At 41.7% G+C, this 70,499-nt stretch overlaps 5 protein-coding genes across 14 annotated transcripts; all 5 read left to right on the forward strand.

Moving 5' to 3' along the window:
- The first annotated feature begins 20,546 nt into the window (after positions 1-20,546).
- Positions 20,547-24,992, forward strand: LOC124293477 (L-threonine ammonia-lyase-like). Of its 3 annotated transcripts, none has more exons than XM_046734388.1 (6): positions 20,547-20,616; positions 22,190-22,309; positions 22,415-22,773; positions 22,853-23,015; positions 23,340-23,632; positions 24,180-24,992. In XM_046734388.1, exons 1-6 carry the CDS (start codon positions 20,581-20,583, stop codon positions 24,544-24,546), a joined length of 1,338 nt encoding a protein of 445 aa, XP_046590344.1. In that variant the 5' UTR covers positions 20,547-20,580; the 3' UTR covers positions 24,547-24,992. The 3 variants fall into 3 exon arrangements, with proteins under 3 accessions (XP_046590344.1, XP_046590343.1, XP_046590345.1); XM_046734387.1 differs by lacking the exon at positions 20,547-20,616 and adding an exon at positions 21,119-21,401; XM_046734389.1 differs by lacking the exons at positions 20,547-20,616; positions 24,180-24,992 and adding exons at positions 21,119-21,401; positions 23,929-24,171.
- A 2,522-nt stretch (positions 24,993-27,514) lies between these two features.
- On the forward strand, positions 27,515-31,962 carry LOC124293476 (L-threonine ammonia-lyase-like). 2 transcript variants are annotated; one of them, XM_046734386.1, is made up of 6 exons: positions 27,515-27,586; positions 29,160-29,279; positions 29,385-29,743; positions 29,823-29,985; positions 30,310-30,602; positions 31,150-31,962. In XM_046734386.1, the coding sequence occupies exons 1-6, from the start codon at positions 27,551-27,553 to the stop codon at positions 31,514-31,516; spliced, it is 1,338 nt and encodes a 445-aa protein (XP_046590342.1). In that variant the 5' UTR covers positions 27,515-27,550; the 3' UTR covers positions 31,517-31,962. The 2 variants fall into 2 exon arrangements, with proteins under 2 accessions (XP_046590342.1, XP_046590341.1); XM_046734385.1 differs by lacking the exon at positions 27,515-27,586 and adding an exon at positions 28,216-28,371.
- A 2,521-nt stretch (positions 31,963-34,483) lies between these two features.
- On the forward strand, positions 34,484-38,931 carry LOC124293495 (L-threonine ammonia-lyase-like). Of its 3 annotated transcripts, none has more exons than XM_046734495.1 (6): positions 34,484-34,555; positions 36,129-36,248; positions 36,354-36,712; positions 36,792-36,954; positions 37,279-37,571; positions 38,119-38,931. In XM_046734495.1, the coding sequence occupies exons 1-6, from the start codon at positions 34,520-34,522 to the stop codon at positions 38,483-38,485; spliced, it is 1,338 nt and encodes a 445-aa protein (XP_046590451.1). In that variant the 5' UTR covers positions 34,484-34,519; the 3' UTR covers positions 38,486-38,931. The 3 variants fall into 3 exon arrangements, with proteins under 3 accessions (XP_046590451.1, XP_046590452.1, XP_046590450.1); XM_046734496.1 differs by lacking the exons at positions 34,484-34,555; positions 38,119-38,931 and adding exons at positions 35,040-35,340; positions 37,868-38,110; XM_046734494.1 differs by lacking the exon at positions 34,484-34,555 and adding an exon at positions 35,044-35,340.
- Positions 38,932-41,453: 2,522 nt separating this feature from the next.
- Positions 41,454-45,901, forward strand: LOC124293493 (L-threonine ammonia-lyase-like). 3 transcript variants are annotated; one of them, XM_046734492.1, is made up of 6 exons: positions 41,454-41,525; positions 43,099-43,218; positions 43,324-43,682; positions 43,762-43,924; positions 44,249-44,541; positions 45,089-45,901. In XM_046734492.1, exons 1-6 carry the CDS (start codon positions 41,490-41,492, stop codon positions 45,453-45,455), a joined length of 1,338 nt encoding a protein of 445 aa, XP_046590448.1. In that variant the 5' UTR covers positions 41,454-41,489; the 3' UTR covers positions 45,456-45,901. The 3 variants fall into 3 exon arrangements, with proteins under 3 accessions (XP_046590448.1, XP_046590449.1, XP_046590447.1); XM_046734493.1 differs by lacking the exons at positions 41,454-41,525; positions 45,089-45,901 and adding exons at positions 42,010-42,310; positions 44,838-45,080; XM_046734491.1 differs by lacking the exon at positions 41,454-41,525 and adding an exon at positions 42,014-42,310.
- A 2,522-nt stretch (positions 45,902-48,423) lies between these two features.
- On the forward strand, positions 48,424-52,871 carry LOC124293490 (L-threonine ammonia-lyase-like). 3 transcript variants are annotated; one of them, XM_046734450.1, is made up of 6 exons: positions 48,424-48,495; positions 50,069-50,188; positions 50,294-50,652; positions 50,732-50,894; positions 51,219-51,511; positions 52,059-52,871. In XM_046734450.1, exons 1-6 carry the CDS (start codon positions 48,460-48,462, stop codon positions 52,423-52,425), a joined length of 1,338 nt encoding a protein of 445 aa, XP_046590406.1. In that variant the 5' UTR covers positions 48,424-48,459; the 3' UTR covers positions 52,426-52,871. The 3 variants fall into 3 exon arrangements, with proteins under 3 accessions (XP_046590406.1, XP_046590407.1, XP_046590405.1); XM_046734451.1 differs by lacking the exons at positions 48,424-48,495; positions 52,059-52,871 and adding exons at positions 48,981-49,280; positions 51,808-52,050; XM_046734449.1 differs by lacking the exon at positions 48,424-48,495 and adding an exon at positions 48,984-49,280.
- Positions 52,872-70,499: the final 17,628 nt, after the last annotated feature.

Raw genomic sequence — 70,499 nt, forward strand, 5'->3', positions numbered from 1 at the left:
TCAAGCAACAAGTCGAACATGTGACTGCCAAAGCATCAGTAGTTAGAGCGAGTCTAGCACGACTCATGCCTAACGTTGGTGGACCAAAGCAGAGCAGAAGACTACTGCTGTCATCAGTAGTAACATCCGTGCTCACATATGGTATATCCATTTGGGCTGATACATTAGAGACGCAAGAATCATGGAGAAAAGCGGGTCCAATTTATAGACAGAGCGCTCTCAGAGTTGCCAGCGCCTTCCGCACAATATCAGAAGAAGCGGTGTGCGTCATTGTTGGAACCCTACCGCTTAGAGTACTAGCAGAGGAAAGACGGGCCCTTTACCAACGAAAAAGGTCAACTGCACTGAGCCCTGAAGAACTTGGAACAGAAGAACGGCAGCACAGCATCTCGCGATGGCAACTTGAGTGGGACGCCGCAGCAAAAGGAAGATGGACACACCGCCTCATACCAAAGATCGATGTTTGGCTGAGCCGAAACCATGGCGACGTCAACTATTACCTAACTCAGATGTTGTCAGGACATGGGTGCTTTCGAGAGTACCTGCACCGCTTTAAGCACGACGATTCTCCGGAGTGCCCGTCTTGTCCGGGGGTTATTGAGGACGCAGAACACGTTTTCTTTGTGTGTCCACGATTTGATCCTCAGCAAAATGAGTTAGAAAGGATCCTGAACAGGAGAATCCAACCAGAGACAATAGTAGAGGCAATGTTGTCGAGTCAAACTGCTTGGAACGCTACAAGCACTTTTGCCACAGAAGTCCTTACAGAGCTGCGTTCCATTGAAAGAAAAAGAGCGAATGATAGAAACTAGAAGGAAGGAAAAATGACACCTTAGCCACCAGAAGGAAGAACAGTAGCTAGATCCTCCCTTCACGAAGTAATGCCTGACGGCGGTTTCCATGAGGGATTAGAGGAAAGAAGGAAGAAGGGGTTTAGGGTTTAGTGGGTAGGGGCGTTAGCGTCGAGATTTAGTGTGACGCTGCGTCGAGTCGCCACATATCCAGGCCAAACAGCTATGCCTGGAATCCGTAAAGAGGATTCCCCCCGCCCAAGGAAAAAAAAAAAAACACACACACCGCTGAAGGAAGGTTTAAAATGGCGTTTTGAATGCTTTTAACAATTTTTTTATTTAACATCAATTACATTCAGTTTTCTCATTCTATTCTAAATTATCTTATTCTAAATTTTAACGAGTAAAATTTTACATATTATTTTCAATATCCGTATTAATTAAACATATTATTATTCCAAAATTGACTTATACCAATTTTTTAACAGTACTACTGATCAGATTATATTCAACAATGCGATCATGCAAGATCATGCAGTAAGCAGAAGTGTGTGGTGGGAACGTAATGCTACAGTCACATTCCAATCGAATGTCCACTGGTCCAGTTTTCAATGTTTCGTTCAGCTTGGAGCAATCGATGACGATGAGGGGAGCTTGGTTTATAAATTCACGCCTCGATAGCAAAGGCTCAGCTTCTTTGTTATAGTAGGTCATTTGAAACCGAACATACATATCACAGAGAATGGCGTATTGATTATTGTATACATCAAAATTCGTATTTCCGTAGGGATAGCACTGTGAGTTGAGGAAGAGTTTTACATCTCTGATCCGACAATGATTAAATACGCCAGCATTTTTCAGCGGCTCGTTTCTCCTTGCAGTTTGAAATCCTAGAACGACATATCTCGGCTTCTCAAGCTGCGTCGATGTCTTAACTGACCATATATGCCGCGTTGTTGATGGGAGCATCGGATACACGTACGTTTCCCAAGAACAAAAACTCATGGATATGGCCGGACCCTTGGCGATGTAGTTGAGTAACTGGATTTTCGGTTTATCTGCCAGTTTGATGTAGGGCAACAACCACTCGATTTTATTCAGGGTGATTTTAAAGTTTTCCGTTGCCGAGGTCTGAATCACGGCATTCAAATCAGTGTTGAAACGTGTGAGAATTAACTCATGTTTAGCATTGACGATGACTCGACGATAATCTTCGGCGAAGCATAGCACATAATTTAACGGTAAAACAACATCGAAATTTCCAGCGGCATCGGTTAGTTCCTTATCCCCACTCAACCACCCGGTATTCTCCAGACTATATTGCTGGCCTGGAGTCAAGGATACGTAACCCTTCACAGTGCAGGTGATGCCAACATTTTTATTCCGATCAATCTCTACACCGTTCAACTTGTAGCGAACTTCCTCAAACAAATGACAAACGGCCATATTGATCAATTTCGTAACCGTCACCGCAGCCACACCATCATCCTTTGCGATTTTTCCATGAATGTGTAGAGAGCTTTTACTGGGCAGTAGACGCAAGTCTTGATGTTGAACAACAATATGGATTTCATCGTTGTTGTGGAAGGTGGATGATGCAAACGGCTGATGAGCATGAATCTCAGAGTGCGCGATCGATTCGTCGAATACCACAGATTTCTGTATTCTTATTATTTCTTCTATGGTAATACACACACAGGATGCAGCGAACACGAATTCTTATTTTCCAATATTTCCACATAATCGAAGACCCAGGCTCTGGAGAAACCGAACGTTCAGACGTGTCAGGCTCGTAGGCGGTGTAAACGTTGTCAGAGGTGTCGGGCGACTGATGATTTTTGGCCATGACGTTTGACTTTTATAACTTTTGCCCAACTTTCTCGTCTCAAACACGATTCCCATTATTCGAGTGATTTCACGTGTAAACGTACAGTTATCGTTTCGCCGCGAAAATTAACCAGCTCGTCGTCTTGATCGACTGTTCTCAGCTGTAAATGATGTATCGACTGTACGGCGATTGGCAGGTAAATGACGTTGGTAGGCACTTCGACAATCTCATATCCCGATGGAACGGTTGGGAAAAATTCGTGAATCGTGTGATCTCGATGCTCGTTTATGTACGCCCCTGTGGTTATGCTACACTCAACGCGTAAAGTATTAACCTTCAGTGTGGCTACGGGTAATTCAGATTTATGAGTAACGTTTCGTGATAGCTCAACCGCCTTAAATCCCAATAATCGGCCGATGAAATCTTTGGGCTTAAAGTCCACCACATGATTGCATGTGACTTCACTGTTAAGCTCGTTGTTGTTAGCTGTCAGACTGAGGGTGATGTCGGAGGGTAGCTCCTTATGCAGAAAATTTTCAATATCCTCAATTTCATAGCTTCCCGTGGGTATCGCGATGCTCTCTCTGCTGTTGTCCGTTCGTTTCAGGTAAAATTTATTACACCTCTCATGAATATTGGGTATTGAATTGAATGTCAGGAACTCGACGAGTCCGAGAACATAGTTCTTCTCTAGTGATAACTCGATTGGGGGGAAATATTGAGCCTCCAGCACGGAGGATGTGCCTGACAGTGTTAATGTCAACGATTCCGGCATGATTAATGCTTGCTCATGTAACACCTGTCTTTTTATAGTTGTTCGCTGAGAAATTTGAGACACAAGTGGCCGCAAATCACAGTATCATATTCTTGATACCTCTTATGATTGTATTCAACGCTACCAACACCGAGATACCTCATCACGTCCTTAGGCGGTTTCAAATCACCGAAACTATCGAAATACACAACATGGTCACCATTCTTGTTGCACGCAACCCAATGTGTCCCCGGACCGTTTTTATCATCAAGATTAATAATTGCGGATTCTCGCATTGTTGGTCCTGATTTCGGCAGATCATTCCGCATGAAAACACCTCGAAAATGCGAAATTTTCATATTTTTAGCATAGTTGCGTAAATCAATGTTGGTGAGAGCTCGGTGTGGTAGCTTTACTAGTTTTTTGCCGGACGTAAGTACAGGCCCATTCCGCTGCGGTAGGGTCACAGGTATAATCCTTTGCTCAAAGCAATCGCCTCCATTGTTGCATTGTGCCGTTTGGCCTCGTTCAACTCATGTTTGTTGACACTAGCTTCATTGACAGCTTTAGCTATACCCGCAGCATCACCCGCAAGAGCCCCAGTAGCGCTTAGACCGGCCAGAATTGGAATGAGGAACGGCAGAATGCCGCCAATTTTATCAGGCACAGGTATAACGCGAGGCATACGAATATTCTTCCCAGTCCCACGCGCAGCCGCACGAGCACCCGCCAACGCCGACTCGACAGCTTTATAACCCGGTCGCATGGCGACCTTTGCTGCTGTGATGATAGATTTGAGATTCACAGTTCTCTTACGCTGTTTACTCTTCCCGCCAGTTCCAGATTTCATCTTCGCAGCCACTCCAAGTTTCGACCGTTTTGCAGCTAAGCCCATTCCGAGTTTAGATTTAGCTTTCATGGTGTTGGTGACTCCCCAGGCTACAGCCTTTTCACCCACACTGGCGTCCTTGGCCAAAACGCGATTCCACGCCTTCTCAGCGAGCGCTTTGTCGGCAAGATTTCTCGCTGCGATATCGCGATTCTTTGCGTATGCAATGTCGTGGTCTTTACACGCGGCATCCAGCGGATTGATCCCCAAATCTCCACGAGCCACCCTCTTGGCCAATTTCGTTCCAGGTCCGCAGTACTGATACCCTGGCACATGCAATTCAACTGGGAGATGATTGATGATTTTATTTAACAAACCACCACCACGTTTCTTCTGTGTGCACATCCTCATAGTCGGGCAACATCTAACGTGACTTCTATAAAAGGCGGAATTTATATACCGTCATCTCAGTTTTCGTTGTCATGCTAACGAAGCATCATGAGATTTCAAGATCAGCCCCATAAACTACCTATCGCAAATTTCGATAAAATGGTTCGACGTGGTAAGAGGAAGATAGGAAAACGACATGCAAAATTGCTGCCAAATACCGTGAGAGCAATTTTCTGCGGGCCATCCAATTGCGGTAAAACTAACGCTCTTCTCGCACTCATCACCCGTGGCAATGGATTGCGATACGAAAATGTCTACGTCTATTCGAAATCTCTCATGCAACCAAAGTATCCATTTTTGAAAAAGTTACTTGAACCCGTGCAGGGAGTGAGTTATTTTCCGTTTCGCGAAAACGATGAGGTTGTAAAACCGGAAGATGCTCGCCCCAACTCTGTTATGATTTTCAAAGATGTGGCTTGTGAAAAGCAGGATAATATCAGAGCATACTTCAGCATAGGCAGGCATTGCTATATCGATAGCTTTTATCTAAGTCAAACGTACGCGCGCATTCCATAACTTCTAGTGCGTGACAATGCAAACTTATTGGTGCTATTTCGGCAGGATGATATGAATCTGAAACATATCTACAACGATCATGTGAATACGGACATGACGTATCAGGAATTTAAAGACTTGTGCTCGGCATGCTGGAGTGATGGCAATTACAGTTTTACCGTAATTGACAGGGATAACGAAATCAATGGGGGGCGATAGAGGAAGGGGAATGACTGCTTTATAAGCATAAACTATCATAAACTTGCACAGTTTGGTTGCAACAATCGAGCCGGCAACATGGAGAGTGCCAAGATTCGCAAGCATAGCGATACACCGAGTGAAATATCAAAATCATCCGATGTCATACGGCGGAAGCATAAGATGCTTAAGTTGGACATGGACACGACCGAACAGGTTGTGGGATAGGTATTCAAGCCTTTAGTAACACCGTTGCAAAAATTGGTTGATACCTCAAGACAGCAGCAGCAGCATATTAAACGTGAAATTAAAACGGAACTACCGGATGTGACAATGAAAAAAGAAGAAGAAAAAGATGGCGAGAGTACCGGGGATGATGATGATGATGATGATGAGAAGGAGGATGAGGATATGGATGAGGGGAATTTCATGGATGCAAATGATAAAACACTGAAGTTTGGTGAAATTTCTACTACAAGTACACCTGTGAAGAAAACAACGGATTCCACGGCACAATATTTGAAAATGTTCAGCTAAAGTAAAAAGAGGGATTTGGATACCACATACGGTGTTCGAAAGTTGACAAACGGTATGATGATTGGTGATACACCGATCAATTTCACTGATAATCTGGTCAATGTGGGAAATAAAAGTTATGAGAGAACACCTGGATCACTCGAATTACTGTTTAAAAAATCACGCAGTGCATCGGTTGTAAATGACGCGGACAAGAATAATTATATAAAAATTGTAACGACGAAAAATGCGCATGGAAAACGTTACCAAGCCGATGGAAGCCTTCGAGATGATTTAAAAAGCGCAAAGTATAGAAATTTCATTGCACAACACGTTGGCTCGCCGAAAAAATCAGGTAAAGGCTTACCCGACTATAAGATTGCGCGAAAGGAGGGGCAAGATGTCCATTACGTCTACTGGGATGATCCAAATGAAATTGTGGATCGTCTCCGGCTGCTTATGGCGTCACAGGTTGCAGGCAATACCAGCCATTCCAACGAAATAGTCTCCATTATTGAGGAGTTGCATGAGGCTGGAATCGTTTATTAGCGGCGTGTAAACATAAAATCATCATTTGTTCAGTGACCGTCCAGTGATGAGCACAGACATATTCGGGCAACACTCGGAGCGTGGTGGGGGTAAAAAATTTATTCGAGGGCCTCCGGGTGTTGGATTCAAAACCATCAACGACATTCAGTATGATTTGGACGATAAACGATTGTGTAACATAGCTGATCCGCAGCACTCCACCGACGCCGTTTCCTTAAAAGTTCTCAATACTGCTCTACAGTCTATGGCTGTGGATATTGTGGATACTTTTCAATCAAATTTTGAGAGTTTCGCGCATAATCACAACGAGGAGTTAAAACAGCTACGCATAAATAACAAAATCATTGAAAATACGTTCAATCGCATCAAACATATTGGGGAGCAGGCAACACCATCGTTGGGACAGACCAGCAGGGAATTAGTATCGATTGAGGAACCAGAGTGGTTGGACAGCAATTCGAAAAATTGATAGGTGAAGAGTTGGGAACAATGAAGACTGCAATAGCTGCCGAACTTCACAGATAGGCTCGACGCAACTGTCCGCGCCGATTCGTAGATGTACGCGGACTGAATGAGACCTGGCAAGCTGATCTCGTCGACATGACCGCACACAGCTCGTGCAACAAGGGATACAAATACCTACTAACAATCATCGATATATTTTCCAAGTACGCGTGGGCGGTGCCGATAAAGTCCAAGAGTGGGAAAGATGTTGCTGCTGCCATGAAATCTGTACTGATCCAGAGTCGTATACCTACACATCTGCACATTGAACGAGGCAAAGAATTTTACAACAGCGAATTCAAAGCCCTCGTGAAGCATTACAATACGAGGAAGAGCTCGCCAAAGCGAAATATCCCGACGGCTACCTTGTGGAGAAAGTATAACGCAAACGGGGGAATCTGTTCTATGTGAAGTGGTTGGGTTTTTTCATAGTTTGCCCAATGGTTGGATAAATAAAACAGACATGTAACATAATTTGTATGTATTTTCCGAATGACAATAAAAGATTTTGAATATACAAATATTTTCTCATTTTATCTCCTTTGTACGCACATGTGCCATACTCTGTACTACGAAAATAATAATAATAAAAATAATAATGATGATAATAATAATGATAATATGCAATTTCGCCATACGATTATTACACATTTTATTTTTTGGAAAACTTTTTTTAATTTTCTGAAAGCTTTTTTTCGTTTTCTGAAAATTTTTTTTCATTTACTGAAAGCTTTTTTTCATTTTCTGAAAACTTTTTTGCGTTTTCTGAGAATTTTCTTCATTTTCTAAAAACTTTTCTCGTGGTAAACGAATAAATATGAATAATTACTTGATATATCAATAATAAATAAATAAATAATTGTTGAGTGTATGAATTCGCATTTTGTAACTTCAAATCCATTAAATATCGTATTGATCGTGAAACGTTTCTGCCCGATAATGGATCGTTCGAGCCGTCAAACATCAAATATTTACATCAATTTTATGTCCACACTTTCTCCTATAGCTATTGGGGGGCTGGGACAAACCCCCAAGGTACGGTGTCGGTCTGTCCAGGTATCAATTGCCGCTTGTCATCCTGCCAACTCAGAGCCAATTTTTTTTCTACGATCGTGCTTACTTCGTGTTTTTTGCTGCGTATTAAACACTGTGGAAGAGTCAACTCTTGGTAAGCCGTCAGACAGCGCTTATAATCATCAAACGTGATGCTATTTATCGACGAATTTCTTACACCCTTGGCGCGCTCACTCACTTTTACGCCACCGTCATATTTTTCCCCATCCTCACCCATCGTAGTAAATGTGTACAGCTTTGCTCGCAGTCCCACAAACTCTGTCATAATTTTACCATTATTTTCATCGTTCATTAGCCCTAGTTGTTTTTTGTTTTTGAGGGGAATACCATACACATTGTCGGGCGAATAGTCAGAGGTATCAAACATTGTATCTACATCACGTTTGATGATATCGTAGATTATTAGGCACATTGAATTGATAAATAAGGCTGTCTGTGTCGGTATACATCAATTTAGCTTGTTTATTCGGAAAGTTGGTTTTAATATAATGATAGTGGAAATCGTAGGGAAAGATTTTTGACAGATCTAGAATTGATGCGCCGACGTAAATAGGTTTGGCGAAGTGAACTTTGACACGATTTATTTCAATGATAACCATATCAGTGCCAAATATGGTGCAGCTGTGAAAGTTTGCTCGGGCAATAAGCGTTCTCGCACCACCTCTTCCCTCCCATTTTGTAACCAATTTAACATCTTTATGGTTTCGCACATTCTCCATAGTCTTGCCGAACACAGCGTTATACATGAGTTTGTAAAAGTTTTTCTCAAATTCATTCCTAGACCGCTTACGCATGTCTGTGTTGAGAGTGATGTAAGGCTCGAGCCATGGAAATTGTGCAAACTTCAAAATTCTGTGCACTTTCGTTACTTTTAATCCTCAACTCAAACACTGTTTCAAATTTCTATAGTGCAATATATATTTTGTTTTGGGGTGAAGGGTGGTCGCGAGTTTGGAATTTTTACTACCTGGAGGAGTAAAATGTTCGGGACAAAGTGGTAAGTCTTTGTGATCCTCGTGGAGTTCCACAGGGTAGTCCAAATCTACCTCCAGAAAGTAGCCGATCGGCGAATCGTCCGGATAGTTCGTTATATCGATGTGCTGATACTCCCACTCGAACGAACCGATTGGTAAATACACGCTCATAACTGCACCGTACAGATTATTCACGTCAAAATACATGAGATACGATTCCGCTTTGTTTGGATCAAAATCTTTTCCCATGAATCTATTATTGGCCCGAGCGTGTCGATTGGAACATTGCGCTACGCCGCCTCGAATGGCTCTTCCAATGAATAACACCATTTCAGCGTTGTCTAAGAGTTGCAAATTTACATTAGTACGCTTGAGCATCGCGTCGAAAGCAAGTTCCGGTGCAGTGTAGTAGTGCAACGGATCTAAATTGTATGTTTTGAAGCAGCTAGCGCGGAAATTTTCGAAAATATCGGCAAGCAAAGGAACATCGGTCTTCAAATATAAATCTGAGTAGCCCGCGAATGACTCTGAATGGAATTTCCTCCAAACAGTTTTCGCGTGCTCGTAATCGGTGTCTGAAATATTTGCATCGCAGAGGCGCGAGTAGAAATGCGTCTTTGCGGATAATCGCGGTTCATCGAGTTTCCCCCAACAATCGACGTATTCATAGGGAAAAACGCCTTTGCGGGTCATCAAACTGAACTGAGTCGGGTTATTATAAAATTTGCGTGTTATGCGTTTATCGATATCGGTCAAATATGTGGAAAGTTTATCGATGTTGCTAGCCATAAATCGGAACGAATCGATGAATCTCAAGTGCATCATTGTTCCATCGACGCGTTTCGTGAAGGATATATATTTTTCCTTATTTATGGGTAGCAGTGTAATTTTAACGGGAAAAGTTGACGCGAGGGATTTTATTGAAAAGTGAGAATCGTAACCGGACAAATTGTGGAAAACTATTAGAATTGTGTGCGACTCTCTGAAATTCAAATTACATCGATTATGAGCAGGAACACGATATTTACCCGTGAAGTGACAGTGATCGTAACACTTTTTCTCCTCAGGGGTAAACGGTTCTTCACAAATATAACAATTCTTTGCGCGCATGTGACGATCGCGTTGCACTTGGGTAAGAGACCTCATCGGAATTATGTTTTTGATGCGTGACTCTACTTGAATTGATAAATCGTTAAGCTGTTTTATAAAACAATCTATGCAATCGACACCGCGTTTACCGTGAAACTCCGATAAAGTCTCATCGTATGCGCAATGTACATAGTACGCTACACTGTGCGGGATATGCATTTGAATTTCACAAGTCTTACGAGTTTCAAATTCATCCACAGGTTCAGGGATTAATATACATTCGAGATCGGCGTATACGACAAATGGAACGGTGCCTTTGTTTTGAAAATTGGAAAATACTGAATTTTTACACTTGAGAAATTCCAGGCGTACTATATTTAGCGTAATACAATCTTGTCGGTGATTGTCGTAGACATGTTTCGCGCTAAAGTGGCACAAACATCTGTCACATAAAAACGTTTTGTGTTTATGAATGGACAATTGTTTGCTCACCAATCGGGAAAGATCTTTAATCCAAGCAAAGTGGAATCTCGGTGCAAACTCACCAGTCATATCGTCTTCCGGATTACTCTCAACCATTTGAAGATGGATCATGTCAATGTTTACGCTATGCAAATTTTTACTCAAATAAATCGGCACGATGACGCTTGTATTTGATTTTGCATGATGCGAAAAAGTTTGAGATTCTATACCATATACATTGATGCGCAAATTATTTAATCTCTCAAGCTTTTTCACATCATGTAGAGTAGCAGGGAATTTGATACCTGTACAGTCCAACTCGGAAAAATATCGATGATAATGGCTAGTCCTATCGGTGTGGGTGTTGACCGGGTGGAGGGCTGCTGTGACGGACCAGAGAAGGCATCTTTCGTCCTCGTTCCTCACGTTGATCACAGCCTTTTTATGTCGAATGTCTTGGGGCAGCTCGACGAATGTTGACGCCCCCGCGGCGAGAGGCTGGTAGCGATTGATATTTACAGCGAGGTTAAGGATCTCAATCATACTCCAGCCGGAATCGCGTTGCTCGAAATCTTCCACCTTTGACTGCAGATCACCCCGTGCACGTATAAACCAATCATTTATATCGCTTGATGGGAGGAGAATCGCCACGTTGGAGGTGTTGAAACTCTTGACTTCGGTGGAGATCTCTTCATGCTTGGCATTTTCGTATTTGCATGATAATATGATGTTAACCTTCACATTTCCCTCCTCGCGTAGTATCAGCTCCAACTTCTCGGTGACGACGTGCTGCACATCGTCCAGAAAGGCGTCCAAATTTTTATGACGGAGATTTGTGACAACCCCCGTTCTGATTTGGCTGGCGAAAGCGCTATCCACGTCGTCCCATTGTACACCCGCAGGAGTACCGAAATTTCCACCCGTCACCACTGTGCGCTGCTGCAACTGCTTGATCTTCGTCACCCAAGATTGCAGAAGTGCGATCGTATGTTGAATCCGTATTTTCGCACCAACGGTTGTTCCTCGTTGCATGGAAATATCGCGCAGAACTTGGATATTCGCAATTCCAATATCAACCCAATGATTGATGACGGCGTCATTCTCTTCTCCGGGTGGTTGCTCTCTCAGCAAATTGTATGTCCCCTCCATCTGCTCTGCAAGTCCCATATACGCTTCGACTGCCATGACTTTAACGGTTATAGGTAACAATTGTATGTCAGAGAAAATGAAAATTCTAGGCTTTCGACTTGCAAGTATCGTGTAAGACTGATGAGTCTGCATCGGATGCGTTGAGCTTATATACAGGCCGATAGATCGCAAGAATTTGGGAACGGTGCGCACTGCGTTCTGTGCATATCGGAGGGAAAAATGACGTCAAAGATGCGATGCGCACTGCGTTCTGCGCATATCGGAAGGAAAAATGACGTCAGAGATGCGATGCGCACTGCGTTCTGCGCATCTCGGCTTGATCGGCTGGTATGTATTGTGACGTGGATTTTTCCGTTCCTCGGTCACTCGGAGAAGATGACTGAGAACTTACCACGTGCACAATAATTCGGCGTCCTCGATGTCCCTTGAACCTGAAATAATACCGCGAAATTTGTTGGGCGCCTGGCGTGATCAACACGCCTCGAAATCGGTAATACGATATACCGCGACCATATGCTCGGTAGCTCAGTACCGCGGAGAGGGGAGAGGTAATTTTTGGGTAGAGACTGATACGCCACACGTACGCTGACAAGATATTTCACAAAGCAGCAACAAAATTAAACAATATATTTCAAAATAGCGATAATACAAAAAAAATAAAAATAATAACAATACTGCGAAAGTTTTTCCTCGCGATCCCAAACGCAAACGCTTAGCTTACAAAAAAAAAGAACGAGCGAACAAAATAATCAATCAAGGAAAAAAGAAAAAAAATATGAAGTGATCCCGAAGACCTCTACGGGGTACGTGCGCTAGTCACTTCACTACTCGTGACCGCTAATTTACGCACAAAAAGAAACCACAAGCAAAATCGGACGCGACGCGCTGCTCGCGATCGTCCTCCACAGAACGGCGCTAATCGCCAACTTAATACTAACGGATTATGCAAATAAAGAAAAAAACTAAACTGAAACGAGGCTCGTCGCGGCACCCGCGACCCTCCTCTAGGAACGAATAGTTTCATTAGCGCGCACCCGAGCTCCACTTTCTCTGCGACGGCGGGACGCGGTCGCGAATTCGAATGCTCCCCGTGAGACTGCTCGCGACCTACAGGAGAACGGAGGCTGTATCGGATGAAGTAAAATGACCCCGTGTAACGGATTTCAGTTACACTCAAACTCGAGGCAATAATGTCTCGGCTCAACCCGTGACTCGACTCGATCTCCTCGATCCCCCGAAATTAACGCTACTTCCTTACGCGCAACTCAGGCTACGGTCACCAAGCAGATGTATCGGCTAAAGAATCTCGAGTACAGTCGCTAACGCCAATCCTCACTGGCTATCCGTCCTCGGCAAGCCTTTTCTAATTATCTCTCGAGATTCCTTCGCAAGAAGGTTAACAGCGCTTACCGCTCCACATCCACGCGATGAACTCGCCCACTCCCTCGTGCTTTTTCCCAGTCATCTCGACTCGCAACCACTCTAATCTTCGGAAACCCTCGAAAAAAACGCAACAATCACTGTTTACTAGAGCTTCCGCTAACCGCCAGAACTAGAGTGATCTCGGATGGTCGCAACGCCGATCTCGTCACGCTAATCCTTCGTGACGTCATCACCCTAAGAATGCGCAACAATCGATCGGTCGTCCATTTTGGGGATTGCGCAACTTTCCGCGCACCTGTCGTCGCTACGCGGCGCAGAACTTAAGGCTGGATCGCGATGTCGTCTCCCGCGCAACTCTACGGAGTCCTGGGGTTGGGCGGGGTGGTGCTCCCTCGTCGCTAGCTGGTCTCTCGAGGGTGCCTCGGTCGGGCGTAGGCGGGGTGAGCGGGGAGGCTGCGGCGCGCCGGCCGCCAGCGGGAAACGCGTCCGCCTTGGATTCCCGCGCTGCAGGGATCTGCGTTGCCTCCCCCTTCGCAGCCTCGGTGTCCTTCCCGCGAGATCTCCGCGGTTATGCCATGCCTCGAAAGATCTTCGGCGTCGGGGTTGGTCACTGGAGGGTAGCCGGTGCACTCAAAAATAATAATAAAAAAAAAAAAGCCTGTAATATCTTGGTCGCAATGCGCTATTTCGTCCCTGTCGAAGCTCGGGTGCGTGACTCCAGTTCTGGCGCTCTCTAGGATTATTTCGCGACTCGATTTTCTAAACCCTGATTCCGGGATCTCACCCAGGGTTCAGGGAGTCTCTTGTAACGGGCAGGCCTAACCGAACTGCCACGTTACAGTGTACACACAGTTTTGGGTTTTACGACTCTTTATAGCGAACAAGTCCGAACCTGCACATCACCAACCATATTAGCGTGGGGTATGCAACGAGAAAAAAATCTGCGAACGAAAAGCAGGTAGCGAACAGTGTTTGGCGTGAGAAAAATCTTGTCTTGCCGACCCTTCACCGGATGGTATGTGTACACACAGTTTTGAATTTTACGACTCTTTAAAGCGAACAAGTCCGAGCCTGCACATCCCCCGCCATTCTCTATGATATGTATGTTCGGTTTCAAATGAGCTACGATAACAAAGAAGCTGAGCTTTTGCTATCGAGGCGTGTATTTATAAACCAAGCTCCCCTTATCGTCATGGATTGCTCCAAGCCGAACGAAACATTGAAAACTGGAACTGTGGACATTCGATTGGAATTTGACTGTAGCATTACGTTCCCACCACACACTTCTGCCTACTGCGTGATCTTGCACGATCGCATTGTTGAATATAATCCGATCAGTGGTACTGTTAAAAAATTGGTATAAGTCAATTTTGGAATGATGATATGTTTAATTAATATGGATATTGAAAATAATATGTATAATTTTACTCGTTAAAATTTAGAATAAGATAATTTAGAATAGAAGAAGAAAACTAAATGTAATTGATGTTGAATAAAAAAATTGTTCAAAGCATTCAAAACGCCGTTTTAAACCTTCCTTCAGGGGTCATTTCCTGGAATTTTTTCAATAGATCTAGCGGGTTTCTACCCTATCCGATGTATGTGCGGCTTTCCTGCGCCAAACAAGTCTCGACAGGAATTATTTTGTGTGTGTGTGTGTGTGTGTCAAATCCTATGAAAACAGCCATCTTGCGGCAAGCCAAGAAAATGATCAGCGGGGGAGGGGCAGCGCCGCGGATGGGGGGGGGGGGGGTAGCACCGCGGGTTAGCGGCGGGCGGAGGGGGGTGGCACCGCGGCTGGGCGGGGATCGCGCCGCGGATTGGGGATGCGAGGGGGAAGGAGGGCGGGGCGGGGAGGGGGGTGGTCCAGAACCGGCATATATACACTACTGATTAGTATGTTAACAAAAGTTTTTTTCGATTTGTTTTAACTTTTCTGTATTCCCTATCATCGTATCCATAAAAAAATCCTGGAAAAATTTTAGAATCATATCGAAAAAATATGAACGGACAGAAAAGGGGGCCATCAGACTCCCCGCCCCATTCACCATCCCGATCGCCGACATATAAGCGGGTGTGCAGAGGGGCGGCTTATGATGAGGAGGATGATGAGGATGAATTGACTGATAGTGATGCTGATACGCTAATTATCGACCCCGAGCGATGTATTGACGATATTGTTGGTGATGATGCTCGCGAGTTTGAACATAATTTGGCTGGCGAGCATCATCTAGAATCATCATCATCATCGAGTGATGTGGAGGATGAGGAGGAGGAGGAGGCGGAGGGGGAGGAAGCGGAGGTGGAGGAGGATGAGGAAGAGGGGGAGGCGGAGGTGGAGGGTGTTTGGAATGGCGGTGATGGTGATGAAACACGCATCGGATTCGGTTTACTTCTGTATGAGATTGATCAAATCCGTCAAATGCTGGGAGACATCGACAGGGCTGACGATGATGGTTATTATTCGGACGAGGATTGGTGTGTAGCACTACATTACAATAAAATTCCAGTATTTTCCACACCTTCTCCGTATCACTCATTTTGAATAGGTGGAAACTTTTTTGAACTGGAGATTCATCATGCATATAAATGATGAGTGCAGCGGCATCAACTTTTCTATTTCGGCTTGCTCGTTTTACAGATTTTTCATCGCGAATCAATTTTAGGAAGAAAAAAATGTCATCTCATTCAAGTGATGATGACGATGAGTGGTCGATCGTTGATTGGGGCGAGGACGAGGAGGCTGAGGAAGAGATAATCATAGGCTTTTCCGAAGCAACACGTGAGTTCTCGTTGGAGGAGCTTCGGGATCTCGTTGAGGATGCGCGAGCTGCTCGAGTGAGACCAAACAGCCGACATTGTATAAATTACGGTGATATATGTATGGAAATAATTGTAGAAAAATGGGCGAATGAAACTATCGTAATAATTATAGATTTCGAAAATAGCGATGATGATGATGATGTTAGCGAACAGGATAACGATAATGATTTTATGGATTATTTCGAGGAATAAACCACGCTAAATTCATAATTATTGATTATATATTTTTCACAAGTAAAAATTCATAACATTTACATTTTGTATGACGAGAATGGGTGAAAGTTATAAAGATATATATTTGTAATGTATCCTATTTCTAGATTATAATTTTATTGAATAGTAAATTTTTTTAATTCCATGTATAAGCTATGATATAATTGAGATTAATTCTATTGAATATTCTACATATAAACCCGAATATAATTGTATATATTGTGATAAATTCTATTGTTATTTTGGTGAATATTGTCCATATTATCTATACACACGATTGCAACCTAGACAGTCTTTAATTAGAGGATTCGGTCCATCCACGATATCGCCATCGGGTCCTGGTGTGTAATGTATGCTACATCTGCGGAAACTTGCGATGACGTAGTCCATTTTCATATTCTCTGGTAGTTTATCCCACGCATTATTGATAGAGTTTGATGCGAACGTGCGAATAAATTCTTTTGGTAAAAAAGCTATATACTCGGACATCATTGCACTTAAACCGTCCAATTATTTGTAAAGACGGAAGGATTTCTCGAGGGAGCTGGTACACTCCTTCGAATACCAACTCCTTAGTCGCTGCACATTTTGAAAGGCACAATTGTATGCCGGGATGTATTCAGAGTTGTCATCATACCAAATTGAGCCTAGCGCTGTTGCTTGCTGGAGGTTATTCGCTGGAGAGTATCCATGGTTCACGTCATGCCACGGTGCCGCTTCCATATACCTCAATTTTTCCATTGCGGGGGGTATGATATGCAAATCTTCCATATTAATAACCCTCGTTGTACCATCGACGATCTCCGTCAGCCATGCTTTCTTCTCCGCCCCTTTTACGTATACGTAACACGCATTTTCAACCATTTTTCTCACAATCTTCGTCACATCCTCGTGAGATTTGTTGCCCGCGTTCCATGATATTCCGTGGTGATTGCGTGTCAACCATACATCGGTAGCTCTAAATTCAAGTGGTAAGCTTGCCAAATCATAGGGCGATTTGAAAATGATGTAATCCAGACCCGACCCGTTTACATTCATGACTGCGACTTCCTTGGGTACAAACTTCATGTTATGACCGATAAAACATTGCACGTCTAGGATCATCGCCATGTTGAGGAGTGGGAATGTTGCGCTCGATTATATACTGACGGATGGTACGTGAAAGGCTGACGAGTCTGCATCAGATGCGTTGAGCTTACATGGCCGATAGATCGAAAGAATTAGGGAACGGTGCGCACTGCGTTCTGCGCATATCGGAGGGAAAAATGACGTCAGAGAGGCGGTGCGCACTGCGTTCTGCGCATCTCGGAAGGAAAAATGGCGTCAGAGACGACTGGGCCCAGCCTTTACCCATCCCCCTATCTCCAAATTTTTGGGTTTTATTGCTCGTTTGAAGTGACCCGCTTCCGCAGCTGCATCTTGCCTAAAAGCGTGTTGGAACAGGTTTTCACCCCCTCCCCCGCCCCGCGAACCCACCGCCGCCTACGATGAATGCCCACCCAAGTATAAAAATCCGCGCAAATGCTGCGAGTAAAGTAGCAATGTATAGTTTCCCAAGTATGTAATGGAAATCGGTCAACAAAAAGCAGGTAATGGGCGGTGCAGGTATAAAAAATCGGGGCCCAGAGCCCTTGCCCCGAATACCTACGTTTATGACGTTCGGCGGAAAACAAGTCTCGACAGGAATTATTTTGTGTGTGTGTGTGTGTGTGTGTGCGCGCGCGTCAAATCCTATGAAAACAGCCATCTTGTGGCAAAACCCGAAAATGATCAACGGGGTGAGTAGCGCTGCGGATTTGGGGGGGGTACCGCCGCGGATTCGGAGGGGGCGGTACCTCCGCGGATGGGGGGGGTAGGCGGCGGGGGGGGTCACACCGCGGATTCGGGGGGGGAGTGGGGGGGGTGGTCCAGAACTTTCATATATACGCTACTAACGTAAAATCAGTTTGTTCCCTTTACTGTACTTTTTCCGTTGAATAAGGCTTTAACGTCAATTTGTTATTGCACAGGCATTGAATTTGTGCAACAGTTACAAGAAAATATAGTCACAGTGATCATAACGAGAAAGAATAGTAACGGATACTAGACTTTCTGGCAACAGCTAGAAAACTACTTTTCATTCTTTACCTAGAACTATATTTTTCGATTGTGGTAAAGAATGAAAATAGTTAAGGACTGAGCGGTAACCGAAACTAAAACTTTCTTTAAGTGTCATTATGATTGCTAATGAAGATGACAAATTAAAAATAACAACAATAAACATCAAAGATCATTGGTTATGAACTGAAATTGATTTAAAATTGGGGAATCCCATCAAGTTTTCACTGTTTTACTCTTTCAATTAAAACTATCATCACGTCCATAACAAATTGAACATTTTTTCACGCCGTAATTTGTCTTAAATGATATTCTAAACACATTGATGAAATGGAATCAAATAGTTTTCGAATTAGGAAACATTGAAGTGAACGGATCTCATCCATTAGTACAGCACAACTAACACTTTTGAGTCACCGATTTTTAGATTTCACTTCATTAATGTGTTTCTAAGATTGATTCATACAAATGTCATCATAGATAAAATCACGATATTTTAGTAACGTGATAATTGTTTCAATAGATAAAATAAAATATTAAAAAATGCATTACAAAAGAAACAGTTAGGAGCCCCATTTTGTCCACAGGCTTGAATTGTTCATACGTATTATACAGTGAGAATTTGTAGAAATTTTGTCACAAAAATCATACAGGTCCAACTGTGCGAAAACTCGCTGCTTCTGTTTAAAGCCTAACTTCAACGTTAAGAGAGAATTTAATATTTTCTCACAATTTTTCGTAAAACAGTCAATTTCAGGACGAAGAATTTAATATAATTTAATTTTCTGTAATAATTGATAATTTATACTAAAAAACCATCGATGTAGACTTCAAACTGGCCACCCATCATTACCGTGCAGTACCCTAGGCGATCATAGAATGTACCAGTAATATTTAACACGTGTTGTGGTGACATGTTCGCAAGGATTTCGGTGATTTTTCCATCGAGTTCGACACGGTTCGCGATGCGGCCTTCCGTGTGCAAACGGTTCTTTAAAGGGGGAACCCAGTTTAGACCGATCGAAAAATCGTCTGTTTTTTTATTGCATGAATCGTTAGTATAACTATTCAAGAATATGTGGTCAAAATTTCAAAGCAAAATTCCCATTAGTTCGAATGCAATGAGCACTTAAGTGACCGCCCGTCGGTTCTGTGAAGAAGCGCACGGTAATTATAACGGAGCGGTCGCCCAGACCCTTCTTTTCCAGCTACCTGCCTCAATACCGCTGTACTATCGAATAATAGAATGACGCATATGAGCAAGAAGAGGGATTGCTATATGATGCTGGAATAGCTGATTAACCGGTGAGCATTTTTTATAATTAATTATTGCCTTGAATTTCTCGTTTTCGCTACATTTTATTTCAAACGCGTTTTTCTCGAAACGACGTTTTTTCGACTTGCGTACATTCTAGCTCAAAAAGTTATTGATCAATCGTTCTGAAATTTGGTGTAGATATTCTTTATTCTATTCCACGTGATATGAACCTAATTCGGGGATTATATTGTTATTAAAAAGATATGTTCTTATGCAAGAAAGATGAAAAAATATAGTATAAAAACATGACATTGTGTTCAAGCACCTCAAAAACATGCAATTTTCAATTTGTTTGATCAAAATTAGGTTCATATTCTTAGAAAGTATGTTTTTAATGAAAAAAAAAAAATCCCGACGATTACAGATAAAAATTGCGACGTCAGGGATGTACGCAAGCCAAATGCTCGGACGGCAATCGCCCATGGACTGCACGCGGCAACTCCACTATTTCCGGCGGAAATCATTTGAAAAAATTTCAAAGTGTACTTGAAAACATAAATAAAATATCCTCCAAGTTTAAACATTTTGTGGTTATTCCTTTCTGGTTAAAAAAAATCATGAAAAACAGCAAAATTTCGACCTCATAAACCAGTTTCCCCCTTTAAGGAAATTTACCGATTATTATGATTCACACAATGATGCAGCAATGATTATAGTCAAATTCGATCCAGAATGTGCATTCTGGCAATGAAATTTATTCACCCTCTTGAAAACCAGCAAATCTTTACGGTATTACAGATTTGTCGCTGTAAAATGTCAGCACGAAACAATTAGTAGGTGAATATTCGATGATCAAGTAAGAGCCACTTGAGCTTATATTTAAGATAGATTTAAGATCTACACATTTGGATGGGGTCAAAGCTGGATCACCTATACATGTGCGATGACCGAATTTCAACTAATCATTACAGCGAGACTTACAGAATAGTGCAATGTGGTTTCTTTCCAGTTTTTTCTGGCTAGATATCAGAGAGCGAGGTCATTGATTCGTAGTCGTTGGTTGGATTGCGTTTTTTTATTGAGTCACCTGACTGAGGTCCGGCGAGAGTGACTGTTTCAATTTTACTCTGACCACTGTATAAGAATGGAGCACAGAAAAATTTGGCGCCAGGCTAATGTGGTAAGTGGACTTGACCCTTATAATCAGACGATTTCTAACGGTTTGCAAACAGCGTTTAGTGTAATGGAAATTTTCCGTGCTCGCTTATTATTCCACAAATAATTCTTCTCAGCGAATTTATCTCCATCCACGTGTTTGCAGTTGCTTACATATTCACGATCAATCGTTATCATAATTACTGGCAATCTCGTCTCCGTTCGATCAAGTCGCGACTTTTCACTGTAGTTGAAAAAAAACACGCGTTGAGCCCGAGAATTTTGTGGCGGATTTTCGAAAAAAGTGCTGACAGTAAACCGTGTTGCGAAATAATGGTTGATAAGGTCGAAGTCGATGCTGCGGTGGTGAGGCGTGTCGAGGCTATGTATACGTATGTATATAATGAAAATGTTCCGTCCGAGAAACAGCCGACGACGATAAGTGACCGTCACGTGACACAGCGCGTGCTGTTGCCGAGTGGGGCAAGTAACCCGCCCCCATCCGTAAGTGCAGCAGTAGTAAAGTTTCTCGGCAAGAGGAGACTCGAGCTTAAGGTCACAAGGTTCGCGATTATATTCGTCGGAGGCAATTTTCCATAAAACACGTATCCCGCGCAGTATCTCGTCTGAAGTTCAGGTTATTGGTTGTTCAATAACGTAATTAAAGTTTACCTACGAAGATTGAAAACAAGGTGCGAGATGAGGGATTTGAATAAGCTTCCAAGTCAGCCTCTTAACTTGTTTGCTTCAAATGGAGTTAACAAGAGTTACTCGAGCACTAGCAACATTTCCGTCTCCTCGATTTCTACGGTAAGTTATCTAATTCCCTTATAATCTTCATCAAACTCTACTGTAGGGCGAGGGTGTTACACGGGATAATTTAGGATTGAATTTTATGTTCAAGTTCCGTACCTTGTGAAAAATCGAAGTAAATAATTCCATCCATCACGCACTCGTTTTGAACAATGCACTTTGATCGGTTGTCACATCTTCGAACGCGAATTAACATTACCAATAATGGGTTTTCGATTTATCGGTTTCACGAAAGTTTAACACAGTTAAAAAGTATAACACTGAGATTCATATTTCACAAAGCATTGTAAACAAAAAAAAAAAATGAAATTACATTGAATAATAACGACAGTCCTGTGACAGTTTCAATGACTAACGTTCAGGCATTCGATACTTTTTGTGATTCACATCCATATTCCAAGGTTGACAACATTAACCGATTCTGCGAATTTATCATAGCAACATTTATCACAGAGTTGATCTTGAAGACCAACAACGTGAATCGTAGACTTTAAGCAAAGAGAGACGGGTGTAAGTACCGATTAACGGTTTTTTGACTCAGCATGAACCTTTGACCCAATATACGCGCGTTATCAGTAATGAGCGTTGAGTCATTGAGTCAATATGTGCGGTGACAAAAGACTATCGACGTTCCATATTCTATCATAATAGGGAGATATGGCACAGCAGGAGTATTTATGTAAAATCAAGGAACCGAAGAATTACTACCTGAATATTGCTTGGCCTTATCGCAGTAGCTCAATGGTTTTACGCCCGCATATACGTACAACGATTTGATTTTACAGGGAGATGAGTCAGTCTTTGACCCTTACTGCGTCGAGGGAAATCCGCAAAAAATCACCTGCGAAGACGTGACCTCAGCCGCGTTCAAAATCAAGTCGGGGATAATCAACACACCATGTGCGGTATGTAAATATCACTGTATATCGAGCAATCGGAAGTCTTCGATTCACTTCCAATTGCACAAACATCATTTTTCATGACACTCACCCGAAACCTCCGTCGAACAGAGATCCCGGCTGTCGGACTCCATGGGCATGGAGCTGTACCTGAAGAAGGACTTCCTGCAAACCACGGGAAGCTTCAAGGAGCGAGGCGCTCGCTACGCTTTGCTGATGCTCTCCGACGAGCAGAAACGTAACGGAGTGATATCGGCCTCCCTGGGCAACCATGCCTTGGCACTTTGCTACCATGGGGCAAAACTTGGAATACCGGTGACAGTCGTGATGCCGGCTGTGGCGCCGATCATGAAAATCGCAGCGTGCAAACAGCACGGCGCAACGGTCGTCGTCCAGGGTTCGGACATGGGTGAGGCCAAGCAGAACGCCATGCAGATCGGCAAGGAAAAGGGCCTCGTCTACATCAACGGGTAGGAACAATATTCCCGACTCAGTTTGGCGTCTATGTCCACTGTCACAAGTGTGATATGCGGTCTTTCCCTCCTCCAGCTACGATCATCCGCACATCATGGCCGGTCAAGGAACATTGGGATTGGAGGTCGTGGAGCAGGTTCCAGATATCGATGCCGTTGTCGTTCCCGTCGGAGGAGGAGGTCTCATCGCCGGTGTTGCACTGGCGATAAAAACCCTGCATCCGCATGTGAAAGTTATAGTAAGAATCGGAAGAATCAGAAGCATTAATTCCAACGTATCCTAAAATACTGTATAACAGAGTAGTTCCTTATTTGACATTTTTTTTTTTTTTTTTATAATGAGCCACTCGAAATATATGTGATAAATACTAAAAGAAACTGGTGGAAGTAGGAAAATATTTTGACTTCTAAATATTTTCCAACTTTCTCTGGGTTTTACGGCAAATTTTTCGAGTGACACGTTAGAAAGAGAAAAAAAGTTAAAAAGTAATGAAACTGTACAATTCTTTCTCTCCAAAAGGCCTCTCAGAACCGTTTTTTCACTTTTCACCGATTTTTCCCAGGGCGTCGAGTCCCACAGGTGCGCAAGTTTCACGGCAGCCCGGGCAGCCGGTCGTCCAACTTACACACCAATCGAATCGACTCTAGCCGATGGTCTGGCCGTCCCTATGGTCGGCTACAACGCCTTCGTTACTGCCGATCCGCTGATTGACAAGCTAGTCGTCGTCAAGGAGGAGTGGATCGCCATAGCGATCTTGAAGTTGGTCGAAAATGAGAAGTGCATAGTCGAGGGTGCCGGAGCTACGGGATTGGCCGCCATTCTCGCAGGACAGCTCGACGAACTGAAAGGAAAAAGGTGAGGTGACACCATTTGAGTTCGCAACCAAAGATTCCAACATCTCTCAAGCAGCTCATTAGGAAAGTAACGGCTCAGTTCCTCCAACGAAGAGCTGAACGATGTTCCGATCGCCATCGTTTCAAATGCCACACCAACTTAGTAGTTTCGTAACTCATAAAACAATTTTGTACAATTTTACGAGCTTTTGGAATGTGATTTCTTGTAGTTCGAATGCATAATGTTCCTGACAGTACCTGTAAGACCTTTTTTCCTGGGACTCCGGTTTTCCCGTTTTCTGATACGCGATCCCGCAGGAAGATGGTAGGTATACGGCAAGGAGTAGCGATCCTTGAGAAACAACGAAGCATGGGGGTGGTGGTTCTTCGTCAGTCGTTCCATCCAGAATTCGCGCGTCATTCCGTCGTCGTTTCCGGGCGTCGTTACGTAACGACCCGAAACGAAGTATAATCGTAAAAGTTAATTAACCGTTAAACGGGCCATCCCTTAGCCCGCACCTCTTCGAGGGCGTTGCCGCCTCACCTACATCGGTTAAAATCTGTTTTAGAGTGGTCCTTCCCCTCTGCGGTGGCAACATAGATACGACGATCCTGGGTAGGTGCCTGGAGCGCGGACTTGCCGCCGAAGGTCGCCTCCTCAAGTTCACAGTGACGGTGTCCGACCGTCCAGGAGGGATCTCCGAGCTCTGCAAGATGGTCGCCGACATCGGGGTGTCCATAAAAGACATCATGCACGAGCGGGCCTGGATCATGTCGGACATATTCAGCGTCGAGGTCAAGGTCGTATGCGAGACCAGGGACGCCCATCACGCCCGACAGCTACAGGAAATGCTCTACAAGAACTACAGGAGGGTTGTTTTTGGCAACAGTTCCGAATTTTCAAACGGTGACGATCGATCCTTCACAGGGTGCTAGATTGTAAACCAGTTATGACGCTACCGCATTAGATTAAATGCGTTCAATCCGCGTTCAAACCGAAATCAAGATTAACCATCGATAGTTTTTGAATCGCCTTAGACTGAAACGACATTGAGGACGTGTATTATCGAAAAATGACTTAGCGTTGCTACTGAATTATTTCTCTCGACGTTGACTCTAGATGATATTTTCAACGCTTACTTTAACTGATCGTGGATAAAAGAAGGCAACTCGTTCAGTTGTGTGAACATTGTAATGTGTAACTTTTATTTATTCCTATTTCTGATCTTGTGGTTATGGGCCAAACGTTTCTGTACATATTATACACCTACCTATAGTTCGCATAGCTGTAACGAAAGATAAAATTGTTAATCAATAATTCTGGGTATTATACATGGGGTATCTGGGTAAAAGTTTTGTTAATAAAGAATGTTTGATTAGTATTGCGGTTTTATACTTAAAAATTGATAGCCTATACTCCCTGAGAATGTGAAAAGGGGGTTTCTTTCTGTGGTAAAAAACCTCGGCAGGGGGTCTGAGTTTAATCCTAGATCCAAGAAAATGGTGGCTAGAGAAAATCTCTCCGATAAAAATCCCCGCAGGATAAAATCATCTATGACAGAAAAAACAAAGAAAAAAAAAATAAAAAAATAAAAAAACAGATTAAATTAAATTGACGAGGAAAATATAAATTTCTGCAGTGAGAATTTTTTCAATGGGGGATTTTTTCAGGGGAGATTTTCAAAGAGGATATTGTGGATGGTAAGCAAGAAAATTAATGCTGGCTACCATCCAACCTTGGATCGTTTAATAAGTCGAAGACGATGATCGGGGTCCCCGAGTAAGGCGGGGGAGAATTGGCTGAGTCGTAATAAATGTCATGGCGACTTTTGGTCGGGACATTGAATTAAACGAGTTTCAGCTACCGGTTACATTTCCTGAGGGGCAACCTGCGGAGCGGGGAAACCAGAACCTTGGTGATTTCGGTCACGTCAAGCCTTCTGGGTGCTGCGCAGCCAGCGCTCGTCGCTCCGACTTGGAACAACCCGCACATCCTCTGACACGCTACATTTAACGTCGAACGAACTTCGTATCATAATTGGATGTATTAAATCCTGATGCCCGTGACAAGCTGGGATTAGTGCTTGCTCGATTGTGCCCCGACACCGCTGCCGACAAACTCGTCGCGTATCTCGCCAGCTTAATTCGTCGTTATACCGAAACACAGCTTGGCGAAACAACTGGCAGTCAAGCCTGAATTTTTTACTTTCTACATTAACAAGGATCCCAGGTCAATCCCTCTGAATCGTTTTTTTTTTTCTTTTCTTTTGTAACATGTTATGGTAGACTAAAAACTGAGCGACCAAGAATAAATCAGGACATCAAAAGTGTGAAGAAAAAAGCTGAGGGTGTGCAAATAATTTGAAATCACAAATCGAATAGTGATACTTTTTTTAGCAATATCTTATGAATATGTAATTTAATTCGGTTGTTCGCAATAATGAACATCGATCGAATCACCGCGTTCATCATACTCTCACTGTCGGCCCAAGGAGCAAAAGCAGCGACTATTTTCTAGGTTGAGCTAGGACTTAAGGGGGGAACCCAGTTTAGACCGATCGAAAAATCGTCTGTTTTTTTATTGCATGAATCGTTAGTATAACTATTCAAGAATATGTGGTCAAAATTTCAAAGCAAAATTCCCATTAGTTCGAATGCAATGAGCACTTAAGTGACCGCCCGTCGGTTCTGTGAAGAAGCGCACGGTAATTATAACGGAGCGGTCGCCCAGACCCTTCTTTTCCAGCTACCTGCCTCAATACCGCTGTACTATCGAATAATAGAATGACGCATATGAGCAAGAAGAGGGATTGCTATATGATGCTGGAATAGCTGATTAACCGGTGAGCATTTTTTATAATTAATTATTGCCTTGAATTTCTCGTTTTCGCTACATTTTATTTCAAACGCGTTTTTCTCGAAACGACGTTTTTTCGACTTGCGTACATTCTAGCTCAAAAAGTTATTGATCAATCGTTCTGAAATTTGGTGTAGATATTCTTTATTCAATTCCACGTGATATGAACCTAATTCGGGGATTATATTGTTATTAAAAAGATATGTTCTTATGCAAGAAAGATGAAAAAATATAGTATAAAAACATGACATTGTGTTCAAGCACCTCAAAAACATGCAATTTTCAATTTGTTTGATCAAAATTAGGTTCATATTCTTAGAAAGTATGTTTTTAATGAAAAAAAAAAAATCCCGACGATTACAGATAAAAATTGCGACGTCAGGGATGTACGCAAGCCAAATGCTCGGACGGCAATCGCCCATGGACTGCACGCGGCAACTCCACTATTTCCGGCGGAAATCATTTGAAAAAATTTCAAAGTGTACTTGAAAACATAAATAAAATATCCTCCAAGTTTAAACATTTTGTGGTTATTCCTTTCTGGTTAAAAAAAATCATGAAAAACAGCAAAATTTCGACCTCATAAACCAGTTTCCCCCTTTAAGGAAATTTACCGATTATTATGATTCACACAATGATGCAGCAATGATTATAGTCAAATTCGATCCAGAATGTGCATTCTGGCAATGAAATTTATTCACCCTCTTGAAAACCAGCAAATCTTTACGGTATTACAGATTTGTCGCTGTAAAATGTCAGCACGAAACAATTAGTAGGTGAATATTCGATGATCAAGTAAGAGCCACTTGAGCTTATATTTAAGATAGATTTAAGATCTACACATTTGGATGGGGTCAAAGCTGGATCACCTATACATGTGCGATGACCGAATTTCAACTAATCATTACAGCGAGACTTACAGAATAGTGCAATGTGGTTTCTTTCCAGTTTTTTCTGGCTAGATATCAGAGAGCGAGGTCATTGATTCGTAGTCGTTGGTTGGATTGCGTTTTTTTATTGAGTCACCTGACTGAGGTCCGGCGAGAGTGACTGTTTCAATTTTACTCTGACCACTGTATAAGAATGGAGCACAGAAAAATTTGGCGCCAGGCTAATGTGGTAAGTGGACTTGACCCTTATAATCAGACGATTTCTAACGGTTTGCAAACAGCGTTTAGTGTAATGGAAATTTTCCGTGCTCGCTTATTATTCCACAAATAATTCTTCTCAGCGAATTTATCTCCATCCACGTGTTTGCAGTTGCTTACATATTCACGATCAATCGTTATCATAATTACTGGCAATCTCGTCTCCGTTCGATCAAGTCGCGACTTTTCACTGTAGTTGAAAAAAAACACGCGTTGAGCCCGAGAATTTTGTGGCGGATTTTCGAAAAAAGTGCTGACAGTAAACCGTGTTGCGAAATAATGGTTGATAAGGTCGAAGTCGATGCTGCGGTGGTGAGGCGTGTCGAGGCTATGTATACGTATGTATATAATGAAAATGTTCCGTCCGAGAAACAGCCGACGACGATAAGTGACCGTCACGTGACACAGCGCGTGCTGTTGCCGAGTGGGGCAAGTAACCCGCCCCCATCCGTAAGTGCAGCAGTAGTAAAGTTTCTCGGCAAGAGGAGACTCGAGCTTAAGGTCACAAGGTTCGCGATTATATTCGTCGGAGGCAATTTTCCATAAAACACGTATCCCGCGCAGTATCTCGTCTGAAGTTCAGGTTATTGGTTGTTCAATAACGTAATTAAAGTTTATCTACGAAGATTGAAAACAAGGTGCGAGATGAGGGATTTGAATAAGCTTCCAAGTCAGCCTCTTAACTTGTTTGCTTCAAATGGAGTTAACAAGAGTTACTCGAGCACTAGCAACATTTCCGTCTCCTCGATTTCTACGGTAAGTTATCTAATTCCCTTATAATCTTCATCAAACTCTACTGTAGGGCGAGGGTGTTACACGGGATAATTTAGGATTGAATTTTATGTTCAAGTTCCGTACCTTGTGAAAAATCGAAGTAAATAATTCCATCCATCACGCACTCGTTTTGAACAATGCACTTTGATCGGTTGTCACATCTTCGAACGCGAATTAACATTACCAATAATGGGTTTTCGATTTATCGGTTTCACGAAAGTTTAACACAGTTAAAAAGTATAACACTGAGATTCATATTTCACAAAGCATTGTAAACAAAAAAAAAAAATGAAATTACATTGAATAATAACGACAGTCCTGTGACAGTTTCAATGACTAACGTTCAGGCATTCGATACTTTTTGTGATTCACATCCATATTCCAAGGTTGACAACATTAACCGATTCTGCGAATTTATCATAGCAACATTTATCACAGAGTTGATCTTGAAGACCAACAACGTGAATCGTAGACTTTAAGCAAAGAGAGACGGGTGTAAGTACCGATTAACGGTTTTTTGACTCAGCATGAACCTTTGACCCAATATACGCGCGTTATCAGTAATGAGCGTTGAGTCATTGAGTCAATATGTGCGGTGACAAAAGACTATCGACGTTCCATATTCTATCATAATAGGGAGATATGGCACAGCAGGAGTATTTATGTAAAATCAAGGAACCGAAGAATTACTACCTGAATATTGCTTGGCCTTATCGCAGTAGCTCAATGGTTTTACGCCCGCATATACGTACAACGATTTGATTTTACAGGGAGATGAGTCAGTCTTTGACCCTTACTGCGTCGAGGGAAATCCGCAAAAAATCACCTGCGAAGACGTGACCTCAGCCGCGTTCAAAATCAAGTCGGGGATAATCAACACACCATGTGCGGTATGTAAATATCACTGTATATCGAGCAATCGGAAGTCTTCGATTCACTTCCAATTGCACAAACATCATTTTTCATGACACTCACCCGAAACCTCCGTCGAACAGAGATCCCGGCTGTCGGACTCCATGGGCATGGAGCTGTACCTGAAGAAGGACTTCCTGCAAACCACGGGAAGCTTCAAGGAGCGAGGCGCTCGCTACGCTTTGCTGATGCTCTCCGACGAGCAGAAACGTAACGGAGTGATATCGGCCTCCCTGGGCAACCATGCCTTGGCACTTTGCTACCATGGGGCAAAACTTGGAATACCGGTGACAGTCGTGATGCCGGCTGTGGCGCCGATCATGAAAATCGCAGCGTGCAAACAGCACGGCGCAACGGTCGTCGTCCAGGGTTCGGACATGGGTGAGGCCAAGCAGAACGCCATGCAGATCGGCAAGGAAAAGGGCCTCGTCTACATCAACGGGTAGGAACAATATTCCCGACTCAGTTTGGCGTCTATGTCCACTGTCACAAGTGTGATATGCGGTCTTTCCCTCCTCCAGCTACGATCATCCGCACATCATGGCCGGTCAAGGAACATTGGGATTGGAGGTCGTGGAGCAGGTTCCAGATATCGATGCCGTTGTCGTTCCCGTCGGAGGAGGAGGTCTCATCGCCGGTGTTGCACTGGCGATAAAAACCCTGCATCCGCATGTGAAAGTTATAGTAAGAATCGGAAGAATCAGAAGCATTAATTCCAACGTATCCTAAAATACTGTATAACAGAGTAGTTCCTTATTTGACATTTTTTTTTTTTTTTTTATAATGAGCCACTCGAAATATATGTGATAAATACTAAAAGAAACTGGTGGAAGTAGGAAAATATTTTGACTTCTAAATATTTTCCAACTTTCTCTGGGTTTTACGGCAAATTTTTCGAGTGACACGTTAGAAAGAGAAAAAAAGTTAAAAAGTAATGAAACTGTACAATTCTTTCTCTCCAAAAGGCCTCTCAGAACCGTTTTTTCACTTTTCACCGATTTTTCCCAGGGCGTCGAGTCCCACAGGTGCGCAAGTTTCACGGCAGCCCGGGCAGCCGGTCGTCCAACTTACACACCAATCGAATCGACTCTAGCCGATGGTCTGGCCGTCCCTATGGTCGGCTACAACGCCTTCGTTACTGCCGATCCGCTGATTGACAAGCTAGTCGTCGTCAAGGAGGAGTGGATCGCCATAGCGATCTTGAAGTTGGTCGAAAATGAGAAGTGCATAGTCGAGGGTGCCGGAGCTACGGGATTGGCCGCCATTCTCGCAGGACAGCTCGACGAACTGAAAGGAAAAAGGTGAGGTGACACCATTTGAGTTCGCAACCAAAGATTCCAACATCTCTCAAGCAGCTCATTAGGAAAGTAACGGCTCAGTTCCTCCAACGAAGAGCTGAACGATGTTCCGATCGCCATCGTTTCAAATGCCACACCAACTTAGTAGTTTCGTAACTCATAAAACAATTTTGTACAATTTTACGAGCTTTTGGAATGTGATTTCTTGTAGTTCGAATGCATAATGTTCCTGACAGTACCTGTAAGACCTTTTTTCCTGGGACTCCGGTTTTCCCGTTTTCTGATACGCGATCCCGCAGGAAGATGGTAGGTATACGGCAAGGAGTAGCGATCCTTGAGAAACAACGAAGCATGGGGGTGGTGGTTCTTCGTCAGTCGTTCCATCCAGAATTCGCGCGTCATTCCGTCGTCGTTTCCGGGCGTCGTTACGTAACGACCCGAAACGAAGTATAATCGTAAAAGTTAATTAACCGTTAAACGGGCCATCCCTTAGCCCGCACCTCTTCGAGGGCGTTGCCGCCTCACCTACATCGGTTAAAATCTGTTTTAGAGTGGTCCTTCCCCTCTGCGGTGGCAACATAGATACGACGATCCTGGGTAGGTGCCTGGAGCGCGGACTTGCCGCCGAAGGTCGCCTCCTCAAGTTCACAGTGACGGTGTCCGACCGTCCAGGAGGGATCTCCGAGCTCTGCAAGATGGTCGCCGACATCGGGGTGTCCATAAAAGACATCATGCACGAGCGGGCCTGGATCATGTCGGACATATTCAGCGTCGAGGTCAAGGTCGTATGCGAGACCAGGGACGCCCATCACGCCCGACAGCTACAGGAAATGCTCTACAAGAACTACAGGAGGGTTGTTTTTGGCAACAGTTCCGAATTTTCAAACGGTGACGATCGATCCTTCACAGGGTGCTAGATTGTAAACCAGTTATGACGCTACCGCATTAGATTAAATGCGTTCAATCCGCGTTCAAACCGAAATCAAGATTAACCATCGATAGTTTTTGAATCGCCTTAGACTGAAACGACATTGAGGACGTGTATTATCGAAAAATGACTTAGCGTTGCTACTGAATTATTTCTCTCGACGTTGACTCTAGATGATATTTTCAACGCTTACTTTAACTGATCGTGGATAAAAGAAGGCAACTCGTTCAGTTGTGTGAACATTGTAATGTGTAACTTTTATTTATTCCTATTTCTGATCTTGTGGTTATGGGCCAAACGTTTCTGTACATATTATACACCTACCTATAGTTCGCATAGCTGTAACGAAAGATAAAATTGTTAATCAATAATTCTGGGTATTATACATGGGGTATCTGGGTAAAAGTTTTGTTAATAAAGAATGTTTGATTAGTATTGCGGTTTTATACTTAAAAATTGATAGCCTATACTCCCTGAGAATGTGAAAAGGGGGTTTCTTTCTGTGGTAAAAAACCTCGGCAGGGGGTCTGAGTTTAATCCTAGATCCAAGAAAATGGTGGCTAGAGAAAATCTCTCCGATAAAAATCCCCGCAGGATAAAATCATCTATGACAGAAAAAACAAAGAAAAAAAAAATAAAAAAATAAAAAAACAGATTAAATTAAATTGACGAGGAAAATATAAATTTCTGCAGTGAGAATTTTTTCAATGGGGGATTTTTTCAGGGGAGATTTTCAAAGAGGATATTGTGGATGGTAAGCAAGAAAATTAATGCTGGCTACCATCCAACCTTGGATCGTTTAATAAGTCGAAGACGATGATCGGGGTCCCCGAGTAAGGCGGGGGAGAATTGGCTGAGTCGTAATAAATGTCATGGCGACTTTTGGTCGGGACATTGAATTAAACGAGTTTCAGCTACCGGTTACATTTCCTGAGGGGCAACCTGCGGAGCGGGGAAACCAGAACCTTGGTGATTTCGGTCACGTCAAGCCTTCTGGGTGCTGCGCAGCCAGCGCTCGTCGCTCCGACTTGGAACAACCCGCACATCCTCTGACACGCTACATTTAACGTCGAACGAACTTCGTATCATAATTGGATGTATTAAATCCTGATGCCCGTGACAAGCTGGGATTAGTGCTTGCTCGATTGTGCCCCGACACCGCTGCCGACAAACTCGTCGCGTATCTCGCCAGCTTAATTCGTCGTTATACCGAAACACAGCTTGGCGAAACAACTGGCAGTCAAGCCTGAATTTTTTACTTTCTACATTAACAAGGATCCCAGGTCAATCCCTCTGAATCGTTTTTTTTTTCTTTTCTTTTGTAACATGTTATGGTAGACTAAAAACTGAGCGACCAAGAATAAATCAGGACATCAAAAGTGTGAAGAAAAAAGCTGAGGGTGTGCAAATAATTTGAAATCACAAATCGAATAGTGATACTTTTTTTAGCAATATCTTATGAATATGTAATTTAATTCGGTTGTTCACAATAATGAACATCGATCGAATCACCGCGTTCATCATACTCTCACTGTCGGCCCAAGGAGCAAAAGCAGCGACTATTTTCTAGGTTGAGCTAGGACTTAAGGGGGGAACCCAGTTTAGACCGATCGAAAAATCGTCTGTTTTTTTATTGCATGAATCGTTAGTATAATTATTCAAGAATATGTGGTCAAAATTTCAAAGCAAAATTCCCATTAGTTCGAATGCAATGAGCACTTAAGTGACCGCCCGTCGGTTCTGTGAAGAAGCGCACGGTAATTATAACGGAGCGGTCGCCCAGACCCTTCTTTTCCAGCTACCTGCCTCAATACCGCTGTACTATCGAATAATAGAATGACGCATATGAGCAAGAAGAGGGATTGCTATATGATGCTGGAATAGCTGATTAACCGGTGAGCATTTTTTATAATTAATTATTGCCTTGAATTTCTCGTTTTCGCTACATTTTATTTCAAACGCGTTTTTCTCGAAACGACGTTTTTTCGACTTGCGTACATTCTAGCTCAAAAAGTTATTGATCAATCGTTCTGAAATTTGGTGTAGATATTCTTTATTCTATTCCACGTGATATGAACCTAATTCGGGGATTATATTGTTATTAAAAAGATATGTTCTTATGCAAGAAAGATGAAAAAATATAGTATAAAAACATGACATTGTGTTCAAGCACCTCAAAAACATGCAATTTTCAATTTGTTTGATCAAAATTAGGTTCATATTCTTAGAAAGTATGTTTTTAATGAAAAAAAAAAAATCCCGACGATTACAGATAAAAATTGCGACGTCAGGGATGTACGCAAGCCAAATGCTCGGACGGCAATCGCCCATGGACTGCACGCGGCAACTCCACTATTTCCGGCGGAAATCATTTGAAAAAATTTCAAAGTGTACTTGAAAACATAAATAAAATATCCTCCAAGTTTAAACATTTTGTGGTTATTCCTTTCTGGTTAAAAAAAATCATGAAAAACAGCAAAATTTCGACCTCATAAACCAGTTTCCCCCTTTAAGGAAATTTACCGATTATTATGATTCACACAATGATGCAGCAATGATTATAGTCAAATTCGATCCAGAATGTGCATTCTGGCAATGAAATTTATTCACCCTCTTGAAAACCAGCAAATCTTTACGGTATTACAGATTTGTCGCTGTAAAATGTCAGCACGAAACAATTAGTAGGTGAATATTCGATGATCAAGTAAGAGCCACTTGAGCTTATATTTAAGATAGATTTAAGATCTACACATTTGGATGGGGTCAAAGCTGGATCACCTATACATGTGCGATGACCGAATTTCAACTAATCATTACAGCGAGACTTACAGAATAGTGCAATGTGGTTTCTTTCCAGTTTTTTCTGGCTAGATATCAGAGAGCGAGGTCATTGATTCGTAGTCGTTGGTTGGATTGCGTTTTTTTATTGAGTCACCTGACTGAGGTCCGGCGAGAGTGACTGTTTCAATTTTACTCTGACCACTGTATAAGAATGGAGCACAGAAAAATTTGGCGCCAGGCTAATGTGGTAAGTGGACTTGACCCTTATAATCAGACGATTTCTAACGGTTTGCAAACAGCGTTTAGTGTAATGGAAATTTTCCGTGCTCGCTTATTATTCCACAAATAATTCTTCTCAGCGAATTTATCTCCATCCACGTGTTTGCAGTTGCTTACATATTCACGATCAATCGTTATCATAATTACTGGCAATCTCGTCTCCGTTCGATCAAGTCGCGACTTTTCACTGTAGTTGAAAAAAAACACGCGTTGAGCCCGAGAATTTTGTGGCGGATTTTCGAAAAAAGTGCTGACAGTAAACCGTGTTGCGAAATAATGGTTGATAAGGTCGAAGTCGATGCTGCGGTGGTGAGGCGTGTCGAGGCTATGTATACGTATGTATATAATGAAAATGTTCCGTCCGAGAAACAGCCGACGACGATAAGTGACCGTCACGTGACACAGCGCGTGCTGTTGCCGAGTGGGGCAAGTAACCCGCCCCCATCCGTAAGTGCAGCAGTAGTAAAGTTTCTCGGCAAGAGGAGACTCGAGCTTAAGGTCACAAGGTTCGCGATTATATTCGTCGGAGGCAATTTTCCATAAAACACGTATCCCGCGCAGTATCTCGTCTGAAGTTCAGGTTATTGGTTGTTCAATAACGTAATTAAAGTTTACCTACGAAGATTGAAAACAAGGTGCGAGATGAGGGATTTGAATAAGCTTCCAAGTCAGCCTCTTAACTTGTTTGCTTCAAATGGAGTTAACAAGAGTTACTCGAGCACTAGCAACATTTCCGTCTCCTCGATTTCTACGGTAAGTTATCTAATTCCCTTATAATCTTCATCAAACTCTACTGTAGGGCGAGGGTGTTACACGGGATAATTTAGGATTGAATTTTATGTTCAAGTTCCGTACCTTGTGAAAAATCGAAGTAAATAATTCCATCCATCACGCACTCGTTTTGAACAATGCACTTTGATCGGTTGTCACATCTTCGAACGCGAATTAACATTACCAATAATGGGTTTTCGATTTATCGGTTTCACGAAAGTTTAACACAGTTAAAAAGTATAACACTGAGATTCATATTTCACAAAGCATTGTAAACAAAAAAAAAAAATGAAATTACATTGAATAATAACGACAGTCCTGTGACAGTTTCAATGACTAACGTTCAGGCATTCGATACTTTTTGTGATTCACATCCATATTCCAAGGTTGACAACATTAACCGATTCTGCGAATTTATCATAGCAACATTTATCACAGAGTTGATCTTGAAGACCAACAACGTGAATCGTAGACTTTAAGCAAAGAGAGACGGGTGTAAGTACCGATTAACGGTTTTTTGACTCAGCATGAACCTTTGACCCAATATACGCGCGTTATCAGTAATGAGCGTTGAGTCATTGAGTCAATATGTGCGGTGACAAAAGACTATCGACGTTCCATATTCTATCATAATAGGGAGATATGGCACAGCAGGAGTATTTATGTAAAATCAAGGAACCGAAGAATTACTACCTGAATATTGCTTGGCCTTATCGCAGTAGCTCAATGGTTTTACGCCCGCATATACGTACAACGATTTGATTTTACAGGGAGATGAGTCAGTCTTTGACCCTTACTGCGTCGAGGGAAATCCGCAAAAAATCACCTGCGAAGACGTGACCTCAGCCGCGTTCAAAATCAAGTCGGGGATAATCAACACACCATGTGCGGTATGTAAATATCACTGTATATCGAGCAATCGGAAGTCTTCGATTCACTTCCAATTGCACAAACATCATTTTTCATGACACTCACCCGAAACCTCCGTCGAACAGAGATCCCGGCTGTCGGACTCCATGGGCATGGAGCTGTACCTGAAGAAGGACTTCCTGCAAACCACGGGAAGCTTCAAGGAGCGAGGCGCTCGCTACGCTTTGCTGATGCTCTCCGACGAGCAGAAACGTAACGGAGTGATATCGGCCTCCCTGGGCAACCATGCCTTGGCACTTTGCTACCATGGGGCAAAACTTGGAATACCGGTGACAGTCGTGATGCCGGCTGTGGCGCCGATCATGAAAATCGCAGCGTGCAAACAGCACGGCGCAACGGTCGTCGTCCAGGGTTCGGACATGGGTGAGGCCAAGCAGAACGCCATGCAGATCGGCAAGGAAAAGGGCCTCGTCTACATCAACGGGTAGGAACAATATTCCCGACTCAGTTTGGCGTCTATGTCCACTGTCACAAGTGTGATATGCGGTCTTTCCCTCCTCCAGCTACGATCATCCGCACATCATGGCCGGTCAAGGAACATTGGGATTGGAGGTCGTGGAGCAGGTTCCAGATATCGATGCCGTTGTCGTTCCCGTCGGAGGAGGAGGTCTCATCGCCGGTGTTGCACTGGCGATAAAAACCCTGCATCCGCATGTGAAAGTTATAGTAAGAATCGGAAGAATCAGAAGCATTAATTCCAACGTATCCTAAAATACTGTATAACAGAGTAGTTCCTTATTTGACATTTTTTTTTTTTTTTTTATAATGAGCCACTCGAAATATATGTGATAAATACTAAAAGAAACTGGTGGAAGTAGGAAAATATTTTGACTTCTAAATATTTTCCAACTTTCTCTGGGTTTTACGGCAAATTTTTCGAGTGACACGTTAGAAAGAGAAAAAAAGTTAAAAAGTAATGAAACTGTACAATTCTTTCTCTCCAAAAGGCCTCTCAGAACCGTTTTTTCACTTTTCACCGATTTTTCCCAGGGCGTCGAGTCCCACAGGTGCGCAAGTTTCACGGCAGCCCGGGCAGCCGGTCGTCCAACTTACACACCAATCGAATCGACTCTAGCCGATGGTCTGGCCGTCCCTATGGTCGGCTACAACGCCTTCGTTACTGCCGATCCGCTGATTGACAAGCTAGTCGTCGTCAAGGAGGAGTGGATCGCCATAGCGATCTTGAAGTTGGTCGAAAATGAGAAGTGCATAGTCGAGGGTGCCGGAGCTACGGGATTGGCCGCCATTCTCGCAGGACAGCTCGACGAACTGAAAGGAAAAAGGTGAGGTGACACCATTTGAGTTCGCAACCAAAGATTCCAACATCTCTCAAGCAGCTCATTAGGAAAGTAACGGCTCAGTTCCTCCAACGAAGAGCTGAACGATGTTCCGATCGCCATCGTTTCAAATGCCACACCAACTTAGTAGTTTCGTAACTCATAAAACAATTTTGTACAATTTTACGAGCTTTTGGAATGTGATTTCTTGTAGTTCGAATGCATAATGTTCCTGACAGTACCTGTAAGACCTTTTTTCCTGGGACTCCGGTTTTCCCGTTTTCTGATACGCGATCCCGCAGGAAGATGGTAGGTATACGGCAAGGAGTAGCGATCCTTGAGAAACAACGAAGCATGGGGGTGGTGGTTCTTCGTCAGTCGTTCCATCCAGAATTCGCGCGTCATTCCGTCGTCGTTTCCGGGCGTCGTTACGTAACGACCCGAAACGAAGTATAATCGTAAAAGTTAATTAACCGTTAAACGGGCCATCCCTTAGCCCGCACCTCTTCGAGGGCGTTGCCGCCTCACCTACATCGGTTAAAATCTGTTTTAGAGTGGTCCTTCCCCTCTGCGGTGGCAACATAGATACGACGATCCTGGGTAGGTGCCTGGAGCGCGGACTTGCCGCCGAAGGTCGCCTCCTCAAGTTCACAGTGACGGTGTCCGACCGTCCAGGAGGGATCTCCGAGCTCTGCAAGATGGTCGCCGACATCGGGGTGTCCATAAAAGACATCATGCACGAGCGGGCCTGGATCATGTCGGACATATTCAGCGTCGAGGTCAAGGTCGTATGCGAGACCAGGGACGCCCATCACGCCCGACAGCTACAGGAAATGCTCTACAAGAACTACAGGAGGGTTGTTTTTGGCAACAGTTCCGAATTTTCAAACGGTGACGATCGATCCTTCACAGGGTGCTAGATTGTAAACCAGTTATGACGCTACCGCATTAGATTAAATGCGTTCAATCCGCGTTCAAACCGAAATCAAGATTAACCATCGATAGTTTTTGAATCGCCTTAGACTGAAACGACATTGAGGACGTGTATTATCGAAAAATGACTTAGCGTTGCTACTGAATTATTTCTCTCGACGTTGACTCTAGATGATATTTTCAACGCTTACTTTAACTGATCGTGGATAAAAGAAGGCAACTCGTTCAGTTGTGTGAACATTGTAATGTGTAACTTTTATTTATTCCTATTTCTGATCTTGTGGTTATGGGCCAAACGTTTCTGTACATATTATACACCTACCTATAGTTCGCATAGCTGTAACGAAAGATAAAATTGTTAATCAATAATTCTGGGTATTATACATGGGGTATCTGGGTAAAAGTTTTGTTAATAAAGAATGTTTGATTAGTATTGCGGTTTTATACTTAAAAATTGATAGCCTATACTCCCTGAGAATGTGAAAAGGGGGTTTCTTTCTGTGGTAAAAAACCTCGGCAGGGGGTCTGAGTTTAATCCTAGATCCAAGAAAATGGTGGCTAGAGAAAATCTCTCCGATAAAAATCCCCGCAGGATAAAATCATCTATGACAGAAAAAACAAAGAAAAAAAAAATAAAAAAATAAAAAAACAGATTAAATTAAATTGACGAGGAAAATATAAATTTCTGCAGTGAGAATTTTTTCAATGGGGGATTTTTTCAGGGGAGATTTTCAAAGAGGATATTGTGGATGGTAAGCAAGAAAATTAATGCTGGCTACCATCCAACCTTGGATCGTTTAATAAGTCGAAGACGATGATCGGGGTCCCCGAGTAAGGCGGGGGAGAATTGGCTGAGTCGTAATAAATGTCATGGCGACTTTTGGTCGGGACATTGAATTAAACGAGTTTCAGCTACCGGTTACATTTCCTGAGGGGCAACCTGCGGAGCGGGGAAACCAGAACCTTGGTGATTTCGGTCACGTCAAGCCTTCTGGGTGCTGCGCAGCCAGCGCTCGTCGCTCCGACTTGGAACAACCCGCACATCCTCTGACACGCTACATTTAACGTCGAACGAACTTCGTATCATAATTGGATGTATTAAATCCTGATGCCCGTGACAAGCTGGGATTAGTGCTTGCTCGATTGTGCCCCGACACCGCTGCCGACAAACTCGTCGCGTATCTCGCCAGCTTAATTCGTCGTTATACCGAAACACAGCTTGGCGAAACAACTGGCAGTCAAGCCTGAATTTTTTACTTTCTACATTAACAAGGATCCCAGGTCAATCCCTCTGAATCGTTTTTTTTTTTCTTTTCTTTTGTAACATGTTATGGTAGACTAAAAACTGAGCGACCAAGAATAAATCAGGACATCAAAAGTGTGAAGAAAAAAGCTGAGGGTGTGCAAATAATTTGAAATCACAAATCGAATAGTGATACTTTTTTTAGCAATATCTTATGAATATGTAATTTAATTCGGTTGTTCGCAATAATGAACATCGATCGAATCACCGCGTTCATCATACTCTCACTGTCGGCCCAAGGAGCAAAAGCAGCGACTATTTTCTAGGTTGAGCTAGGACTTAAGGGGGGAACCCAGTTTAGACCGATCGAAAAATCGTCTGTTTTTTTATTGCATGAATCGTTAGTATAACTATTCAAGAATATGTGGTCAAAATTTCAAAGCAAAATTCCCATTAGTTCGAATGCAATGAGCACTTAAGTGACCGCCCGTCGGTTCTGTGAAGAAGCGCACGGTAATTATAACGGAGCGGTCGCCCAGACCCTTCTTTTCCAGCTACCTGCCTCAATACCGCTGTACTATCGAATAATAGAATGACGCATATGAGCAAGAAGAGGGATTGCTATATGATGCTGGAATAGCTGATTAACCGGTGAGCATTTTTTATAATTAATTATTGCCTTGAATTTCTCGTTTTCGCTACATTTTATTTCAAACGCGTTTTTCTCGAAACGACGTTTTTTCGACTTGCGTACATTCTAGCTCAAAAAGTTATTGATCAATCGTTCTGAAATTTGGTGTAGATATTCTTTATTCTATTCCACGTGATATGAACCTAATTCGGGGATTATATTGTTATTAAAAAGATATGTTCTTATGCAAGAAAGATGAAAAAATATAGTATAAAAACATGACATTGTGTTCAAGCACCTCAAAAACATGCAATTTTCAATTTGTTTGATCAAAATTAGGTTCATATTCTTAGAAAGTATGTTTTTAATGAAAAAAAAAAAATCCCGACGATTACAGATAAAAATTGCGACGTCAGGGATGTACGCAAGCCAAATGCTCGGACGGCAATCGCCCATGGACTGCACGCGGCAACTCCACTATTTCCGGCGGAAATCATTTGAAAAAATTTCAAAGTGTACTTGAAAACATAAATAAAATATCCTCCAAGTTTAAACATTTTGTGGTTATTCCTTTCTGGTTAAAAAAAATCATGAAAAACAGCAAAATTTCGACCTCATAAACCAGTTTCCCCCTTTAAGGAAATTTACCGATTATTATGATTCACACAATGATGCAGCAATGATTATAGTCAAATTCGATCCAGAATGTGCATTCTGGCAATGAAATTTATTCACCCTCTTGAAAACCAGCAAATCTTTACGGTATTACAGATTTGTCGCTGTAAAATGTCAGCACGAAACAATTAGTAGGTGAATATTCGATGATCAAGTAAGAGCCACTTGAGCTTATATTTAAGATAGATTTAAGATCTACACATTTGGATGGGGTCAAAGCTGGATCACCTATACATGTGCGATGACCGAATTTCAACTAATCATTACAGCGAGACTTACAGAATAGTGCAATGTGGTTTCTTTCCAGTTTTTTCTGGCTAGATATCAGAGAGCGAGGTCATTGATTCGTAGTCGTTGGTTGGATTGCGTTTTTTTATTGAGTCACCTGACTGAGGTCCGGCGAGAGTGACTGTTTCAATTTTACTCTGACCACTGTATAAGAATGGAGCACAGAAAAATTTGGCGCCAGGCTAATGTGGTAAGTGGACTTGACCCTTATAATCAGACGATTTCTAACGGTTTGCAAACAGCGTTTAGTGTAATGGAAATTTTCCGTGCTCGCTTATTATTCCACAAATAATTCTTCTCAGCGAATTTATCTCCATCCACGTGTTTGCAGTTGCTTACATATTCACGATCAATCGTTATCATAATTACTGGCAATCTCGTCTCCGTTCGATCAAGTCGCGACTTTTCACTGTAGTTGAAAAAAAACACGCGTTGAGCCCGAGAATTTTGTGGCGGATTTTCGAAAAAAGTGCTGACAGTAAACCGTGTTGCGAAATAATGGTTGATAAGGTCGAAGTCGATGCTGCGGTGGTGAGGCGTGTCGAGGCTATGTATACGTATGTATATAATGAAAATGTTCCGTCCGAGAAACAGCCGACGACGATAAGTGACCGTCACGTGACACAGCGCGTGCTGTTGCCGAGTGGGGCAAGTAACCCGCCCCCATCCGTAAGTGCAGCAGTAGTAAAGTTTCTCGGCAAGAGGAGACTCGAGCTTAAGGTCACAAGGTTCGCGATTATATTCGTCGGAGGCAATTTTCCATAAAACACGTATCCCGCGCAGTATCTCGTCTGAAGTTCAGGTTATTGGTTGTTCAATAACGTAATTAAAGTTTACCTACGAAGATTGAAAACAAGGTGCGAGATGAGGGATTTGAATAAGCTTCCAAGTCAGCCTCTTAACTTGTTTGCTTCAAATGGAGTTAACAAGAGTTACTCGAGCACTAGCAACATTTCCGTCTCCTCGATTTCTACGGTAAGTTATCTAATTCCCTTATAATCTTCATCAAACTCTACTGTAGGGCGAGGGTGTTACACGGGATAATTTAGGATTGAATTTTATGTTCAAGTTCCGTACCTTGTGAAAAATCGAAGTAAATAATTCCATCCATCACGCACTCGTTTTGAACAATGCACTTTGATCGGTTGTCACATCTTCGAACGCGAATTAACATTACCAATAATGGGTTTTCGATTTATCGGTTTCACGAAAGTTTAACACAGTTAAAAAGTATAACACTGAGATTCATATTTCACAAAGCATTGTAAACAAAAAAAAAAAATGAAATTACATTGAATAATAACGACAGTCCTGTGACAGTTTCAATGACTAACGTTCAGGCATTCGATACTTTTTGTGATTCACATCCATATTCCAAGGTTGACAACATTAACCGATTCTGCGAATTTATCATAGCAACATTTATCACAGAGTTGATCTTGAAGACCAACAACGTGAATCGTAGACTTTAAGCAAAGAGAGACGGGTGTAAGTACCGATTAACGGTTTTTTGACTCAGCATGAACCTTTGACCCAATATACGCGCGTTATCAGTAATGAGCGTTGAGTCATTGAGTCAATATGTGCGGTGACAAAAGACTATCGACGTTCCATATTCTATCATAATAGGGAGATATGGCACAGCAGGAGTATTTATGTAAAATCAAGGAACCGAAGAATTACTACCTGAATATTGCTTGGCCTTATCGCAGTAGCTCAATGGTTTTACGCCCGCATATACGTACAACGATTTGATTTTACAGGGAGATGAGTCAGTCTTTGACCCTTACTGCGTCGAGGGAAATCCGCAAAAAATCACCTGCGAAGACGTGACCTCAGCCGCGTTCAAAATCAAGTCGGGGATAATCAACACACCATGTGCGGTATGTAAATATCACTGTATATCGAGCAATCGGAAGTCTTCGATTCACTTCCAATTGCACAAACATCATTTTTCATGACACTCACCCGAAACCTCCGTCGAACAGAGATCCCGGCTGTCGGACTCCATGGGCATGGAGCTGTACCTGAAGAAGGACTTCCTGCAAACCACGGGAAGCTTCAAGGAGCGAGGCGCTCGCTACGCTTTGCTGATGCTCTCCGACGAGCAGAAACGTAACGGAGTGATATCGGCCTCCCTGGGCAACCATGCCTTGGCACTTTGCTACCATGGGGCAAAACTTGGAATACCGGTGACAGTCGTGATGCCGGCTGTGGCGCCGATCATGAAAATCGCAGCGTGCAAACAGCACGGCGCAACGGTCGTCGTCCAGGGTTCGGACATGGGTGAGGCCAAGCAGAACGCCATGCAGATCGGCAAGGAAAAGGGCCTCGTCTACATCAACGGGTAGGAACAATATTCCCGACTCAGTTTGGCGTCTATGTCCACTGTCACAAGTGTGATATGCGGTCTTTCCCTCCTCCAGCTACGATCATCCGCACATCATGGCCGGTCAAGGAACATTGGGATTGGAGGTCGTGGAGCAGGTTCCAGATATCGATGCCGTTGTCGTTCCCGTCGGAGGAGGAGGTCTCATCGCCGGTGTTGCACTGGCGATAAAAACCCTGCATCCGCATGTGAAAGTTATAGTAAGAATCGGAAGAATCAGAAGCATTAATTCCAACGTATCCTAAAATACTGTATAACAGAGTAGTTCCTTATTTGACATTTTTTTTTTTTTTTTTATAATGAGCCACTCGAAATATATGTGATAAATACTAAAAGAAACTGGTGGAAGTAGGAAAATATTTTGACTTCTAAATATTTTCCAACTTTCTCTGGGTTTTACGGCAAATTTTTCGAGTGACACGTTAGAAAGAGAAAAAAAGTTAAAAAGTAATGAAACTGTACAATTCTTTCTCTCCAAAAGGCCTCTCAGAACCGTTTTTTCACTTTTCACCGATTTTTCCCAGGGCGTCGAGTCCCACAGGTGCGCAAGTTTCACGGCAGCCCGGGCAGCCGGTCGTCCAACTTACACACCAATCGAATCGACTCTAGCCGATGGTCTGGCCGTCCCTATGGTCGGCTACAACGCCTTCGTTACTGCCGATCCGCTGATTGACAAGCTAGTCGTCGTCAAGGAGGAGTGGATCGCCATAGCGATCTTGAAGTTGGTCGAAAATGAGAAGTGCATAGTCGAGGGTGCCGGAGCTACGGGATTGGCCGCCATTCTCGCAGGACAGCTCGACGAACTGAAAGGAAAAAGGTGAGGTGACACCATTTGAGTTCGCAACCAAAGATTCCAACATCTCTCAAGCAGCTCATTAGGAAAGTAACGGCTCAGTTCCTCCAACGAAGAGCTGAACGATGTTCCGATCGCCATCGTTTCAAATGCCACACCAACTTAGTAGTTTCGTAACTCATAAAACAATTTTGTACAATTTTACGAGCTTTTGGAATGTGATTTCTTGTAGTTCGAATGCATAATGTTCCTGACAGTACCTGTAAGACCTTTTTTCCTGGGACTCCGGTTTTCCCGTTTTCTGATACGCGATCCCGCAGGAAGATGGTAGGTATACGGCAAGGAGTAGCGATCCTTGAGAAACAACGAAGCATGGGGGTGGTGGTTCTTCGTCAGTCGTTCCATCCAGAATTCGCGCGTCATTCCGTCGTCGTTTCCGGGCGTCGTTACGTAACGACCCGAAACGAAGTATAATCGTAAAAGTTAATTAACCGTTAAACGGGCCATCCCTTAGCCCGCACCTCTTCGAGGGCGTTGCCGCCTCACCTACATCGGTTAAAATCTGTTTTAGAGTGGTCCTTCCCCTCTGCGGTGGCAACATAGATACGACGATCCTGGGTAGGTGCCTGGAGCGCGGACTTGCCGCCGAAGGTCGCCTCCTCAAGTTCACAGTGACGGTGTCCGACCGTCCAGGAGGGATCTCCGAGCTCTGCAAGATGGTCGCCGACATCGGGGTGTCCATAAAAGACATCATGCACGAGCGGGCCTGGATCATGTCGGACATATTCAGCGTCGAGGTCAAGGTCGTATGCGAGACCAGGGACGCCCATCACGCCCGACAGCTACAGGAAATGCTCTACAAGAACTACAGGAGGGTTGTTTTTGGCAACAGTTCCGAATTTTCAAACGGTGACGATCGATCCTTCACAGGGTGCTAGATTGTAAACCAGTTATGACGCTACCGCATTAGATTAAATGCGTTCAATCCGCGTTCAAACCGAAATCAAGATTAACCATCGATAGTTTTTGAATCGCCTTAGACTGAAACGACATTGAGGACGTGTATTATCGAAAAATGACTTAGCGTTGCTACTGAATTATTTCTCTCGACGTTGACTCTAGATGATATTTTCAACGCTTACTTTAACTGATCGTGGATAAAAGAAGGCAACTCGTTCAGTTGTGTGAACATTGTAATGTGTAACTTTTATTTATTCCTATTTCTGATCTTGTGGTTATGGGCCAAACGTTTCTGTACATATTATACACCTACCTATAGTTCGCATAGCTGTAACGAAAGATAAAATTGTTAATCAATAATTCTGGGTATTATACATGGGGTATCTGGGTAAAAGTTTTGTTAATAAAGAATGTTTGATTAGTATTGCGGTTTTATACTTAAAAATTGATAGCCTATACTCCCTGAGAATGTGAAAAGGGGGTTTCTTTCTGTGGTAAAAAACCTCGGCAGGGGGTCTGAGTTTAATCCTAGATCCAAGAAAATGGTGGCTAGAGAAAATCTCTCCGATAAAAATCCCCGCAGGATAAAATCATCTATGACAGAAAAAACAAAGAAAAAAAAAATAAAAAAATAAAAAAACAGATTAAATTAAATTGACGAGGAAAATATAAATTTCTGCAGTGAGAATTTTTTCAATGGGGGATTTTTTCAGGGGAGATTTTCAAAGAGGATATTGTGGATGGTAAGCAAGAAAATTAATGCTGGCTACCATCCAACCTTGGATCGTTTAATAAGTCGAAGACGATGATCGGGGTCCCCGAGTAAGGCGGGGGAGAATTGGCTGAGTCGTAATAAATGTCATGGCGACTTTTGGTCGGGACATTGAATTAAACGAGTTTCAGCTACCGGTTACATTTCCTGAGGGGCAACCTGCGGAGCGGGGAAACCAGAACCTTGGTGATTTCGGTCACGTCAAGCCTTCTGGGTGCTGCGCAGCCAGCGCTCGTCGCTCCGACTTGGAACAACCCGCACATCCTCTGACACGCTACATTTAACGTCGAACGAACTTCGTATCATAATTGGATGTATTAAATCCTGATGCCCGTGACAAGCTGGGATTAGTGCTTGCTCGATTGTGCCCCGACACCGCTGCCGACAAACTCGTCGCGTATCTCGCCAGCTTAATTCGTCGTTATACCGAAACACAGCTTGGCGAAACAACTGGCAGTCAAGCCTGAATTTTTTACTTTCTACATTAACAAGGATCCCAGGTCAATCCCTCTGAATCGTTTTTTTTTTTCTTTTCTTTTGTAACATGTTATGGTAGACTAAAAACTGAGCGACCAAGAATAAATCAGGACATCAAAAGTGTGAAGAAAAAAGCTGAGGGTGTGCAAATAATTTGAAATCACAAATCGAATAGTGATACTTTTTTTAGCAATATCTTATGAATATGTAATTTAATTCGGTTGTTCGCAATAATGAACATCGATCGAATCACCGCGTTCATCATACTCTCACTGTCGGCCCAAGGAGCAAAAGCAGCGACTATTTTCTAGGTTGAGCTAGGACTTAAGGGGGGAACCCAGTTTAGACCGATCGAAAAATCGTCTGTTTTTTTATTGCATGAATCGTTAGTATAACTATTCAAGAATATGTGGTCAAAATTTCAAAGCAAAATTCCCATTAGTTCGAATGCAATGAGCACTTAAGTGACCGCCCGTCGGTTCTGTGAAGAAGCGCACGGTAATTATAACGGAGCGGTCGCCCAGACCCTTCTTTTCCAGCTACCTGCCTCAATACCGCTGTACTATCGAATAATAGAATGACGCATATGAGCAAGAAGAGGGATTGCTATATGATGCTGGAATAGCTGATTAACCGGTGAGCATTTTTTATAATTAATTATTGCCTTGAATTTCTCGTTTTCGCTACATTTTATTTCAAACGCGTTTTTCTCGAAACGACGTTTTTTCGACTTGCGTACATTCTAGCTCAAAAAGTTATTGATCAATCGTTCTGAAATTTGGTGTAGATATTCTTTATTCTATTCCACGTGATATGAACCTCATTCGGGGATTATATTGTTATTAAAAAGATATGTTCTTATGCAAGAAAGATGAAAAAATATAGTATAAAAACATGACATTGTGTTCAAGCACCTCAAAAACATGCAATTTTCAATTTGTTTGATCAAAATTAGGTTCATATTCTTAGAAAGTATGTTTTTAATGAAAAAAAAAAAATCCCGACGATTACAGATAAAAATTGCGACGTCAGGGATGTACGCAAGCCAAATGCTCGGACGGCAATCGCCCATGGACTGCACGCGGCAACTCCACTATTTCCGGCGGAAATCATTTGAAAAAATTTCAAAGTGTACTTGAAAACATAAATAAAATATCCTCCAAGTTTAAACATTTTGTGGTTATTCCTTTCTGGTTAAAAAAAATCATGAAAAACAGCAAAATTTCGACCTCATAAACCAGTTTCCCCCTTTAAGGAAATTTACCGATTATTATGATTCACACAATGATGCAGCAATGATTATAGTCAAATTCGATCCAGAATGTGCATTCTTGCAATGAAATTTATTCACCCTCTTGAAAACCAGCAAATCTTTACGGTATTACAGATTTGTCGCTGTAAAATGTCAGCACGAAACAATTAGTAGGTGAATATTCGATGATCAAGTAAGAGCCACTTGAGCTTATATTTAAGATAGATTTAAGATCTACACATTTGGATGGGGTCAAAGCTGGATCACCTATACATGTGCGATGACCGAATTTCAACTAATCATTACAGCGAGACTTACAGAATAGTGCAATGTGGTTTCTTTCCAGTTTTTTCTGGCTAGATATCAGAGAGCGAGGTCATTGATTCGTAGTCGTTGGTTGGATTGCGTTTTTTTATTGAGTCACCTGACTGAGGTCCGGCGAGAGTGACTGTTTCAATTTTACTCTGACCACTGTATAAGAATGGAGCACAGAAAAATTTGGCGCCAGGCTAATGTGGTAAGTGGACTTGACCCTTATAATCAGACGATTTCTAACGGTTTGCAAACAGCGTTTAGTGTAATGGAAATTTTCCGTGCTCGCTTATTATTCCACAAATAATTCTTCTCAGCGAATTTATCTCCATCCACGTGTTTGCAGTTGCTTACATATTCACGATCAATCGTTATCATAATTACTGGCAATCTCGTCTCCGTTCGATCAAGTCGCGACTTTTCACTGTAGTTGAAAAAAAACACGCGTTGAGCCCGAGAATTTTGTGGCGGATTTTCGAAAAAAGTGCTGACAGTAAACCGTGTTGCGAAATAATGGTTGATAAGGTCGAAGTCGATGCTGCGGTGGTGAGGCGTGTCGAGGCTATGTATACGTATGTATATAATGAAAATGTTCCGTCCGAGAAACAGCCGACGACGATAAGTGACCGTCACGTGACACAGCGCGTGCTGTTGCCGAGTGGGGCAAGTAACCCGCCCCCATCCGTAAGTGCAGCAGTAGTAAAGTTTCTCGGCAAGAGGAGACTCGAGCTTAAGGTCACAAGGTTCGCGATTATATTCGTCGGAGGCAATTTTCCATAAAACACGTATCCCGCGCAGTATCTCGTCTGAAGTTCAGGTTATTGGTTGTTCAATAACGTAATTAAAGTTTACCTACGAAGATTGAAAACAAGGTGCGAGATGAGGGATTTGAATAAGCTTCCAAGTCAGCCTCTTAACTTGTTTGCTTCAAATGGAGTTAACAAGAGTTACTCGAGCACTAGCAACATTTCCGTCTCCTCGATTTCTACGGTAAGTTATCTAATTCCCTTATAATCTTCATCAAACTCTACTGTAGGGCGAGGGTGTTACACGGGATAATTTAGGATTGAATTTTATGTTCAAGTTCCGTACCTTGTGAAAAATCGAAGTAAATAATTCCATCCATCACGCACTCGTTTTGAACAATGCACTTTGATCGGTTGTCACATCTTCGAACGCGAATTAACATTACCAATAATGGGTTTTCGATTTATCGGTTTCACGAAAGTTTAACACAGTTAAAAAGTATAACACTGAGATTCATATTTCACAAAGCATTGTAAACAAAAAAAAAAAATGAAATTACATTGAATAATAACGACAGTCCTGTGACAGTTTCAATGACTAACGTTCAGGCATTCGATACTTTTTGTGATTCACATCCATATTCCAAGGTTGACAACATTAACCGATTCTGCGAATTTATCATAGCAACATTTATCACAGAGTTGATCTTGAAGACCAACAACGTGAATCGTAGACTTTAAGCAAAGAGAGACGGGTGTAAGTACCGATTAACGGTTTTTTGACTCAGCATGAACCTTTGACCCAATATACGCGCGTTATCAGTAATGAGCGTTGAGTCATTGAGTCAATATGTGCGGTGACAAAAGACTATCGACGTTCCATATTCTATCATAATAGGGAGATATGGCACAGCAGGAGTATTTATGTAAAATCAAGGAACCGAAGAATTACTACCTGAATATTGCTTGGCCTTATCGCAGTAGCTCAATGGTTTTACGCCCGCATATACGTACAACGATTTGATTTTACAGGGAGATGAGTCAGTCTTTGACCCTTACTGCGTCGAGGGAAATCCGCAAAAAATCACCTGCGAAGACGTGACCTCAGCCGCGTTCAAAATCAAGTCGGGGATAATCAACACACCATGTGCGGTATGTAAATATCACTGTATATCGAGCAATCGGAAGTCTTCGATTCACTTCCAATTGCACAAACATCATTTTTCATGACACTCACCCGAAACCTCCGTCGAACAGAGATCCCGGCTGTCGGACTCCATGGGCATGGAGCTGTACCTGAAGAAGGACTTCCTGCAAACCACGGGAAGCTTCAAGGAGCGAGGCGCTCGCTACGCTTTGCTGATGCTCTCCGACGAGCAGAAACGTAACGGAGTGATATCGGCCTCCCTGGGCAACCATGCCTTGGCACTTTGCTACCATGGGGCAAAACTTGGAATACCGGTGACAGTCGTGATGCCGGCTGTGGCGCCGATCATGAAAATCGCAGCGTGCAAACAGCACGGCGCAACGGTCGTCGTCCAGGGTTCGGACATGGGTGAGGCCAAGCAGAACGCCATGCAGATCGGCAAGGAAAAGGGCCTCGTCTACATCAACGGGTAGGAACAATATTCCCGACTCAGTTTGGCGTCTATGTCCACTGTCACAAGTGTGATATGCGGTCTTTCCCTCCTCCAGCTACGATCATCCGCACATCATGGCCGGTCAAGGAACATTGGGATTGGAGGTCGTGGAGCAGGTTCCAGATATCGATGCCGTTGTCGTTCCCGTCGGAGGAGGAGGTCTCATCGCCGGTGTTGCACTGGCGATAAAAACCCTGCATCCGCATGTGAAAGTTATAGTAAGAATCGGAAGAATCAGAAGCATTAATTCCAACGTATCCTAAAATACTGTATAACAGAGTAGTTCCTTATTTGACATTTTTTTTTTTTTTTTTATAATGAGCCACTCGAAATATATGTGATAAATACTAAAAGAAACTGGTGGAAGTAGGAAAATATTTTGACTTCTAAATATTTTCCAACTTTCTCTGGGTTTTACGGCAAATTTTTCGAGTGACACGTTAGAAAGAGAAAAAAAGTTAAAAAGTAATGAAACTGTACAATTCTTTCTCTCCAAAAGGCCTCTCAGAACCGTTTTTTCACTTTTCACCGATTTTTCCCAGGGCGTCGAGTCCCACAGGTGCGCAAGTTTCACGGCAGCCCGGGCAGCCGGTCGTCCAACTTACACACCAATCGAATCGACTCTAGCCGATGGTCTGGCCGTCCCTATGGTCGGCTACAACGCCTTCGTTACTGCCGATCCGCTGATTGACAAGCTAGTCGTCGTCAAGGAGGAGTGGATCGCCATAGCGATCTTGAAGTTGGTCGAAAATGAGAAGTGCATAGTCGAGGGTGCCGGAGCTACGGGATTGGCCGCCATTCTCGCAGGACAGCTCGACGAACTGAAAGGAAAAAGGTGAGGTGACACCATTTGAGTTCGCAACCAAAGATTCCAACATCTCTCAAGCAGCTCATTAGGAAAGTAACGGCTCAGTTCCTCCAACGAAGAGCTGAACGATGTTCCGATCGCCATCGTTTCAAATGCCACACCAACTTAGTAGTTTCGTAACTCATAAAACAATTTTGTACAATTTTACGAGCTTTTGGAATGTGATTTCTTGTAGTTCGAATGCATAATGTTCCTGACAGTACCTGTAAGACCTTTTTTCCTGGGACTCCGGTTTTCCCGTTTTCTGATACGCGATCCCGCAGGAAGATGGTAGGTATACGGCAAGGAGTAGCGATCCTTGAGAAACAACGAAGCATGGGGGTGGTGGTTCTTCGTCAGTCGTTCCATCCAGAATTCGCGCGTCATTCCGTCGTCGTTTCCGGGCGTCGTTACGTAACGACCCGAAACGAAGTATAATCGTAAAAGTTAATTAACCGTTAAACGGGCCATCCCTTAGCCCGCACCTCTTCGAGGGCGTTGCCGCCTCACCTACATCGGTTAAAATCTGTTTTAGAGTGGTCCTTCCCCTCTGCGGTGGCAACATAGATACGACGATCCTGGGTAGGTGCCTGGAGCGCGGACTTGCCGCCGAAGGTCGCCTCCTCAAGTTCACAGTGACGGTGTCCGACCGTCCAGGAGGGATCTCCGAGCTCTGCAAGATGGTCGCCGACATCGGGGTGTCCATAAAAGACATCATGCACGAGCGGGCCTGGATCATGTCGGACATATTCAGCGTCGAGGTCAAGGTCGTATGCGAGACCAGGGACGCCCATCACGCCCGACAGCTACAGGAAATGCTCTACAAGAACTACAGGAGGGTTGTTTTTGGCAACAGTTCCGAATTTTCAAACGGTGACGATCGATCCTTCACAGGGTGCTAGATTGTAAACCAGTTATGACGCTACCGCATTAGATTAAATGCGTTCAATCCGCGTTCAAACCGAAATCAAGATTAACCATCGATAGTTTTTGAATCGCCTTAGACTGAAACGACATTGAGGACGTGTATTATCGAAAAATGACTTAGCGTTGCTACTGAATTATTTCTCTCGACGTTGACTCTAGATGATATTTTCAACGCTTACTTTAACTGATCGTGGATAAAAGAAGGCAACTCGTTCAGTTGTGTGAACATTGTAATGTGTAACTTTTATTTATTCCTATTTCTGATCTTGTGGTTATGGGCCAAACGTTTCTGTACATATTATACACCTACCTATAGTTCGCATAGCTGTAACGAAAGATAAAATTGTTAATCAATAATTCTGGGTATTATACATGGGGTATCTGGGTAAAAGTTTTGTTAATAAAGAATGTTTGATTAGTATTGCGGTTTTATACTTAAAAATTGATAGCCTATACTCCCTGAGAATGTGAAAAGGGGGTTTCTTTCTGTGGTAAAAAACCTCGGCAGGGGGTCTGAGTTTAATCCTAGATCCAAGAAAATGGTGGCTAGAGAAAATCTCTCCGATAAAAATCCCCGCAGGATAAAATCATCTATGACAGAAAAAACAAAGAAAAAAAAAATAAAAAAATAAAAAAACAGATTAAATTAAATTGACGAGGAAAATATAAATTTCTGCAGTGAGAATTTTTTCAATGGGGGATTTTTTCAGGGGAGATTTTCAAAGAGGATATTGTGGATGGTAAGCAAGAAAATTAATGCTGGCTACCATCCAACCTTGGATCGTTTAATAAGTCGAAGACGATGATCGGGGTCCCCGAGTAAGGCGGGGGAGAATTGGCTGAGTCGTAATAAATGTCATGGCGACTTTTGGTCGGGACATTGAATTAAACGAGTTTCAGCTACCGGTTACATTTCCTGAGGGGCAACCTGCGGAGCGGGGAAACCAGAACCTTGGTGATTTCGGTCACGTCAAGCCTTCTGGGTGCTGCGCAGCCAGCGCTCGTCGCTCCGACTTGGAACAACCCGCACATCCTCTGACACGCTACATTTAACGTCGAACGAACTTCGTATCATAATTGGATGTATTAAATCCTGATGCCCGTGACAAGCTGGGATTAGTGCTTGCTCGATTGTGCCCCGACACCGCTGCCGACAAACTCGTCGCGTATCTCGCCAGCTTAATTCGTCGTTATACCGAAACACAGCTTGGCGAAACAACTGGCAGTCAAGCCTGAATTTTTTACTTTCTACATTAACAAGGATCCCAGGTCAATCCCTCTGAATCGTTTTTTTTTTTCTTTTCTTTTGTAACATGTTATGGTAGACTAAAAACTGAGCGACCAAGAATAAATCAGGACATCAAAAGTGTGAAGAAAAAAGCTGAGGGTGTGCAAATAATTTGAAATCACAAATCGAATAGTGATACTTTTTTTAGCAATATCTTATGAATATGTAATTTAATTCGGTTGTTCGCAATAATGAACATCGATCGAATCACCGCGTTCATCATACTCTCACTGTCGGCCCAAGGAGCAAAAGCAGCGACTATTTTCTAGGTTGAGCTAGGACTTAAGGGGGGAACCCAGTTTAGACCGATCGAAAAATCGTCTGTTTTTTTATTGCATGAATCGTTAGTATAACTATTCAAGAATATGTGGTCAAAATTTCAAAGCAAAATTCCCATTAGTTCGAATGCAATGAGCACTTAAGTGACCGCCCGTCGGTTCTGTGAAGAAGCGCACGGTAATTATAACGGAGCGGTCGCCCAGACCCTTCTTTTCCAGCTACCTGCCTCAATACCGCTGTACTATCGAATAATAGAATGACGCATATGAGCAAGAAGAGGGATTGCTATATGATGCTGGAATAGCTGATTAACCGGTGAGCATTTTTTATAATTAATTATTGCCTTGAATTTCTCGTTTTCGCTACATTTTATTTCAAACGCGTTTTTCTCGAAACGACGTTTTTTCGACTTGCGTACATTCTAGCTCAAAAAGTTATTGATCAATCGTTCTGAAATTTGGTGTAGATATTCTTTATTCAATTCCACGTGATATGAACCTAATTCGGGGATTATATTGTTATTAAAAAGATATGTTCTTATGCAAGAAAGATGAAAAAATATAGTATAAAAACATGACATTGTGTTCAAGCACCTCAAAAACATGCAATTTTCAATTTGTTTGATCAAAATTAGGTTCATATTCTTAGAAAGTATGTTTTTAATGAAAAAAAAAAAATCCCGACGATTACAGATAAAAATTGCGACGTCAGGGATGTACGCAAGCCAAATGCTCGGACGGCAATCGCCCATGGACTGCACGCGGCAACTCCACTATTTCCGGCGGAAATCATTTGAAAAAATTTCAAAGTGTACTTGAAAACATAAATAAAATATCCTCCAAGTTTAAACATTTTGTGGTTATTCCTTTCTGGTTAAAAAAAATCATGAAAAACAGCAAAATTTCGACCTCATAAACCAGTTTCCCCCTTTAAGGAAATTTACCGATTATTATGATTCACACAATGATGCAGCAATGATTATAGTCAAATTCGATCCAGAATGTGCATTCTGGCAATGAAATTTATTCACCCTCTTGAAAACCAGCAAATCTTTACGGTATTACAGATTTGTCGCTGTAAAATGTCAGCACGAAACAATTAGTAGGTGAATATTCGATGATCAAGTAAGAGCCACTTGAGCTTATATTTAAGATAGATTTAAGATCTACACATTTGGATGGGGTCAAAGCTGGATCACCTATACATGTGCGATGACCGAATTTCAACTAATCATTACAGCGAGACTTACAGAATAGTGCAATGTGGTTTCTTTCCAGTTTTTTCTGGCTAGATATCAGAGAGCGAGGTCATTGATTCGTAGTCGTTGGTTGGATTGCGTTTTTTTATTGAGTCACCTGACTGAGGTCCGGCGAGAGTGACTGTTTCAATTTTACTCTGACCACTGTATAAGAATGGAGCACAGAAAAATTTGGCGCCAGGCTAATGTGGTAAGTGGACTTGACCCTTATAATCAGACGATTTCTAACGGTTTGCAAACAGCGTTTAGTGTAATGGAAATTTTCCGTGCTCGCTTATTATTCCACAAATAATTCTTCTCAGCGAATTTATCTCCATCCACGTGTTTGCAGTTGCTTACATATTCACGATCAATCGTTATCATAATTACTGGCAATCTCGTCTCCGTTCGATCAAGTCGCGACTTTTCACTGTAGTTGAAAAAAAACACGCGTTGAGCCCGAGAATTTTGTGGCGGATTTTCGAAAAAAGTGCTGACAGTAAACCGTGTTGCGAAATAATGGTTGATAAGGTCGAAGTCGATGCTGCGGTGGTGAGGCGTGTCGAGGCTATGTATACGTATGTATATAATGAAAATGTTCCGTCCGAGAAACAGCCGACGACGATAAGTGACCGTCACGTGACACAGCGCGTGCTGTTGCCGAGTGGGGCAAGCGTACGGTTAACTTCTTGATTTCGCACGAAAGAAGTTTTACAATTTATACATTCAACCACTTTCATCATTTGCTGGCTAATCTCGTTATTTCGAGATAAGTGCTGAATGATTTTTGGTCTGATTGTTGTCGATTCAGTTTCAGAATGAATACTGGATTCTATAGGTGATGAAACAATAGAATCATCTCCATTCTCAGAATCAATTTCACGACCATCATCATCAATACAATCAAGGTCAACTAAAAAGTTTTTGAATGTAGAAATTACGTCAGAAAAATCGACATTCTCGGAATCATCATGTGAAGAACGGTTTTCGGTATTTCCGTGACGTACTTTGAATCTTCCGATTTTGTCGATTAATAAAGTTCTTAAGTGCGAGGTGATCAACCTACAAGAAGGTTTCCTATTACAGCTCCGTTGCCTTAACCGTCCGAATATACTTTCAAGGTCGTCCTGGTTAAAATCTCTTGGAGAGAATTCTTCAAATCCATACGAAGACAAAATGGACCATAGCTTCTCAAACCCCTCCACATTCAGTTTCCAGTTCTCCAGAGTTGGAAATGTAGCTTTACGCTGACTGTTTTTTGGGTCGAGGAATCGCAAGTGACTCAGGAAGTATTTAATTCTCGCCCAAAGTTGATGGTGAGGACTGTTGCAGGTGACGTTCGTACGATATGGTGCAGTATCCTTGATGTGCAAAGGTGAACCATTCATTGAATCGAACAAGTTGTTGAAGGAGTTCAAAATTTCAGCTGTGAACAACGAGTTTTTGTCCAGCTGCAACGGCCCTTCAGTAGCTGAAATGGGAACTGTAATTGTAATTACATTAATAAAGATTTAAACGAAACTATAAAAGTGCGATCATTCAGAACTATGTGCGAACGTGTTTCAGGTATTTAAATAAAAGTATTATGCGCGAACATGCTTACCATGAGAGCGCATGCGCTAAAGAAATAAGAAGTCAAGTTATAGGTATTAAATTGGAAGATTTGAAAGATTGTAGGGATGACTTTCGCGCGTTCGTTCTTTGAATAATTGAAACATTTGAATAGCACGAAGAGAATAAACTCTAGTACTTTACATTGGACCATAATCTTTTTAAAAGAAAGAAACGGAAACTACTTCCATTAATGGTGATCACAAACGATAATTTTCCTGGAGATTCAACAAGACTTTTCATTAAGTTTACTGTACTTCGACTGAGAACTTGCGCAGCAGGACGGACTCTCATTTTTTTTATTTTTGAACAATAAATATGTTCATCGGTTAATTTTGTCAGCCTTGAACCAACTGTGCGGTTTTTGTCGATCCTGTAGGCTTTATCGAGGTCATCCCATGTGGCATGATGAGTAGTCGCAACGTTTGGATCTATATATTCGAATAAATCGGAATAATCCCGTTTCGATTCAGCTTTGTGAATATATTCCAATTTTTTCGTCAATTAATTGTTCCGAGAACCCTTGGTGAGATGTGGGCTGTCGAACAATGGGACGATTTCACAATTACGCCAGAGACTCGTATTAGCTAGAAAATAATGCGAAATTTAGAAGAATGTAGATAAATCTTGAGAAAAATAGCAATAAATTTCTTACCTGAATTCAGTCCTAGCTTATACCGCGTCGTGTTTGATTGCAAAATTAAGTTTTTCACGACTTTTACATTATTTGTGCCTTGATCACAAACCGTGGCCACAGGAACTAATCCACTATCGATAACTTTATCAAATACTAATTTAACAATTCTTGTTAAATTAGCTGGATCAGTTTGACCCTCGCAAAAGCCGTGAAAAACCGGCACAAACCAATCAGCACGATTCGCTGAATGTACAGCGACCACAATGACATGATCAGCAAACTTAATTGTACGCTTATATTTGAAATCCTCGAATCCCCAAATCTTATCTTTTGAGGAATCGTAATCCAAATGAGGCGTCGTTGCTGCTTCATCCCAAATGACTGTGACATATTTATCCAACGATGATGATAAGCGTTGCCCTTCACTCTTCAAATGACGTGAAATGACCGGAGCTATTCCAGTGTCAAAATTCATCTTCTCCAAAACTTTTTTTAGAGTTCCAGGAGCAGGGACGACAAAAAGTTTTGACAGCAGTCCATATGCCGTTGGAGACCGTTCAAAAATGATAAGAGATAGCAGCTTTTGCGGTGTTGAAAAACGTCGTGCCTAAAGTAATGAAAAGAATGAAATTAATGATAAATTTATATATTACCAAAATTATGAAATTTTTTTCACCGAGAGATAAATACATCAATAGCTCACTACCAAAATTTCAGATCGATTCACGTCATTGTTTCTGAGTAATTAATTCTTGAAATTGCATTTTTTACATGTAGAGATGTAGCGAAATGATAAAGTTAGTATGAAATCTACTTGCATCACTCGAGCGGTACAGAAGATTTCATACTATCTTTATCATCTCTCTGTACCTCTACGTGTAAAAAACACAATTCCAATAATTAATTAGTCAGAAACGACGAGGTAAATCGATCTGAAAATTTGGTAGTGAGCTATTGAGATATTTATCTCTCGATTCAAAAAATTTTATACAAAATATTTTATACAACAAAATTTTACCTGTGGATTTTTTCCCGTATGCTCAAATTGCATTTGAATGAAAATTTCTTGAACTTCTGTCAAGGACGGGTTTGAGAAACTTGCTTGTGCCTTTTTTAATTGCGCAACTTCTTGGCACTTTTTCTTATATCTACAATTCAGGTTTTCATTAGCCTTTTATGTTTAGAAAGAGCTTTCTTCAGTTTATTTATTTCAGCTTGATGAGCATTTCTATTGTCTTGGTTTTTGCTGTTGATGTTCACTGCACTATTGTTATTAGTCACAGAAATGTTTTGAACACCAACAGCACCACAAATGTCATCAGCACGATCATTGTTGTTGATAGAATCTACTGACATGTCGTGTATGACATTTGCGCTCAGATCACAGATTGCCACATCCGAACACTCGTCATTGTTTGTAGATTCTATCGACATATTTTGCACAACACTTACATCACCAACAATAACATCACCAACACTATGCGTCGGATTACCATTAATATCACACAAAGCAGAATTGTTTATGACACTTCGAGGATTTGTGGCAACAGCCCGCCGAAGTTCAACATTGATGTCTGGATGTGCACCGTTTGTCAAGCACCTTCGTGTTCCCGTCAATTCTACCATATCATCTGAAAAATGTCTATGGCAAATTCGGTACTTACGAAGATCATTACAAGAAATATTGTAGACCCACGATTCACAATAAATCATATCCCTCCATGTCAATGCGAGAATATCATCTCTGGGGAAACGATGACCTGGATCACTTTTTCCCGAGCGACACCCCAAAACAACGCATTTATACGACATTTTTGCTCATCCAATTATGTCGTATAATCAGCAAAAACAGTAATTGAAAAAAGCGCTAAAGTAATTAGCAAAAAACAATGAATCACGTAACCGAAGTTTCAACCAGCAAATCTATTGTTGTTTAGTAGTTGCGAACAAGTAACGATCGAGAGCAGCGCGGTCGATATCATACTCGTGTACATATGTAATATATGTTTACATGTATACATGTAAATATAAATGTAGCTATACATGTATGTCTATATGTATATATATGCATGTATGTTTGTATATATGAATATGTTTACGCATTATAATGTGAGTATGTATATACCGGGACAATCTCTTGAAACTATACGTATAACGCGCATGCGCCAAATAATTTAATCTCATTGGTCGGTGAAATCGCGCCGCGGTGATGTTTTCATCTGCTGAGCAAGGCGCCAACGTACACAAAATGAAACAAAAGCTGTAATTCTCTCGCGCGTAAAGCCGTGGATTGAGGTTATGCTGCCGTTTATTTTTACGTAGCGTGAATTGTCTAAGAAGAATAGTATCGTTCAGCAATACCGTGGTTGATTTCGGAAGATATTCAACCGACGCAATAAAGAATTTAACGGAAAAGCAAATATCAAATGATACAGAAATTGGGTGTTATTTATTGAAAGAAGAAATCTGAAATTCAACGTGAAATGTCATTAACAAGTGGGAGTCTGGACAAACAGAGGTAGGTAAGTAAAAACAATGTTTATTGTGAACAGATTCTTTATTTACATAAAATTAAAAATAAATGAATGGTTGAGACCCAGTAGAAGGTATTTCCAGAGTAGATTCGTTACGGTGCAGTGCTCCAGAAGTCAGTAATTAGTGCCGATGAACATGAAACAAATAAAAGAAATGAGTAACAAGGAATAAAGAAATTATTCATCTTAAACACGAAGCTTAAGTGGACAAATAGTAGCAATTAATAGAAAACGTACCCGACGCAATACTCACAAAAACCCTCGCCGAGATCATTGATTAGTTGACAAAGTTTTTGCAGCTCCATTGTACAACAATCAATGTTCCGTTAACAAAGAGGGTTCACCAGATATCCAAGAATAAAAAGAGAAAAAGAACATCAGTTAATATTACAGTGTAAATCATGCTAATAATGAAAAATTAGGAAACAAAACAATAACTTACAAGACAATCGTCCGATAACACTGGGAGACCAATCTCCACTCTTCTGATCACCCCTCGTCTGGCCATTGATTGCCTTTCAAAAAGTGCTGCCTTTTTTTTTGCCTTCAAAAATACTGAAAGATCCTGTTTGATAATAATAGCTTCTAATATTTTCAGGTACGAAATAATTCATTGTCAAAGCGGGACTAAATTTATCAGGCATGGAAGCATGTAAGTAAATTTCCAATTACGTGATCTTTGACAATGACAATATTTTAACATGGATTCAATGATAAAATTCGTTTTTTTTCAGCAGGCTCGAAGTTTAAACTTTAATCAACACGAGGACAATTATGCCTTACCTGATGGTCAAAACGTTTAGGTGGCAAGGATCCTGGTTTCTCGAGCGGTGCAATCATTAGAACCATCGAACCTGGTTGTTTTGTCAGACATCAGGTGCCAGAGTGAATTTTATCAGGCCATCGCCACCTTCTTAACATCAGTTGAGGCAAAATTGAAGAGCGGGATATACTACAGATCATAATGGCTGAATATTCCATCATTTTACTTTGATCGAGCCAGTAGCAATAAGTTTGTTACTTAACCGTTGCTGCCAATTCATTCTACCGAGGAATCATTCTGTGCACCATTGTAATTTAAGCATTATTATTGACCAGCATTGTTTTTCAAACTTTATACCATTTGATTTGATATCTTATTTTGAAGCTTACTTTTACTCTCTTTGGCATTGAATTCAGATGAATAGTTTTTCAAGTCCTCATTTAGATTGTAGGGTTGAATTTTGCTAGGCAAACTGAATCAATCTAAATCTAGAACTGTTAAGTAAGTTCAGTTAAAAATGTCCTTAAATTTAATCTTAGTTGACGGTGTCATCTGGCTAGCTAGTTGCACGATAACTTGAAACCAAATTCAATTTTACACTCTTTATAGGGTCCTACGCTAAGACTGAAAGCTTGTGAATCTCCATGTACCGCAATTATTTCTGCATTTCATGTTAGCATTATCTGGAGCAAAAAAAATCGCATTTTGAGACTGAAAATGGAACCTGAAACACAGAGTTATTCAATAGCTCGAATTGAAAACCAAGAATTTTATAATGGTTTCGGCAACAAAGGGACTCTTTCCAAATATCCTTGTTAGAAGGTGATGTTCGGAGGACTATGAACAAGATATTGTATCGGATTAAATTATTTGGAAAAAAATCTTCGTAAACTTTGTTAAAAATTAGATATTCATTTATTTTGATGGAACAAGGGACACAATCTTTACATTACTTTAAAATTGACATTACTCTAAAACATGATTGTCCTTGAAGCTAATTGTGACATTGAGGCGCATTTTGAGAAACTTGATTTTCAACTTGTGTCACAGGATGTGATTTACATTCCTGAGTTCTACGCTTTCGATTAGATTTTCTTTGTTTCGAACCGCACTAACATGAAATACAGAAATCTAATATTACTTGAATTTTCGACTTGAGTATTAGGTTCCCTTCATTTATTTAATCGAACATCATTGAAAATTTGCGAAATAAATTCTGATAATCATTCGGAAATTTTAAATAGTAGTAGCAATAATTTGTTAATCAGAAAAATACATTGACTATCGACTATTCGTAAATTTTGTTGAACTATTTTCAAGAAAAAAAAGAGTCACGGTTCCGTTACAGATAGTGAGATATTTAAATTTCTTGAACGCTCGGTTTAATGTCTCATTTTCGAAAGTGATAAAATTCAATATTACCGCCTGAAATCACAAAAGAGTGAGAAAGTTGCTTAGTTGCTTGAAAGTGGCGATGATCTTTGTACGTCTGACAAATTGAATGGGCAGATAACAGTGAATATCAGAGATGTAATTATTTTAGCCGTATCACCTGTTGATAGATAAAAATTCCATTGTTATTTCTAATGTACGAAATAATAAAAATGATCAAATAAAGTGTTCGAACCTACCTGCTGCCTTTCTTCCAAGCACCCAACATTTTAACAGATTTCTCATTTTAGTTGAATAAAGCCAATTTTCAAAGGGCATTAGCATCAACTTTCCGAGTCACTACCTCGACTGTTTAAGATTCTAACCTCAAAAATTCGTATGAACTACAACGCCGCCAGAAACAGAGTTTGACAGCTGAAACTCGGAGTGGTCAACCTGCCCGAGCAGCCGATAAAACTCGCGCATGCGCATTATATGTATAGTTTCAAGAGATTGTCCCGGTATAATCACGAGTAATTACGGGTACTTGCAGGTAAACTGGATGAAACAAAGAATAGTAAAATTTCTTTGTCAAAGACAATAGTGATAGTAAGGATTTAATAATTTATTACATTCAGATATTTATTGACTATTGAGGCATTAAAAAAATTTCTAAACAGAAACCATTTAAAATACACGAATGTGATTACAGAAAATATAAAAATAACTTTTAAATCACGAATAAATGGATTGATAATTCACAAACTTAAAATTAAAAAAATGCACATGAACATTATTCAATTTTCTGAATGTGCATTTTCTTTTTCGGCTTATTAATAATCCATCTTCTTTCCTTTTCTTAAAAAAAATTATAGATGTTTTGTTTTAGAATTACAGTCATTGCAAAAAAAATATAGATATATTTCCTGAAACGAAAATTATATGTCATCACTAATATTTTGCTGCAAATAATTTAATCAATCAATAAGTAAAAAAAAAAAAAAATATCAGCAAAAGAGAGATTTGAACCGACGTACGTAGAGTCAAAAGTCTCGCGCTCTGTCCATACGGCTGGAACGAGTACGCTAGGGCATGGCGAGATTGTGTATATAAACTGCGTTTGGGGAATTTCATGAACAACCGTTATTACGATTATTGGGTGCAATAATTATTTATTATTACTTATTATAATTAATTACTACTTAAATCAATTATTTAATCACAAAAATAAGACATTGACATTTCTTATTTATTTATTTTAAATATTCAGACATTACAGGAACTTTTTTTTAATACAATGTATATTCATGTATATTTTGATAGGCCTAAACTATACTTATTGCCGAGCGCGCATACAACGCCATCATGGCTAAGCTCCCTCAGCTGGGAACTATTCTATCTCAGCTCTCCACACTCGAGTGCGGACCCCCTGATTCGCGAATTTGAACGCTCCCCTTTCGACGACTCGCGACCTACACGAGAAAGGATAATTTATCGTACTGATTTGATGTGACCCCGTGTAACCGAATTTGGTTACACTCAAATTCGAGACAATAGTGCCTCGGCTCAAAACGTGGTTCGACTCGATCTTTACGATCATTCGGAGTTGGCTCTACTTTGGTACGCGCAACTCAGGCTACGGTCACTGTTTGCTATTTGTTGTTAGCTATATGACCGAGCCGCGTGGAAGGAGTAGATCGCTGTGGTTTCAAAGATGAGTTATTTGTTTATGTTGTTGTACACCCCATTCATTTATAGTTTTATTTACATATATACAAAGTGATCAGTAATTTGGTTGCCACGCTAGTGAAGGAATTGTCTGGGTTTTGTTGCACCGCGGTGGAGGCTTCAGCGATGAGGTTTGGCGACGAATCGGTGTGGTCCTCGGTGGCGGCAGGTAGCGGCTCTCTGGAGAACTAGGCGGCGTCGGACAGTGTTGCCACTCTATTACAATTGTAACAGATCTGTTACCTTTGTATAGGATTTAGTACGCTAGTACGCCGATAGCCGATCTATTACGTTTGAAAAAGTAGATCGCGCCAGTAGATGGCGCTGATGGCAAAATTCATCTTGAGCTTACTTTTTTGCCGTGCAGGCACATGAGCGCTTCTTTGGCAACGATTGACCAATCCTCACTCGTAAACAGTGAGTGCACCGAGCCGAGCCGCCGACGGCGCCGACGACAAACGACAAACGAACGACAAAGTGACAATTGACTTTTATTCTTTGTTGTGTTTTTGCGAATGCTAGAACTAATATCGAGATCTTCGATATGACTGGTCAAAGTGTGAGGACTGTGACTGTGAGGGTAGCGAATGCGGAAACAAACTCTCATCCGAGTCGGTATTAAACGAATGTCCACAGATGAGACGGTAAGTAACCTTTTTCATTAGTATATAGAATATTTGACTTGATTTTCTGTTCGTTTTTATAAAAAAAATACCCGTCAACATTTTTTCCAGATTCCTCGTTCCTCGACGAAAGATAGACGATGTTGATTCATCGGAAATTGAGAAGGCTGGTCCTTCGAATCCTCCGATATCGTCAATTAATCAGCTGTCTGTTGTGTCAGTAAATAAGTATGTATGACTTGATTTTTTTTCTATAGAAATATATTGTCATCATAAAATAAAAAGTATCATGAAAATTTTGCTCAATCCATTATGACCGTTTTGTGTGTCCTATTCGCCCTACAAAAATACTGCTGTTTCGATCCAAAACTTATCGATGATGATTTTAGCAGGTATGCCGATGCCGAAAAGAATTCTGATTGTTCAGAAAGTACGACAACTGATACTGACACTACAACTGGTCTAGCTGAAGATTCCTATGCATCAGATCATTATGTCAAAGAACCCTCCAAGAAAAGACGTAAATCGTACCAACAAAGATTCAAGGACAGCTGGCAACACGGTTTTCCATGGTTGGAAAAAAAGTCGGACAAATCGTTCTGCACGGCGTGTCTCAAAACGATTAATGGTGGGTTCACTCACTTAACACGACATGAGGTTACTGATTTTCATATAGAAAATATGAGAAAAGCTGAGAGGACCGTCAAGATTAGTGACCATTTTAACGACGAAAAAAAACATCAGGAGAAACTGGTTAAATCGGCTGAATTGAAGCTCACGATGTTTTTGCACGAACACAATTTGCCGTTCCTCTTAATGGATCATTTGCCGAAGCTGGTTGCGTCTGTATGCCCGGATTCGAAAATAGCAAAAGCGATAAAATGCTGCCGAACAAAAGCTACGAACTTAACAAAAGACGTGATCGCCAAGGAACGGATATCAGTCATTTCGGAAAAGTTGAAAAATTGTGTTTTTTCGATAATAATCGACGAAACTACCGATATCAACACAGAAAAATCACTTGCTATCGTAGTGAGATTTTACGATAATGACGAATGCAAGGATAGATTTTTGGGGCTGATAAAAGTACAATCCTGCACTGCGAATGATATCTTTACCGCAATCTGCAATTTTTTCAAAGAGAAGAACATTCCGGTGACATATATGATCGGTTTGGCGGCTGACAACGCATCTGTAATGATGGGAAATATCAACGGAGTACAAGCCCGCTTCAAAGCAATAATACCACATCTGTTCGTCCTTGGATGCGTTTCTCATTCATTTCATCTGGGCTCTTCAGCTGCAGCTAAAAAGTTGCCAAGAAGTTTAGGAGATTTGATACGAGCAGTCTATTACTTCTCGCACTGCAGCAATCGATCTGGAAGATTACAAGAGTTTCAGATATTCGTAGAACTGAAACCTCGCAAACTGTTGCACCCGAGTGCAACGCGGTGGTTGTCTCTTCAAGTAAGTGCGTTACATCGGTTGTGTTCAGGAGTGTGCATGTAATTTTGCATTGTCTCGACTGCTTATTTGTTTACTTCTGTACTTTCTCAACCTCAAACTTGGCATTTTTTTCCTCAATCTAGGCTGCTGTTGATCGGGTGTTACAGAATTGGGAAGCTTTGATCCTTTTTTTCACGCACTAGTGCTTCGAAGATGACTTGCCTGCAACGCAAGCGATTTGGAATCAATTAAAAAATCCCATTTTCAAAGTATATTATACTTTTCTCTCTTACATTCTCGAAAGTGTAAATCGATTGAATCGAGAGTTTCAAGCGGAGAAACCGCAACTACATCTTCTTTTGAAAAGAGTTTCCGATTTGTTCCGAAACATTTTGAGGAATTACGTGAAAAAGTAATATCTGGATCGTGTTCCGATTAAAAACATTGAAGTCACTGATCCACGAAATTTCATTGCATTGGAGAAAATATATTTCGGAGCAAAAGCTGAAATATTAATGTCAAACGAAAATATCGATCGAAACGAGTTGCACAACTTCAGAGTGCATGCTTTGGGGTTTTATGTGATGCTCGCGGAACAGATCAAACGAAGGTTTAATTTCGATGACCCGGTTTTATCTTTTGTAAGCTATTTCAATCCGCGCATAGTGTTGTCTGGAGAGATTAGCAGTATTGCCACACAAGCACTCAAGTTTTTCCCGCACCTCGTGGATGACATAGAAAAATTGAATAGTGAGTGGCGACTTTTGTCGGATTTGGAAGAAATGGAAGCCAAAAAAAAATCCTCCCATCGAAGATTTTTGGACTAATATTTTCAAGTTGAACTCTCGGTTGGACATTCCAATGTTCCCAAACTTGACAAAATTAGTTAAGGGGATACTCTGTTTGCCACATTCTTCGGCGGCAGCTGAGAGAGTTTCTTCCCAACTTGACTTGATAAAGAGTGAAATACGAAATCGCCTTTATGTCGGCACGTGCGAAAGCATTCTCCATGCTAAAGAGGCGTTGAACAATAATTTGTGTTACACGTGGAAGCCTCAATCCTCACTGATATCAAAATTAAAATAATTGTTCCCGTTTTTATTTCTATCACTTGGGGTGAAACGTTTTTAGCTCTTTCATGTTAATACTTGTTTTTCAACTTTTCAGCTCTGTTCTGTCTCATCAAGCATTACGTTTCCATTACAGACACTGACAATAAAGTATGTGAAAAAATGAAGTAATGAAAACCACGTTTTGTTAATATTCGTTATTTATTTATCAAAAAATTGATCGCCAAACCGCATGATCATAAATATGTACGTGATATAGCTTTTTCTGGTTCCAAAAACGATAGTTCAGTAATCAGTGATCGCTTCCGAGTTTTCCCCTTTTTCCTTTTTTTCAAATACAATGCTGAATATAAATGAATTATTATTTTTTTAGCAATTAAAGAGTTGTAACCGTTCGCATTTCTCATATCACCAACTTATATTCACCCATGGATAAAAAAAAAAAAGTTAATTGAGAGGTTCGAACACAGAACCTTCGCGTTGATAGTGAGGCCTTTCGCCATTCGGCCACGAGCGCATTGGGAAGATCAATGGTAGAAAATGGTACTGACTTATCAGGACTGTTTGATATATCAACACTGCGTTGTGAAAAACTGTATTTAAGTATTTTATATTTGATTTGCAGAATGGGTGGTATTTGAAGGATTTTCAGGGGTGACCGAGAGACGTTTAGGGTTTAGGGGGTGATGACCGTGTCCGTCTGTTAACACCGTCAGAGAAATAAACATCAGAAAATAAGACCAATCGCTACAAAAACAATTTAATACTTCGGGGGAGTGGATAAAAATGAAGTTTACCGATAACTTATCGACTCACAACTATACCCAGGCAACATAGTTTCGTAACAAACACATATAAATTATGTTACACTTAGTTCCGTGAATATCACAGGTATGTTGTATGAAACGTGAATGTAATGGTCCAGGCACTCTAAAATGTCCGCCACATATCATGCTACAGTTTCGTCACGATCGTGTTGAATGGCTACATGCTAGTTACGTTGCTGAAGCGTGAATTTGGCAGAACAGAGAAGTCACAATGTTACGTTAAGGCTACATAGCAATCATGCACCGCTTGAAATCGGAGTTACATGGCCTCCATGTCGCTAAGGTGTTTCAGGAAATGATGGTAGGTATCAGATACATCACGATCAATTATCCATGAATGTATCAAGTATATAACTATTGTTCTGTGAGATATAGTATTCTCGTTTATTATATTACGTATTACTTATTGACTTGCTCATAAATAGAGCATACAAAGATCTTATCGTACATTTGTACTAATTCTCATACGTATATATCTATTTAACACACAAACATAAATTCAAAAGCTTAATTGGATAATAGGAATAATTTCATTTTACAGTCTTATTGAATGTTTGATTCTTGTATTACCTAATCCACATCACAGAAATAGTTTATCTTAATATTATATTTTATTATTTAGGCCTTTATTTGATTGAGTATATATATTAATATTATGAAAGATATGAAATATGTGTCGAAATATAGTACATGGAGGAGAAAAAAAAACGTTTCATCAAACAAAGTGAATAATAAGCATTGATGTTCAAAAAATTAAGAAAGTAGCGAAGTAGAGAAGCCATACCTTTGTGTATAGTAGATCATTACTAAGTGAACTTTGAAGTTCATGTTGACCGCTCCTAACAGCAAGTCCCTAACTCGCGAGCTCCGGTTATAAAGACCTTAGGAGCTCCGAAAATAGCGATCTCTGTAATCGGACTATATAGAGTGCCTGAGATAAGTCTTTACAAGCGGAGCTCGTGAGTTAGGGTCTTGCTGTTAGAAGCGGTCGAGTGTATGTATACTTTCCTTCTTCAAACTTATTTAGTCATCTACTAATTTATTATACTTCATTGATGGGCATAGTATTGAAACTATTTCAAGGCACGAACACTTCAGTGCTTTCCTCTGTTATTCTATTGGTTAAATTATCACAATCTCGTAACTGGACGATGTGTTTGTTTTGATAAGGCCAGAAAAACTCTCACAATTAACGTAATCGTCGATATTGAATAGAGTGAAAGAAATAGAAGAAGTTTAAATAGTGAAAAAAAATGTCCAAATACTACATGTAATATTTCTATTGTAACCACACTGTACGTGTATCTATGACAATATGAGCACGTAGCTCATTTTATATAATATTTCATCAATCAAATTTGTTTTTTTTAATCTTAATAATCTGAGTAAAAAATTTTCTCAACGTTGAACACGAATAAACTATAAAATAAATCTTTGTACTTTGTACTTTCCAGGTCTTTAATTGTTTGGTATAGACTACCAAAGTAAACGTTAGATATTTAGAAAGGTACGAAGACGAGGCAAGATAATGGGGAAATGAGACCTGCATCTCCTTCTTATGTACTGTAACGTGGCGTTTCAGAATCGCCCGTCACAAGGGCACACAACCGCTATTATTTTTAGTTTACGCGTCCTCAGCAGGGTACTCCAACCGAACTCGATACAAAATAGGCAATAACTACTTTTAACTAATTCTTTTTTGTAAATTCTTTATTTCGCGCTTCGGCGCAAGCTAACAAGGTACTTGGACGACAACGATTCCGGCCAACAAGGGACCACTAGCTACCGTTTGCAGCTCTCGACGACTTCGCCTACTGACGGTCTCATCAGACTACACTGGCTACCTTGGTGCACCTTTATATACACCTGGGGTAGCATCCACCCGAACCTTCCGTATCGCCTCGACTGCCGGTGAACAGGGAGATAAAAATCCTCCCGGCGGCCGAGGGCACCGTTCCTCGAAGAGGAACCAGCCGCCAACTCTAACGGATGCCGTAAGGATGGCGTGAAGGGCAGACCGTAGCCTGCCATCCTCCGACTTACCGGCCTGGTGCCGGACCGACCCCAAACCACTACGTTCAGGTTGATAAAGCCATCGTTCTGAGGATCGACGCTGCCTTCCTATCGACAGGGACCAATTGTGTGGGTCGTTGTCCACGGTTTGGCCAACCGTCTGACTGCACGACCTCAGGTACAGGCAGCTAGCTACTGCCTGTACAAAAGCCGGTGGAGGTGAACAATGAAGCGTCACTCTCCACCCGGTAACTTTGACCGAGAGGCACCCTGTGTATGCCTCTGTCAAAGAAGTCCCCGATGATAGGCAGCCTGGACTGTAAACTGAAGCGACTACGAAACCATACGAGTTGGTGTCAACGACGAAATCGCGAGCAGCACATTACACCACATCTAGCGGTAATTTTTGGAAAACGTATGACCACGCAGTAACCGATATTCGCCACAGGGGGATAGCCTATTTGCGGTGGGGGTCAACCGACCAATCAAAGAAGAAGAATCACCTCACGACAACCGCGAGATCGGCGAGCTGAACTACGACCTGCTATTCTACGCTCGACCTGTTGAGGAACAGCTTCGATTTTCCAATTACTCTCCCGACCTTTCTACCGATTTAAGCTGC

The sequence above is a fragment of the Neodiprion lecontei genome, chromosome 3 (genome assembly GCF_021901455.1).
Source record: "Neodiprion lecontei isolate iyNeoLeco1 chromosome 3, iyNeoLeco1.1, whole genome shotgun sequence".
Taxonomy (NCBI): Eukaryota; Metazoa; Arthropoda; class Insecta; order Hymenoptera; family Diprionidae; genus Neodiprion; species Neodiprion lecontei.

Excerpts from the sequence above, each read along its gene's own strand:
- LOC124293477 (XM_046734387.1), top strand. The coding sequence starts at position 21,291 with ATGAGGGATTTGAATAAGCTTCCAAGTCAGCCTCTTAACTTGTTTGCT. Across the intron at positions 21,402-22,189 it reads CCGTCTCCTCGATTTCTACG|GGAGATGAGTCAGTCTTTGA; the intron begins GTAAGTTATCTA and ends TTGATTTTACAG. Across the intron at positions 22,774-22,852 it reads GGCCTCGTCTACATCAACGG|CTACGATCATCCGCACATCA; the intron begins GTAGGAACAATA and ends TCCCTCCTCCAG.
- LOC124293476 (XM_046734385.1), top strand. The coding sequence starts at position 28,261 with ATGAGGGATTTGAATAAGCTTCCAAGTCAGCCTCTTAACTTGTTTGCT. Across the intron at positions 29,280-29,384 it reads TAATCAACACACCATGTGCG|AGATCCCGGCTGTCGGACTC; the intron begins GTATGTAAATAT and ends TCCGTCGAACAG. Across the intron at positions 30,603-31,149 it reads GACGAACTGAAAGGAAAAAG|AGTGGTCCTTCCCCTCTGCG; the intron begins GTGAGGTGACAC and ends AATCTGTTTTAG.
- LOC124293495 (XM_046734494.1), top strand. The coding sequence starts at position 35,230 with ATGAGGGATTTGAATAAGCTTCCAAGTCAGCCTCTTAACTTGTTTGCT. Across the intron at positions 35,341-36,128 it reads CCGTCTCCTCGATTTCTACG|GGAGATGAGTCAGTCTTTGA; the intron begins GTAAGTTATCTA and ends TTGATTTTACAG. Across the intron at positions 36,713-36,791 it reads GGCCTCGTCTACATCAACGG|CTACGATCATCCGCACATCA; the intron begins GTAGGAACAATA and ends TCCCTCCTCCAG.
- LOC124293493 (XM_046734491.1), top strand. The coding sequence starts at position 42,200 with ATGAGGGATTTGAATAAGCTTCCAAGTCAGCCTCTTAACTTGTTTGCT. Across the intron at positions 43,219-43,323 it reads TAATCAACACACCATGTGCG|AGATCCCGGCTGTCGGACTC; the intron begins GTATGTAAATAT and ends TCCGTCGAACAG. Across the intron at positions 44,542-45,088 it reads GACGAACTGAAAGGAAAAAG|AGTGGTCCTTCCCCTCTGCG; the intron begins GTGAGGTGACAC and ends AATCTGTTTTAG.
- LOC124293490 (XM_046734449.1), top strand. The coding sequence starts at position 49,170 with ATGAGGGATTTGAATAAGCTTCCAAGTCAGCCTCTTAACTTGTTTGCT. Across the intron at positions 50,653-50,731 it reads GGCCTCGTCTACATCAACGG|CTACGATCATCCGCACATCA; the intron begins GTAGGAACAATA and ends TCCCTCCTCCAG. Across the intron at positions 51,512-52,058 it reads GACGAACTGAAAGGAAAAAG|AGTGGTCCTTCCCCTCTGCG; the intron begins GTGAGGTGACAC and ends AATCTGTTTTAG.